This window comes from Vipera berus, assembly GCF_964194415.1.
Source record: "Vipera berus genome assembly, chromosome: 1".
In the NCBI taxonomy this organism is placed as follows: Eukaryota; Metazoa; Chordata; class Lepidosauria; order Squamata; family Viperidae; genus Vipera; species Vipera berus.
The window spans coordinates 225747144-225819232 of NC_138202.1; the positions used below are offsets into that span (position 1 = coordinate 225747144).

The following is a 72089-nucleotide window of genomic DNA, read 5'->3' on the forward strand; positions in this document are numbered from 1 at the left end:
AGATAGTTGCCTGTTTCTTATTCTGTCTCCATGCCTTTATGGGAGAGAACAGGTCAGAGGAAGAGATGAAACAAATTGCTTTCCATTATGTAATCACTGAGAGCCAGTTTGGTGTAGTGATCGAGGCACCAGGTTTACAAACTGGGAGGCTGTGAGTTCTAGTCCTGCCTTGGACACGAAACAAATTGGGTGACCTTGGGCCAGTCGCTTAGCCCCAGGAAGGAGGCAGTGGCAAACCACTTCTGAAAAGCCTTGTCAAGAAAGCTGCAGGGACTTGTCCAAGCAGTGTCCAAGAATCAGACATGATTGGAACAGAAGAAAAAAAAATGTAATCACGAAGTTGAATCAGTAAGGTTCTTTCTGACTTTTGCCCATGTAAGGAGATGTTTAAAAGGCTTTGCGATTAAAGACTTCACTGTGAATACCACTGTATCCACAGAACAGTTTAAAAAGATGATATTGGCATTCTTTATTTCTGTAAACCTCAAGTAGGGCAAGCCACTATTATATAAAAAGAAAGCAAACCCTGCTTCCCACTTGCACTGATGATGTTATCTAGTTTGAAAATGAAATGTCTGCAAGAAAACAATCAAGCTCAGCAAACGTCAAGGACCTCACTCTTCAACCCTGGGCTACAAATATTATCTTCTTCAAATTTAGATGCATTTATATCAGATTTCTGGAGGCTGTAATCCTAAAGTTCCTGGATAGTACCAGGCTGTAGAAGGCTGATCTTTATCTGAGAAAATATATAGGCCAAAACTGTAATTTCCTTTCCTTTCCTTTCCTTTCCTTTCCTTTCCTTTCCTTTCCTTTCCTTTCCTTTCCTTTCCTTTCCTTTCCTTTCCTTTCCTTTCCTTTCCTTTCCTTTCCTTTCCTTTCTTTTCCTCTAAATCTCAAGATAACACAATACATCCAAATTATGAAATGGACTGCAATTGAATTTGCCAGCTCTTATCAAAGAAAATAAACTCTCATAATAAAGCATTTGCTTATACCCATATTAGTTTTCTGGTCACAAAAATATCCTTTCAAGGAACCCTCTTGATTATATGTGTCGGATCATTTTCTTGCTTATAACCCGCCAGACAAAACAATGATATGATATACAGCTTTAATGACATGCTTTTATCTTTAGGCTGCAAACTCATAAATAAACCCTCTTTATCTAGACAAATGTGCTGCCCTTTCTATTCTTCCAGCATTTGTTGGCATGACTACAGAACAAATTACTTTGTACTAATTAGCATAATTATCAATGTTGATGTGTGTCAAACATCTTGAATGGGAAAACATCTGATTGAAGCTGCCTCTTTTCATGTCAATACAAATGAAAAACTTTCCCACCATAGAGACACAAGGGTAGGTATATAGTAGTTGAAGTTCAGCATTTTTCAGGGAAGCCCCCCCCCCCGGTGTCTTTTGGGTGTTATATTTAGAATGGGATAGGCAACTAATAGTCAGGTATTCCTGTATTAGAAGAACTCCAGAGTGCTTTCCAACTATTATTCTGCTATTCTGTAATTCTGCATTCTTCATGTACTTCCCAAATATCACATTGCTGATTTTTAGCAACAAGGTGCTGCAAAATAGCAATGCAGTTTCCCTCTGAGTTTTGGCAGGAAACAATGCACTGATTTCAGGGGAAAAAATCCTCCTGTAAATGAAAAAAACAAACAAACAAACCGGTCCAGAATATCATCTTGCTTTCGCCCATGCCATCATTTTACCTCTAGCTTGCCCACTGAAGCCATTGGAAAAAATAAGAGAGCCAGCTTCGTTCTGGGGTAAAGGTGTTGGGCCAGGAGTGGAAGACTCAGCTCTTTCTCCCACGCTTCGTCTCAAGTAAGAGCAGCATTTGTTGTTAATAAGAGAACTGATTTTGAGCTTGTTAATAAGAGAACTGATTTTGAGCTTGTGGAGGGAGGACAGAAAAACGCTATAAGAAAAGACAATGACAATTGTTCCTACGCTTATACAGTTAAGTATTAACTTATCCTTAGTGAAGCGTGCAAACCAGCGTCTGCATTTCCTGCATCAGATGAGGACAGCACATCTTTCTCCTTCTGTCCTGGCCACTTTTTACAGAGTTACGATTGAGAGCGTCTCAACAAAGTGCTTACTGTTTGGTTTGGTGGTAGCAGTGCCTCAGATAAAAGGTCCACACAGAGAGTGGTAAGGACAGCTGAGAAGAACATAGGAAGCTTGCTTCCCGTGATTCAGGACAAGGCTTATAAGTGCTATGTGCTTAGAGCTCAAAGCATTGTTAGAGACCCCACACACCCACTTCACGGTCTGTTTCTTTTGCTCCCCTCTGGTAGGAGGTTTCAAAGTATTTCTTGTAGGACTACCAGATTTTATAACAGCTTTGTTCCTTATTTCATCTGTCTGGTAAACTTGTAAGATTTGTTTTTCTCGCCATGTATATGTATACATCTGAACTAGACTGTGTTGTTTCTCTAGGTCAGACATGTCAAACCTACGATGTCATGTGATGTTGCGCAACATATCGGAGCTTTTTCTCCATTGCTGGCAATGGGTGGGTGCAGTTTTGGGATGATGATGCATCTGGCCCATGGGTATATATATATATATATATATATATATATATATATATATATATATATATATTCATAATTATTATTTTTGGTCATATTTATGGAGTGTATATTGGAGGTGGTTACCCTTTGAGAGCTGTATGCAATGAAATTTCATTTTTAATGTATGCTGATTAATGTACATTTAAAGTGACAATAAAGTCATTGTTCTATTCTGTTATTCTATTCCATTCCACTATTCTATTCTATTCTATTCTATTCTATTCTATTCTATTCTATTCTATTCTATTCTATTCTATTCTATTCTATTCTATTCTATTCTATTCTATTCTATTCTATTCTATTCTATTCTATTCTATTCTATTCTATTCTATTCTATTCTATTCTATGCTAAAGATGCTGATGTCTTGAAGGGGAATCTGTATTCTTCCTTCTTCTTCCTGTTTCAACTTATTCTCCAAAGCATCTGAAGGCAGGACAAGGAGCAATGGATGGAATCTAATCAAAGAGAGAACCAACCTAGAAATAAGGAGAAATTTCTTGTCCCTGAGAACAATCAATCAGTGGAACGGCTTGCCTTCAGAAGTTGTGGGCATTCCATCACTGGAAATTTTTTTTATAATATATTTTATTAATTTTTTAACATGGTCACCTTAATATTCGGTAAACAGTGTGTTGTCTGGGTTTATATTTAAAAAAACATTTGCTAACAATTGGTTTCTATGATTTATAATCCACATATTAGCTTTACTTGATTTCCTCTTCTTCCCATAATGTTCTCTTTTACCAACCTTAGGTTAATACAATTCTTATTGTTTCAATAGATAACAATTGAATATAAAAAAAATTCTAATATTTCCACAAATAATAATCACATCAATACAATATTTCTTTTCTATCTAGTCATTCTGGTTGCCTCATCATAGATCCCATTTACAGTTCTTGTTTACATTTCTTTTTCCCACCATATTCAAGACATTCTTACTGGTTAAGATTTTCTCAAAGTTAATTACATTTAGATATTTGGTTCTATTTTCTCTCATGTAACTTTTACCTTACCTAAGGAATAACTTTTGCCTTACTTAAGGAATAACTAAGACTAAAAGAAGGGGGGAAAAGAACAAGAGTAAAGAGAGATAAAAAGATAGTATACTACTGAAAGTCCAGGTTTCTCCTGATCTAATACATATTTATTTCCAAAATATTTCCATTTTTTACCATAATTAAGAATATATTTAATCTTTAAATATTCCATTTAATAAATCTAGTCATCTGGTCTTTTAACTCTTATTCAAAACAATTTTTTTAATCCATTGTAATAATCTTAAAATCAATCACATTTAAATATCTAAAATATGTCCTTATATATAAGCCATTTTAACTCTTTTATATTACTCATATCAAGAAATAAGAGAAAAAAAGAGAAGAAAGAGAGAGTACTATGTTATTTGAAGGACTCCTCCCTCTTAAAGTAAAATTCATATCCAAAATTTTTCTATTACTTTAACCATATCCAAACAGGTGTTTGTTTTTAAATATTCTCTCTGATAAGTCCCATCATCTGTTTTCTTAATTTTCACTTTGGCCTTCTTCTTTTGCCCAATATCTTTAATCAATACATTCTGCTGAATCAAAGAGTCTTTCCATATTCTTGTAGGTGTCACTGTAGATATAAAAAAATAAGTCAAGTACAATATCTTTGTAAGAAGCATTTGCTCTTTCATGTTTGTTGAAAATCTTTTTCTTTCTTTTTCTCTCTGTATCTCTTATCACTTTTTGTCTCTCCAGTTCTAGTGGTGTTCCTGACTTCTCTGCAATCTCTATTGTTATTTCCTGGGATTTTTTTTCTTGTAAAGTTAAATTGGAGATGAATTGGTTTATGTTTTCAAAGTTATTTTGGATTTCTTTGTGGTTTGAAGTCGTTGTTTGAATTAGTTGCGGCATCTCATACAGTATGTCTCCTCTTGAAAGGTATTTATTTTTTCTTGATAAGTTCTTTCTGCAAGTCTCTGTTTTCTTTTCTTTGCAAATAGCTTTAGAATCACAGTTTAGTAGATATTTATAATTCAAAAAGGTTCAAAAAGGTTTTGTGAAGTTTATAATTCTCTCTTTGTCTGAAACCCAAATTGTTTTCCTTTTTTGTCACAGCTGTTCTCTATCCTTATAGCTTTGAAGGTCACAAACACAGTTTAGTTTTTTCCAGATTTTGCCAAGTCCTGTATAAAAGCCATAGCTGTCATAGTCTTTATCTACCAGTAGATGTCAGCACCAGATTATTTTTCAAATTATCAGAATAGAAAATTGCCTTTAAAATGAGAATCTTAACCATACAACAATTCCAAACTTATCCAAATTTAGGTTTTATATTCATTTCATTTCATTTCTGTATGTTTTGGTCTTCCATAAAAGTTTAATTTTCTACTTCAGTTAGTAAAAGGGTGGGGCAAAAATCCCCCTCCTTCACATTTGGAGGTTTTTTGCTTCTTGGGATTTTCCCCCAAGAAAAGTTAATAAGTAGGATATAGAAAATCAATTATCTTACCCAGATTCAAACGCACTGTTTACAATCAGGTTAAAATAGGGCCTTTTGACTTTGGTTGCTTGAAGCTTGGGCTAGACTTTGAACTTAGGCTAGCCTTTCTCCTGTTGGTTTCTGGAAGGCTTCTCCTGGACAGATTGGATCGACCGCCATCTCTCCGTGATCCACGGGACTTTCTTCCTTTTTTGCCTCCTCTTCGAGGCATCTTCTGGACCATTTAGGGTCCCCTAACAGAAAGAAATTCATCCAAAGGGCACAGAACCCCAAAATCCCTTGGCTGCTGCACTACTGTGCAAGACCAGAAGTCCCCATCACTGGAAGTTTTTAAGAGATTGGTCATTTGAAATGGTCTGGAGTCTTCTACTTGAGCTAGGAGTCCTGCAATGCCCCTTCCAATTCTGTTTTTCTGTATTCTTTTTCACATGTACTTCCCAGCTTGCAATATCCAGTAAGATTTCAAAACAATGTCTGGCTCTCAAGAAAATAACTTGAGAATAACTACCGAAATCCGGATGGCCCCCGACCTTCGCACCTTCCGGCGTGACTTAAAAACCTACCTGTTCCAGCAGGCCGGCCTGGCCTGATAGATCTTGGGGTTTCATTTGTTTTTTTACTATTGTTAACTGTATACTTACCTTGCTCTGTACACCGCCCCGAGTCCCTCGGGAGAAGGGCGGTATATAAAAACAAACAAACAAACAAACAAACAAACAAACAAATAAATAAATAAATAAAAGCAATCACATCAATCCATCTCCTCCTTCATATTTTCTCATCAAATGTCCAACTGACTCACATTTTTATTTCTTTTATTTTACAAGCTTATTCTCCTTTCTACTTGTGGTTCAGACCTCAGTTGTCAAACTTCCTTCAGTGATATGTTCTGAAGACAGAATCACAACAAGCCAAACAGGGTTCATTTATTCTGCCTTTTTTACAGTCTGTTTTTAAAGAACAGATTTGTGACCTGGTAAATTTCTATCTTGTTTAATCTTAATGATCTGCAGAAGATAATCAGATTAGAATCTGGGGTCTCGCTGTACTTAGATTAAACACTTCAGCAAGATGGCTCAGCAGTCATTTCTAAAATTTTAAAACAAAACGTGTACAGCAACCTCAGCCATTTTGAACTGCACGGCCTTCTTTTCTAGCACTTCCTAGAATGGCCCTGTAAACATTCCTCCCTCAAACAAGTGCCCCCTCCCACAACTTCCATTTTACTGTCCCAGTGGAAGCATTTAGGATTAGATCTCAGGAGAGCTTCAACTGTGGAGACTGTGGTTTCTTCCTAACCCCTAACAATTGCAACATTTGGAATGCAATGGTCCATAGGTTATATTTTACAGTGCCACTTTTGTTGCCACAGATAGCCATGAAAATAAAACAAATGGATGATGGAATGAATTAATCCAGAGTTGTCACCTCAGGAACAAATCACCAGGTTGAAATGGTCACATTTGAAAACATTATGCAAAATCTCATCTCCTTTGAGAAGTGGGGGGAAAGAGAAGAAGTGGATGACTAGTAGCAAGGTGGAAGTGTAGGAGATGACTGGGCTGAGTCCGAGGGCATGGGTCAGGCACGTCATCAATTTAGAGACATCAAGTTGGCGCTCCGACAAGAGCCCTAATGTCAGGTCCCCAAATCCTTATTGTTTTCCCTGCATATGTGCCCTTGTTTGGGGCCTGCCATTTTGCTGGGAGGTGGGGGTGGGAGGAATTTGCTTTTGCTTGGGATAACTTTCACTTTCTGCTTTTCCTCTCCTGCCTCTATCCACTTGAGAAAAGAATGTGTCTCTCTTATCAGGGAGATGATTGTGGAGAAACAAAACTGGAGAAGACTTTGAGATGCCGCCAACTGTGCCAGTTACCCAAACATTGTGCCACCTGTGGATTGGCTGGATTTCAAATGGACACTATGACTTTGCTGGGTGGAGGAAGATTGCTAGTTTAACTATACTGTTTAGGCGGAATTTCCCCCAGATCTCGCCTTGACTTTCCTACTGTCGCTAACCCCTAATAACAGTTCCTTTTGAGGCAATGCTTGTTTCAAGAGTTGTGCTTTCTTGGGTGGTTAACTGAGGTGGGTCTAATTTCAGCCTCCCCTTGAAGTCTATTTCCTTGACTGTTAGTAGATCAAAGTCTTGTCTATAGGTAGCATGGAATAAATTAGAAGTGAACTAAACTCCTGTCCCTGGTTGGCAAATCTAGACAGCACACTAAAAAGCAGAGACATCACCCTGTCAACAAAAGTGCATATAGTCAAGGCTATGGCCTTCCCAGTTGCAATGTATGGCTGTGAAAGTTGGACCATAAGAAAGGCTGAGCGCCAAAGAATTGAAGCGTTTGAAGTATGGTGCTGGAGAAGACTCCTGCAAGTCCCTTGGACTGCAAGGCGATCAAACCGGTCAGTCCTAGAGGAGATCAACCCTGACTGCTCTTTAGAAAGCCAGATCCTGAAGCTAAAACTCAAATACTTTGGCCACCTAATGAGAAGGAAGGACTCACTGGAGAAGAGCCTAATGCTGGGAAAGATTGAGGGCAAGAGAAGAAGGGGTTGACAAAGAATGAGGTGGCTGGATGGAGTCACTGAAGCAGTAGGCGTGAGCTTAAATGGACTCCAGAAGATGGTAGAGGACAGGAAGGCCTGGAGGAACGTTGTCCATGGGGTCACGATGGGTTGGACATGACTTTGCAACTAACAACAACAACCTGTCCCTGGTTACTTGTCTCTTACAGCATGATTGTAATCACAGTAGTGAAAGAGTGCACTATCGATAGATCTGAAAGCTCAAACTGGGGACGGATCATCTTGGATAAAATCTATCTGTGTGACTGCTAAGAACCAACCTTTACTAGATAGCACGTGATCAATCAATTAATCACTGAAATCACATTTCAATTACCGTAATACATTTTTATGTAGCGGCTGTGCAAGAAACAGAATGGTCATGGGGGTAGTGTTTGAGTGATTAGGAATTCTTTCTCTAGTCTTCCTCTTCCTCAGAGTTTGATATGTATTTTTTTTTCTCTTCTCTCTTGGGTTCATACATGATTGTGGCCCTGTTGTATGTTCGTTTAAACCATTTATAGCCACCTCTTAGCTGGAAAGACCTTCGACTTACTAATAGTACATATCATTTTTCTTAAAAAAGAAAGTCAAGGCTCTATTCTGAAGATTATAATATTAAAAAAGACATATCCAGATAAGGAAAAAGGGATTGGAAAAACAAAGAACAAAAATATACGGCCACCTTGTTTGCTTCCTTCTAGGACTGATATTCTATCTTACGACCAGTAGATGGCACTCAAGATTATAAGGTTCTTTTAAGGACCACTTGTGATACATTTTTAATATTGTACTGTAATCTTATCTGGAGCAGCTTGAATGGATACAGCTGGAAGGAAGAGGAATCAGATATTGTCACTGGCCTTGATGGCTAAGTCTCTTGGTTGCTGTAATCCAAACACATCTGGAAGGCACACATTTGGTGCTGCTGTTCTGTTATTTTCTATTGCCAGTGGAAATGATAAAGCACATTTTTCTTCCAGAATTATCTGGTCCCATCAGTTCCCCTGAGACATCCAACTTTCAGTGCCATGTAATGACCCACTCGTTATGGTAAATATATTGGCCAACTCCCCCCCCCTGCATTTCCTTTGAACTGCTCTTCTGCTTTTGCTTCTACTTTGCCCAAGAGCTAATTCTGCATTAATTGTGAAACCCTGATGCAAGAAAGTCCCTTCAGCAGTATCAAAGCCTATTCATCTGCAAAGAATGTTTTATCGAAAAGCTCAATGTTGTTACAAAAGTCTTCCTTCAGCAAAAAACAGCTTCCTCCCTTCAGTTGTCTCTGTCTGATCACATTACCACATGTAGAAAGCTGGCTGGCTGTTTAGAGGTCTGTGTTTTGATGATAAGTATTATTTATTATACTGCAGTTTTCTGTCAGAGCAGTGTATGTTCTTGCAGCTTTCCAAAGGCATTTTCAAGACCTTAACTTGTGCCTTTATCTTCTGAGTATAATTGCTAAAACAAACTTGCTGAAATTCATCTAGTAAAAGAGAAGGGAAGAAGCAATGACTGCATCAGGACAAATCAGCTTTGAGAAGGTCCGCAATGAACTGTAAAGTGGGAAGAAAAAGGGAAGGACAAACGCTTCAGGAAATGTTTCTTCTCTCTCTCTCTTTTTTAATCCATAGTGTTTATGGCAGAGATATAAAACCCCTTAGGATCTGGCACAACTACAATTTACTGAAACAATATGGAGCTTCTGAAAGTTTATGCCAGCCTGCCTCTCTTTAAAACCTGATATACTGAACTGCAGTTGCTTAAGTAGGCAATTTCTGAAGATTCAGCTAAGAAAAAATTTCTTTTGGCCTGTTCCGGTATGGAAAAATTCTGAAGGCCCAAAACCCTTGGAAAATTCATTATGGCCAAATGGAGTCACTAGTCCAAACACTGTCAGAAGGTAAGGAGGAGAATTTGTCAGAGTCTTTTTAAAGGTAAGAAAAATCTGCTCAAATTATTGTGGTGGAAAAGGAGAGATTGAATTTGTCCACCTCCTCAAACAAATATGAATTCCAATGAGATATGGAATTTTTCCTTCCTTCCTTCCTTCCTTCCTTCCTTCCTTCCTTCCTTCCTTCCTTCCTTCCTTCCTTTCCTCATCCTCCTCCTCCTCCTCCTCCTCCTCCTCCTCCTCCTCCTCCTCCTCCTCCTCCAGGAACACACATTTAATACAGAAAAGGCAACAAAATTAGTATAGAGGAAGCATATACATATAATAATTGGTTTGGAATGACTATTTATATGGAAAAAGGTTTTTTTTCTCTCTTGAATTTAAAGAGTATAGCTTCTTGTCACAACATAAAAATTCTAGCTTTTAAAATCTGTGCTTTAACTTTCCTTCATTATTTCCTTTCTTCTCCTAAACAACTGATTGTATAAGCATGTGCCTCTCTTGGGATAATAAAAGTCCCAGTAATGAATTTACTGCCCTTTGAGGAAACATAAGACTCTTGGTAGCTCTCACTGAAAAGGTCTGACAGAGACACTCCTCTTGAAAGAGGATTCTTTTATTCTCACTATTATTCATGATTAGTGTTATGTACTGGGCTTGTGGTGATACACCACATGCGTTGCTGGAGCAGCTAACGGCTCTCCAGCAACCCAGACTAGCTGTCTCCCGTCCTGCAATTGGCTAGCCCTAGGCAGCAAGAGTGGGTTCAAACCTATTGGCTGCGGCCTAGGAGCTAGACTATAAAGTATATTGTGGCTGGTTGCAGCCCAAGTTTCAGTACAGTTCTAGCAAGAATAAAGTATGAGTTATCCTGTACTCAGCCTCGTGTCGTCATTCCTGCAACCAAGAGCCCACCACTTAACAATTAGCATGCTAAGAACTTGAACATCTCCAGCTTCAGCCTTTTCAGAAATTTGGCCGCTTCCCCTCAATTCTTCTTCCTGTCTCAGCTTTCTTTTTTTCAAGGCCAACATGAACTGTGCATTTATAAAACTTTTTTCTTCAGGACTTTACTCCATGAATCTGATAAAAGTGATGGAAAACCATAAAGCTTATATGAAAACAAATTTGCTAGGTTATTTAATGTATGATGCCTTTAGACTTCCTTCCTTCCTTCCTTCCTTCCTTCCTTCCTTCCTTCCTTCCTTCCTTCCTTCCTTCCTTCCTTCCTTCCTTCCTCCCTTTCCCTTCCCTTCCCCTTCCTTCCTTCCTTCCTTCCTTCCTTCCTTCCTTCCTTCCTTCCTTCCTTCCTTCCTTCCTTCCTTCCTTCCTTCCTTCCTTCCTTCCTTCCTGACAATTATCATTGTTTCATGGAGGAATAATATTACATTTCTTACCAATACCAGGTATATCAGTTTTTTGTTTATGTTTTTCACTTGTGCCAAAAAATTTCTTAATGAGGTAACATTCCAGTGTTCTGAGATGGGCAGACATTATTATTTTTACTGACCCTATATGATACCACAGATATTTCCTTCAGGGCTGATTTCTACTATCGATACATTCAGATGTTTCCTTTCCTTGAACCTTGAACTCTTGGTATTCTTTTCTTTGACAGGTTTAATACATTGGAATGGTTTTTCATCCATGTCTGAAGTCTCTATACACGTTGGAAAGAAATAAAGAAAAGAAGAAATTCAAGAGAATTATATCTATGGCAAAACTGGTACATCTCACTTGGGGCCCAATCTTCTGTATCACACCATAGGAGACATAGTAAATTACTTCAGATATTTTGCTGCAGGGTGGATTTTTTTTTTTAAAAAAAGCTTGTTCTTATATGAGAGCTGTACTCTGTGATATTTCATCCTTAAAACGGCATATGCTGCCTGGTGGTTTAAGGTTTAAGATTTAGCACACCTTAATGAAGCTCAGACAAAAAACCAAGTACAACTTTATAACCCCCTTTTCCTTCAGGTAGTCCTTGACTTACAACCATTTGTTTAGTGACTGTTTAAAGTTACAATGGCACTGAAAAAAGTGATTTATGGCCATTTTTCACATGACCGTTGCAACATCCTCATGGTCACGTGACCAATATTAAGACCCATGGCAATTGACCTGTATTTATGATGGTCACAGTGTCCCGGGGTCATGTGATCACCTTTTGCGACCTTCTGATGAGCAAAGTCAATGGGGAAGCCAGATTCACTTGAAAACCTTGTTACTAACTTAATAACTGCAGTGATTCACTTTAACAATTGGGGCAAGACAGGTTGTAAAATGGGGCAACTTAACAACTGTCTTACTTAGCAATGTAAATTTTGGACTCAGTTGTGCTCGGGGTCAGGGACTACTTGCACTGATCCAATTAAAAGATGTGAGATTGAAAAATGAATGGAGCAGAAACCCCTGTCTCATCCTGCAGATATTCTTGCCAAGTTGATGCAAAGTAAACAATAACATTTTGCACTTAAGCCCTGCCCCTCCTCGTTTCTCTGCATTTTTGTCAGTAGCTTAGGCATAGCAAGTCCCAGAGCACCTTTGGATTTGAACAGGTGGCATGGATTGAAATGCAGATAATTTTCTCTATCAAGCAAGGAAGAACTGGCTGTCAGGTCCACTATCATGTAGGCAGCAACAAAAGATGCAGAATTATTAATTAATCTCATTACATTAAATTTTCATGTTTTTATATTCATTGGATTAATCTTACTGTACACATTTCTAACCATATCTCAAATGTAGCAATAGCAATAGCACTTAGACTTATATACCGCTTCATAGTGCTTTACAGCCCTCTCTAAGGGTTTTACAGAATCAGCCTATTGCTTCCAACAGTTTGGGCCCTCATTTTATCAATCTCAGAAGGATGGAAGTTTGAGTCCACCTTGAGCCAGTCAGGATCAAACTCCTGGCAGTGGGCAGAGTTTGGATGCAGTACTGCATGCTAACCACCACAAGAAGAATTGTATAAGAATTGACTGAATAATATTTTGAGGCGGGCAACAATGTATGTCCCTATTTAGAAACCAGAGTGGCTGGTTATGACCAGTTGCTTAGTCTTATCATTAGACAACAGGTGCTGTTTTTTCTTTGTTTTGTTAATAAAATTCCAAACACTTCTTTCCCAAATCCAGGAAAATAACCCAGCCTCATAGTACTGAAGATGTTACCTAGTCTGGGTAATGAAATGTCTGCAGGAAAACAACCAAGCTCCAAGAGCACCAAGGACTCCTCATTTCAACCCTGAGCTAAAATTATTCTCTTTTATTGGTACCTGCCTCATTCCTTTGCAGCCCTCAAGATGCTTCCAAAATGTATAAGTAGTATCAGCTGCCAAAAGGGTCATCCAGGATTTTATCACCTAAGAAATTACAATGGCTAGTTGAGGTTAACTTGGCCTATTACAATGGAATCAGTAAAAATGCAGAATGCTAAAAATTGTTCAGCTGCTTACACAAAATGCTCTCCTGGTGTTTCCTATTTCTTTGCCAATCGACAGCTACAGAAGTACAAAAGAGATTGCTTTTCTAAATCATGATTTGTTGGCCGTGTTTTTGCTTTTGCAGAGACAGCTACATACTAAATTAATACTTCATCTTTTCTTAAGTGGAAATGTTTAAAATGTCATTAGAACTGAGCTATACATTTTTCATTTTGAGGGAGACACAAAGAGCTTGTTTTATTTCTCGGAAAAGACATGGAGACTGATTAGTCTAAGTCACAGGTCTGCAACCCGCGGCTCCAGAGCCGCATATGGCTCTTTCAGCCGTCTCCTGTGGCTCCCAGTCCTCTGCCATGTGCAGTCCCAAAAAAAAAAGTGGGACTAAAAAAGTTCAACCAATCAATTCAAATATGCAGGGTAGGTGCATATCTTGCCTTGGCTCCACTCTTCAGTCAAACCCTGTTCTGTGCATGTGCGCATGTACACACATGCACACACATTTTTTGCGGCTCCCAGTTTTTCCTTTTGTGAGGGAACCGGTTCCAAGTGGCTCTTTCACTGTTTCAGGTTGCTGACCCCTGGTCTAAGTCCAATTAATACTGGAGTTGTACCCTGGATGATTCATTTGGTTTAGAACTTGGCTTTAAACATACTGATAGCATGTGGCATAGAAAGTTTTTTTTTAAAAAAATACTTAATCTGCTGCTATCATCCTCCTAAATTAATGCTAACGTAAGAGTGTGGATAATGTTATGCCCAAAGCTTCTTAATAGTGAGTCAAACTGTTGATCTATCAGCAAAATTCAGTATATTCTGGAAGCAGCTTTGTAGGTTTTTATATAATCTTTTCAAGTCTTAACTATTTCAAGCTCCTTTACCCTACTGTCCATGGAAAAACTGATTCTAGTAGTATGATAATGCATTAGATATACACCTACTCCAAACCATATAAATCCAAATATAAGATATAAGCAGTGGGGTAATTCAAATATGTGAACAACTGGTTCTCTGTGTGTGGATGCCACTTCCTGAAGTCCATTCTGGGTGTGGGCAACAAAAAAATTAGCTACTGGTTCTGCCGAAGTGGTGCGAACCGGCTAAATCCCAACACTGGGATAAATATTCATATTTATGAATATGCATAAATGTAAAATATGTATACATATAAATAATGTGTATGCTATGTACTTATTGAGACCAATAAGAATAAAGTGTACTTAGGTAAAGCAGTAAAAGAATACCTAAACCATCCAATCAATGCAATTCCACAATGTATAGGTAGTTCTCAACTTACAACTGTTTCTTTAGTGACTGTTCAAGGTTACAATGGAACCAAAAAAGTGACTTATGACCATTTTTCACACTTATGACCATTCCAACATCCCTATTGTCGTGTGATCAAAATTCAGATGCTTGGCAACTGATTCACATTCATGACAGTTGCAGAATACCAGGATTACATGATCATTTTTTGTGACCTTCTGATAAGCAAAGTCAGTGGGGAAGTTAGATTCACTTAACAACCATGTTAATAATTTAACAACTGCAGTGATTCACTTAACCACTGTGGCAAGTAAGGTCATAAAATGGAGCAAAACTCACTTAACAAGTGTTTCACTTAGCAACAAAAAATGTTGGGCTCAATTGTAGTCGTATGTTGAGGACTATCTGTGTAATGTATTCATTCCAAATCAACCTGAGCATCATTTTTTAATCAGAGGAACGTGGTAATTATCTTGACTTAATCAAAACATTCAGCAAAGTCTCCTATGTGATTGTAGTACTGGCAGTCCTTGTCTGGCAACTGCCTTGTTTAGCAACTGGATGGAGTTGGGAAAATAATGGAAAAAGATAATTGAGCAACCCTCGCATTGCTCCCTTTCAAAGCGCCCACTTTGCAATTAGATGACGCTTCCAGTCTCTCTCAGTTCTCCCTCTGGGAGAAAAGTGGCATCTGCCTTATTATTTATTATTTATTTATTATTTAGATTTATATACCGCCCTTTCCCGAAGGACTCAGGGCGGTTTACAGGATATTTAAAAGGGAAGCCCTGTAAGCCGTTGTGGCTGCGGGCAAGCAGATGGTGGGAGGGAGCAGGTGGGTGGCTACAAAATAAGATATCCCCCCCCCCAAAATAAGACCTAATGGGTCTTTTGGTATATGTATACGTATACATATACATATACACAGTATTTATATATTATTTTATTTATTTTATTTATTTTATTACATTTATATACCGTCCTTTCCCGAAGGACTCAGGGCGGTTTACAGGGTGATTAAAAACAAAAATACAAAAGTTAAAAACAATTTTTAAAAATTATATCCGTCCCTGAACAAATAAAACCCCAGTTAAAATTAAAATTAAAATTCTCAGCCTGTGCCAGAGAGCTCGAAGAGCCAGGTCTTCAGGTCCCGGCGGAATGAACGGAGGTCGGGGGCAGTCCTAAGCTCCACTGGCAGCTGGTTCCAAAGGGCAGGCGCACCCACTGAGAAGGCCCTATCCCTGGGTGTCATCCGCTGGCAATCTCTTACCGGTGGCACCTTGAGAAGACCCTCCCTGAGGTGTTCCCTCAGATATCCCGGACCCAAGCCATTTAGGGCTTTATAGGTCATCACCAGCACCTTGAATCTCACCCGGAGGGCAACCGGGAGCCAATGCAGCTCGCGGAGTAGAGGTGTTACATGGGAGTATCGGGAAACCCCGATATATAGCTTGACTGAGGGGTTAGAAAATACAGATTCTGTCCAATTTATAGATGACAGAAAGAAAGGAGGAAAGCAATATAACTTAGGAGACTACCAAGATTTAGGAGTATTTTAACAAGCTGGAAAAATGAGTAGAAACCGGTAAGATGCATTTCAAGACCCATGCAAAGTCTTTTATTGGAATCATCAAAGTAAAGAATTGGAGGATCAACCTGAACAGCAAAACATGCAAAAACGATTTGGGTATCTTGATAATGAGCTAAATAGGAGAGAACAGAGGGGTGCAGCTGCAAATAAAAGTAAATGGAATTATGGGCTGCATCAAAAGAAGTTAAAAAAGGTAAAGGAGTCCCTAAGGATTTTATTCTGCTAGTCATTGCCGACTATAGGAGGTGGTGCTTATCTCTGTTTCAAGGCCACTGAGCCAGCAGTCTGAAGACATTTGCATGGTCATGTGGCCAGCATGATGTCATGGAGTGCTGTTACCTTCCCATCAAAGTGGTACCTGTTTATCTACTTACATTTATCTACTTGCATGCTTTCCAACTGCTAAGTTGACAGGAGCTGGGGCAAGTAATGGGAGCTTACCCCATTATGTGGCACTTGGGTCTTGAACCTGTGCTGCTGACTTTTCAGCTGACAAGCCCAGCATCTTAACTGCTGAGCCACCACGCTGCCCCAGGTCCCCCCCGCCAAAAAAATAAAAATAAAAATATAAGATTATTAGCCAGATTAGCTGGTTATTGTGAAAGAGAAAAAATGAGAATAACTTATGCTAAAACAAAGGTGGTCTTTTTTGGTAGAAGTAGCAGTAAACACAGATGAACAATCAGTGCCCAACAAATAGAGCAATGCCACTTAAGCTTGATTTAGAGTTGGCCACAACTGTGCTAGGCCAATGCATACACCTCCTGAATCCCAGCTGCCTGTTGTGTGGAAGTGTGCATCCTGCATGCTGATTGGTTGATTGACTTCCTGTTCTGTGCTTTGCTATTTCAGCGCCCCTAGCCAGAAGGTTAACATTGGGAGAAACATAAATGGAATACCTATGCAATCATGCCCAAATGACAGATGCATATGTTCCCTGATGTGCAATGACAAAGAAACCTAATTTCAGGCTTTAGCCATTACCTTCCCTAAGTCTCTTGTACGGAAAATGCACAGTGGGCACAATTCTGAAATTTTTCTAGTCCAATGGAGGTCACCTAATAGCCCCTGCACTTAAAATATTCTGGGGCAAAGTGATAGCCCATCTGCATTAAGAGAGGGCTTTGACATTTAGATTGTTTTGGGGATTACTTGTTAACTTTTTTTTTTTACAGCAGTCAGATGATAGGTCAAATTGACTGATTGGGAATAAATTTCCAATTAAGTTAATCTTTATTCTTCCTTTCTATTCTGTAGTGATAAGGCATCTAAAATATTGTTTTCAATTCTGGACACTGCATTTTAGGAAGAATAGTGACAAATTAGAAGGATTGTCCAAAGAAGAATAATTAAGATAATTGGAAGTTCTGGTTTGCACGTGCGGTGCTGGCGGACGTTCCGGGAGAAGCTCTCCCCCCACCGTCCAGTCTTTCTCCCTCGGAGGACCCTGCAAAGGGTTAAAAGTCACCCTGGAGCCGCAACCACCATGAGGAGGCTTTCTCTGCGATCGCGGAAGGGTGGCAGCCCTCCATTTGATCCAAAGTTACTCCTCGGGCCTGAAGAAGAAGAGATCAGCTATGTTAATGGCCAATCACTAAGCCGTTCTCTGCCGAAAGCCAAAATCACTATCAAGCACAATGAGGCAATCTGGAGGATTTGGGTGAGACCTTACCTTTCTTACTTCCCTAATTACATTCCTGTGGGACTCTCTTGAAAATCTTTCCCCCACTTCTTGAAAGATCAGCGATTGCTTACTTGGGGATTTACAACCTTAAAGCCTCAAAAGAAATCAAATGACTAAGCTAAATAACTAAGCAACCTTATTTGTACCTCTGAAATTTTGGGGCCACTAAAAAGTTTTTATTGCTTATTTTTACAGGGACCTACTACCCTATTTACTACTAAAAATGAATTAATTGGATAAAAGACTTATCTTAGTCTGCAAAAGGATTGTACATGCTATTAAGGACATTTTGTGGCGAAACCTGGTATAGCAAGTAAACTTTTTTTTTTTACTTTGAGATTTGGCTCTAACAGATTTGTCCTTGACATTATCTTTAAAGATAAAAATTGGGAACACCTGGTGCTGAAAACAACTTTTAGGAATACTGGAAGTGGACATTTATTGACTTTGATTAAAATAGCTTCCACTAAAGGCCTATCTGTAAAATACTAAAGAAATGGAAGAATATATTCTACCACTTGACTATAAACTCATACTTGACACAATTTTGCCAATGACTGCAGAAATAAAAGCCAGACTTAAAGACAACCGCCCTGAGTCCCTAGGGAGAAGGGCGGTATAGAAATCAAATAAAACATAAACAAACAAAACATAAACAAATCTGACATCACAAACTCACCAAATGAGACTCTTACTTTAATTGATGACGTGCCAATCCAAAAACAAACAGAGGATGAGGAATTTAACAACAAAACAGGGGACTTTAAAGTACAACAAGTACAATCTACTGAGAACCTTGATGCCCAAACATTGATTTCAACTATAAAACCTACAATCCAACAAGCAACAGAACCTGAAGAAAGCAATACTAAGATGGAGGATGCCAAAGGCCTTCAAATACACCAAGACTTCAACCAACCAAACAATAACTACAACATCAGACATGACCTCTTACCTAAGCCAGATGGATTTGAAAGAAGAAGAAGACCAAACTAAATTATGACAACTGCACTATGCCAAACATGGAGATTGGATTTACTGGAATGAAAATTTAATGACTACAAAGAGGTCACTCTCTATGAAAAATTGATAACTGGATGGTCTCCCTGGATTCAAACATCATGTGTAGGAAGAAAGGGAGACACATTTGAGAAGCTAAAGGCAATGATATGGAAGCCTGCCTGGCACAAGAAGAAAGCTAAAATTAGGTTTAAGAAAAAAATAAATAAAATAAATGAACTTTTCTCCTTTTTCTCTTGTAAGTGTTGGGACTTGCAATAATAAAGCTTATTTTTTTCTCTCAATGGGCCAAACAGAACTGTTAAAAGATATAAACTGAGTCTATATTTACGATCTAGATTTTTAAGGGAATGAAAATTAGCTACAAACAATAAAACCTACTTTGTTAACTATAGATGAATTGTAAGGATGACAAATAGAATATGTATGTATTTCAGACATGATAATTACTATAGAATGAAATAGATTAGCTATCAGAATATAACTTATAGAATTTGCAATGATATAATAAAAGATATTATTTTAAAAATTGATGAACTACTAAGATGATAAAGAGAATATATTTGTTGTAATGACAGAGCTAATTTTTTTTCTTGATGGGCTAAGGGGAATCTGTAAAAGATACATATTGATTTTATACTTAACTTTTAGACCTTTAAAGGAAAGGAAAGTTAGCTATTAGAATTTACTTATATTACAGAATTTGGAAGGAGACAACAAAAGATATTTTTTCAATAATTGGTGAACTATTAAGATGTTAAATAGAATAAATTTGTATAACATAAGAATACACTGAAGTGAACAATATATGTATTTTAGACAGGATAACTACTATATAATGAAATGGGGGAAATGGGGGCTACCCGAAAATTAAGTTTTCTTTTATATATTATAGGCTAGTTCGGAATATCTTATTCCAATTAGGTAAAACTTTAAAACAGGACATGGATATGTATATGTGAAAATATATTGAAAATTGTTCTAACTGATTGTGTTACAATTAGAAATGTATTAATTTGATTAATTAGACTATGCTGTCATAACTAAGGGAATTGGAGAGAGAATTCTTGTTGATGTAACTTAACCTATCTACAAATGACTTTGTTATTTACTACTGTTTACTTTTAACTACCCAACCACCGTATTACTTCATAAATACCTGGATGTAAAACTAAAAAAATCAATAAAACTTCTATTAAAAAAAGATAATTTGAAGTCTAGGAAAAACAACCCCAGATAAACTTATGAGGAATAATTGAAGGCTTCTGGTATAGTTAACATGGAAAATACAGCAGGAGGTTTGGGGGTGGGGTTTGTCAATATATGAAGGACCATCATGTAAAGGAAGGACAGAATTGCTCCCAGTTGTTCCAGAAGACAGGACAAGAACAGCAAATTTAAATTACGAGGAAGTACATTTCCTTTGAACATTAGGGAACAATTCCTAACCTTCAGACTTGTAGAACAGATTGTCTTGGAAGGCTGTGGACTTTCCTACATTGGAATTGTTTAAAAAGAGACTGGATGATGACTTTTTGGGGATGTTGTGTTATTAAAAAAAAGGCTACAAAATTACAAATTGCTTAAAATAGTTTTAACAAATGTCTGAGGCACTGTGCCCTTACTAGATGCCATTTAAGCAGGCTGTCCACAAAGCCCACATTTGTCAAGGGGATTAGGTAAAGAACAGAACAGAACAGAATAATGCTGGAAGGGACCTTGGAGGTCTTCTAGTCCAGCCCTCTGCTCAAACAGGAGAACCTATACCATTTCAGATAAGTGACTGTCTAGTCCAGGGGTCAGCAACCTGAAACAGTGAAAGAGCCACTCGGAACCAGTTCCCTCACAAAAGGAAAAACTGGGAGCCGCAAAAAATGTGTGCGCATGTGCATACATGCGTGCATGCGCAGAACAGAGTTTGACTGAAGAGTGGAGCCAAGGCGAGATATGCACCTACCCTGCATATTTGAATTAGTTGGTTGAACTTTTTTACTCTCACTTTTTTTTTTTTTGGAGTACACATAGCAGAGGACTGGGAGCCGCAGGAGACGGTTGAAAGAGTCGCATGCGGCTCTGGAGCCGCGGGTTGCAGACCTGTGGTCTAGTCAGCATCTTCTTAAAAAGCAAATGGTTGTTGTGGGTCTATTACTGTGCTAAGCATTTACCTTTTCTCTTGGTGTCAGCTGTGCTAGGCAAATCCTGCTAATTCAGGAGCTGCCTCTGGATGATTCAAGCTAACTAATCTGCTTCAAAGGTCAGGATGCAATTAACTGTAAATCCAGGTTTACCTGGAAGAGACATTTTTGAAATTGTCACATCAATATGATTAGTTTGGGCTTCCAAAACATATTATATTGTAAATTGCCTGGAGTCACTTTGGATAGTGTCATGGGCAGCAAATGAATGTATGAATGAATGAATGAATGAATGTATGAATGAATGAATGAATGAATGAATGAATGAATGAATGAATGAATGAATGAATGAATGAAATACATTGTGCCAAATTTTTGGTAGTAGTGGTGGTGGGCAGAAATGTTGGCCATTAAAAAAAATCCTGCTAGAAGCCATCCAAGAGTTTTCTGTTGTAGACAGCATTATTTGTGTGAAGTCATTCAGTTGTTTCCAACTTTTCGTGGACCTATCAGTTGGCCAGGATTCTCTATCAGCAACTCATTTATTGCAGTGCTTTTAGTTTCCACTTGTGTCATCAGCGATAAAATCTAGCCACTGCGTTTTTTGTAAACCTCTTTTCTGATTGCCTTTATTCTAGCAAGTATTGAGTCTTCTCCAATGACTCTTTCCTTAACACGATATGTCTAAAGTACCAAGGTTTTAGCTTATTTTATCAGTACTTCCACTGGGCCCTCTGGATCTATTTGTTTTCTCATTTGTGATTTTCCTTCAAATGATATTGTATGATTTGTTATTCTTGTGTTCCAAGGAATTTTCAGCAATTTTCTCAAGCACCACAATTGAAAGGCATCAATTTTTATTTGTTCGGCCTTTCTGATGGTCCAACTTGCACAGTCATATATTATGTCTTAGACTTAGAAAATCATAACCTTGGCAACATTTACCTTTGTGGCCATTGTGGTGTTTTAATATTTTGTCTAGATTTAGGTGGCATACAAAGGCAATATATATATATATATATATATATATATATATATATATATATATATATATATATATATATATATATATATATATATATATATATATATATATATATATATATATATATATATATATATATATATATATATATATATATATATATATATATATATATATATATATATATATATATATATATATATATATATATATATGTTTGTATATGTATTTATGAAGGTGATGTTTGAGTATCATCTTGTCACAGATATCTACATCTTTAATTTTATTATTAAATGCCTAGTTGGAATATGTGTGTTGAAGGCAAAAGAAGAAGAAATAAGTATATATTACTTGGTGCTTAATTAATAGATGTCAGGTCATTTGAATAATAAAGAACCTGACAAAAGACGCTATGGTTTTGAACATTGTAAAACTGAGTTGGATATGGAATTATCTACAAGTGATGGCCATGGAATTGACAAAACATCTATTGAAATTTGGAACAGAACAAGTGAAAGAATATACGATAAGGTGGGCTAAAATTTTTGACTGTAATATAGAGATGGAACAATGGGAAAATATGTAGCTGAAATGGACTGAAATTTACACCATGTTATAATCTCAGAGAGAAGTTTACAAAATGATGAACTGTTGTATGTCACCAGAGAAATTGCCTAAAATATACAAAGGCACTTTAAATACATGTTGGAAATATGAAGAACAGGAAGGGGCATTTTATTATAGAGCAAGAAATATTTGGATTCAAATACACACACTGATTCAGAAAGTTTTAAAGATTAATATATAATTGAGACCAGAGGTCTTTTGAATGAACACATAGTTGGGAAAAAAAAGTCATGGAACATTGTTTTTTGTATATGATAACTGCAGCAAGATTATTATATGCACAAAGATGGAAAGACTTGACTATCCACAATGGAAGATTGGTTGGTGAAGATGGTAAGAGATGCTGAGATGGCCAAACTGACATTTTTGATTAGAGAAAAGACAGTTTCCACATTTATTCCTGAGCGGAGATCCCTTATGGACTTTTTGCAGAAAACAGAAAAAAATGAACTTAAATTTATCATTCTGATGATTGGACAGGGTAGTTTATAGAAAGAAGAAAGCCATGTTGTAAATTTAGAGAAAGAGATAAATTTATAATTATAATTAGGGGTCCTTGGTGCTCTCTGAGCTTGCTTGTTTTCTTGCAGACGTTTCATTACCCTAACTAGGTAACATCATCAGCCCTCATTTCAACCCTGAGCTGCAAATATTCTCCTTCATTGGTACTTACCATTGCTGTAAAAAAATATCAGAAACCACTCCTTTATATGTTGTTTTCTTAACACTTTTACATTTCTCACTGATGATTCCTTTAATTTTCTTTTTCTCTTTCTTACTTTTTATTACTTTGCACTAGTTTTTATCTTTAAAAAAACACTTTTCATAAAATTACTTAAAAATAAATAAAGAATTTCTGGCCAGAAAGACTGCATGTTTTCATGGCATTTTAATTTGCTAGTTCCCTGGCTAACAGCATACCAACAGAAATGTTTTCAGGTATTGTGGTTCATGTGGAAGTGTAACGGTGTTACTTGGCAAACATTGGTTTAAAAGTTCAAGCTAGATAAGTCAGCATCCTGAAATACGATATTTCAGAGGTGAAACAGCAAAGGGCTTCCCAGTTTTGAATGGCAGATACTTTCTTAACTAGATACCTTGCCTTAAATAGCATCAATTATTCATCCGTTTGAATATCCCCCCCCCATGTACAGTAAACAACAGTGAGGCAGAACTGAGGTTTAAGTCTTGGGCTGTTTGTCCCCACTTTTTAATCACTGCATTCTACCAATAGAAGAGAATATTTGTAGCTCAGGGTTGAAGTGAGGAGTCCTTGGTGCTCTCTGAGCTTGGTTGTTTTCTTGCAGATGTTTCATTAGCCAAACTAGGTAACATCATCAGTGCTTAATTTCTCTTGCTACTTCTTCTCACCCTAGATATGCTCTAATCAAATATGGGAAGCTTGCTCTTCCATGAAAGCCCAAAAGGAGTAGACAGCACTTTCAGGAGGTTACCTATGGTCCTCTTTGGTCCTCTTTTCTCTTATTCCTCTTCCAACGCTCCAGAAATTATGGACAACCACAAATAACAGAACAACTACCATCTCTGTCATTACTGAGGACCCAGATTGTTGGCGGCAATATGCTGACTCTGTAAACCGCTTAGACAGGACTGTAAAGCACTGTGAAGTGGTATATAAGTCTAAGTGCTATTGCTACTGACCTTCTGTCCTGGGTATAATTCTATCCATCCCAGTGCCAATATTGAAATAAGTGAAGAATTAAATATGTACAAGTATTACCTCACAATATAAACACAAAGACCTGCTTTTGCCAACAGGCCTGGGCCCCCCAGAATGACTCATTTGATTGTTGTCACTGGAGGGGGAGAGATTATTGCTTTTTATTGTTTTTCTATTGGGTTTTGATATTTGTAAGTGGCCCGGAGTCACTGAGAGTGAGCTGGATGGCCATATAATTTTTTCTAAATAATAAATAAGCTCTTCTGTTTTGAGAAGCTTTTAAAGCGTTATGCCCAGGGCACTGAAAAACCTGTAACCAGCCAGCTTTGATGACAGAGAATGATGGTTGTAGAAAAGGAAGGATGCAAATAAAAATTCTGGACTATACTTCACTCACAATAGGAAGTTTGATTTTTCACACATTTCAGTGAACAAAGGTGGCACCAATATAATGGAAGGGAGATGTGGATTAGAAATTATGCCACTTTTCCTGAGAAAATAAAGCATGCCTCACTTTTGCTACAATCATAGATAAATAGAGTATTAATACAATATCTATACTTAAGAGCTTGTTGACATCTATAAGGAGTGATTTCCCCCCCACACTTTATGAAAACAATCTGTGATATAGCTGATACTTCAATAGGAGAATGGTGTAGCTGAGCAAATGGAATTTCTCTTTACACACACACACACAAGCACGCACACAAGCATGCACACACGCACGCACACACACATGCACACACAAACACACGTCTTCATTTTCTAAAAACTTTTGAATTGTGCAGCTAAGAACACATTCAAAATGTACTAAGGATTAAATGAGATCTACTGCAATTTCATTTGAACTTTTCTTCTTTTCAAAAGAGTAATGATAATGTAGAGAATTCTTTCCATTGTAGATACTCCTTGCAGGTACATGCAGAAAATGCACAAGGAATTCTTTGTAGGGATTAAGCAAGTATGCTGCATCCTGTTGCTTTGGACAAAAGAGTTGGTTTAGCAGATTTCAGAGCCAGAATGGAGAGGTTTAAGCAGGGCATTTTTTGTCATAGAACCCTCAGAACGGAGTTCCGGCACCTTTTTTGGATGGAACCTTGTAGGGTAGGCAATGCGGGTTGTATGACATGTGTGAGTTCCGGCACCTTTTTCTTTTACAAAAAAAGCACTGGGTTTAAGACAAGAAGCTTCAGAGTCACAACTTTATTGATAATAGCAAACTCAACTCAGTCAGAACTGAAGAAGCTTCTTGGATGAGAAGCAAAATGTCTTCAAGGAAAATCAAGAAAGTCCAGTTGCCTTTTGAAAAAGCACCTTTGGGACAATGATGACCTGGATGATTGAGGCTTTCCATGACAATATCACATCTTCAACCAATTTCCATGCCTTGCCAGCCACTTTCCCAGGTAAGAACTTTATATGAGGAATGATTGATTGTGAGCAGACTGGAAGGCTTCATGTTACCAGCCACTAGTCCACCTGCCACTGTCAAGGGTTGGTGAGGGATGGGGGCAAACCTCTGTTGGAGATGGTAAGACTTGCAGGCTTTCCCACCTACTTATTCTAACTGTCTATCTAATATGACTTCCTAATCATGGGCTGCAAAATTATGATGAAGCTCTTATACGATATTGCTTGCATTGGCATTTATGTTTTGACCAGTGGGTGGGTGGGTAAGGAGATCAGATGAGAAGAGGAGGTGGCCTTGGCTACATTCTGAACAATCTGGAGCTACTTTGATGTTCTTCAGCCCTTTTTCTCCATGTTATATCCCAGCATATAAGGTGACGACTCTCTCCCTTACCGACATAGGTTATTTCTCCCCCTTGTTCACTGTGCTCCACCAGGCAAATTCAGACCTGGTGATTCAGGCTTGGATCATTGGCTTTGTTACGTAAAGCATCTGTTCCCCCTGTTCCGTGTGTCTGTTGTTCTCACAGAGAGCGAATTTATTTGCCTTTGGCTGGATTATGGATTTGAGCTTGCCGTATAGTTTAAAGTGATCAGGGGAATTCATGACTGGAGTTTAATTTGTAGAGTTTGTAGAGTTTATGCATCTCTGTCAGCAGAAGGCAGGATGCCTGAGCCCCTGCAGCTAATTAATAGAGGTGAAAAGAACACTGGATCCAGTCCTAAAACCCTGAGTGAGTTGCTCATGGCACACACGAAGTTCCTCCGACAGAGTTGTATCCAATACCTTGAAATGACAGAGGACCTTGTTATAAATTATTTGCAGTCTTAAGGATCAGTACTTTTACCTTTGCTAAGAGAGTTCACTAAAAGCAGAACTACCCAAAGCTACATTTATTTTTTAAAAAAATTAAAGCTAAAAGTTATTTTTTTTAAAAAAATATTTTTTTAAAAAAACATGAAAAGAATTTAGGACTGATCTGAAGGCATTTATTGATGAACAGAACCAACAACAGCATGTGGTTTTGGGACAGCTGACCAAATGGAATTAAGAGTGGGTGTATCTTTATAGGGTTCTGTGAGATGCTGTGCAATCTAGTGAGTCTTGTGCTTTTCCCTATTCTAACGGTGGTGGGCTAATCCTATTTTTTTATTATTTTTTATTTTTAATTCCATTTATATCCCGCCCTTCTCCGAAGACTAAGGGCGGCTTACAAGCTTAGCAGTAGCCTTCATTCTATGTATATGCCTGCTTATTAGGGCTTTCACACACACCCCAAGCGGCATTATTACAAAGTCAGCTTAATTGCCCCCAACAATCTGGGTCCTCATTTTACCTACCTCGGAAGGATGGAAGGCTGAGTCAACCTTGAGCCTGGTGGGACTCGAACCTGCACTAATTGCAGGCAGCTGGTGTTACTTAAGGAGGCATTAGCCCACTGCTCCACCAAGGCTCTTCTTTATGTCCTAAAGCTCATGTCCTGCCCTTGGAGTTTTTGTTTTTTTAATCCCCTCAGCTCCAGCCTTCTTGCCCTCGGTCTTTCTGAATGGATTACCAAATCTGCATTTCTAAAAAATGGCCTCCTCAGTTTCTGCTTGGGGCAGGGGATGGTTTCTGCCTTTTAAGATTTTTTTCTCCATTATTCCTTCGAGGAAATATAATATTTTGCCTTTTTTAAAAAAATATCCCACAAAATATTTCCTTCTCTAGGAAGGTGGGTGGGTGCCGACTTTCTACGTGTGTTTATAGTATATATTTTGTTTGAAAGAAACCTGTTAGCAAGCTGCAGCGGAGAAATCTTTCTTAAAATTTTCCTACCTTCCAATGCTAATACTTTCATGAAATTTCCTATGAATGCTGTAGATTCTTTCAAGGTAAACATAGTAACGCATCTTGTTCCAAATTTAAAACTGAGGCAGAGAATTGAGGATGAGTTTGCATCTTTCAAAGCACCATGTTGTTTCTGGGTCAGGATGCAGAACCAATAGATAATTCCTCCAAATTCTATATATCTTATAATTAGCGGAATAAAATATTTCTGCTGTGCTTCGATATGCATAATTCATTTTTTATGAGTTGCAGTCTTCATTTTCAGCCTGGATAAGACCCACCACTGCTGTGTCATCCACATATTTCACAATATCATTTGTAGCAGATTTGGCACAACAGTCGTGGGTCATGAAGGTGAACAGTAATGGACTCAAGACACAGTCCTGTGGAGAACCTGTACTCAAGGAGATGGAGTTAGAAACTTTTTTTCTAACTCACACAAACTGGGGCCAATCAATAAGGAAATCAAGTATCTAGTTACATAAAGCAGTATTAAAACCTAATAGGCCCAGTTTGTTCACCAAATGCTGAGAAATGATTGGGTTGAACACAGAAATAAAATCAATAGACAACATTTGCACATGAGTATTCTTCCCCTCCAGGTGCACCAAGCTAAGGTGAAGCCCATAGGAAAGTGCATCATCTATAGAGTGATTCTTCTGATAGGCAAACTGTAATGAGTCAAATGTAGAGGGATGGCATGAAACCATATAATCATTTACCAATCTCTCAAAAATCTCTCACTTCCATAATGGAAGTGAGTGCAACTGGACGGTAATCATTAAGGCATATGATTATAGATTTTTTTGGGCACTGGTACAATGATTGAAGTCTTAAAACATGATGGAACCACAGCCTGATGCAACGAGAGATTGAAGATGTCTGTGAGAATGGTGGCCACCTGGTCAACATGCTCCTTAAGTACTCACCCAGGGTTATTACCAGGGCCTGCAGATTTTCGAATGTTGACTTTCAGCAGGACCTTACAAACAGCAGTTGTATCAAACATGATCACCTGTTCATCAGGAAGGGGAACAGCCTTCCTTGCTGGAATGTTGTTTGCAGCTCAGATCATCCCAAAAAACATATTTAGCTTTTTTTAGAAAATCCATGTCATCCTTACATGTCAGGGAAACTGCCTTACAGTTGCTCATAGCCTGAATACCTTGCCATTTATGTCTAGGGTCCATAGGATCCTGAAATTCTGTACTTTCTGACTATAGGCCTGCTTTGCTGTTTTTATAAAAAGGTAAAGGTAAAGGTTCCCCTGCACATGCATGCTAGTCGTTTCCGACTCTAGGGGCCGGTGCTCATCTCCGTTTCAAAGCCGAAGAGCCAGCGCTTGTCCGAGGACGTTTCCGTGGTCATGTGGCCGGCATGACTAGACGCCAAAGGTGCACGGAACGCTGTTACCTTCCCACCATAGGGGTCCCTATTTTTCTACTTGCATTTTTACGTGCTTTTGAACTGCTGGGTTGGCAGAAGCTGGGACGAGTAACAGGCACTCACTCTGCTATGCGGCACTCGGGATTCGACCCGCCAAACTGCCGACCTTCTGATCGACAAGCTCAGTGTCCTAACCCACTGGCTTAAATTAGCTCAGTAACACAACTGTGTTACTAACTTAACAAGTGCAGTGATTCACTTAACAACTGTGGCAAGAAAGGTAGTAAAGTAGGGCAAAACTCACTTAACAACTAGCTAGAAATCAGAAGATTGTAAGTTCTAGTCTTGCCTTAGGCAGAAACCCATTGAGGACAAGTCACTTTCTCTCAGTCCTAGGAAACAGGCAATGGCAACTCCTTCTGAAAAACCTTGATGAGAAAATTACAGACATAACTGATTGGAAAAAAACCCCCAAAATATTTCTTTCTTTAGCACTTTCCCTTCCACCTGGACTTCTTTTTCTATTACCTTTGGTGGGAAGAATTTTAATAACCACAGAAAATTCTTTCCCCCACTGTCTCAAGTAACTGACCAAGACTAGAAACCATGTTGCAGTCAAACAGGTATAATTTAATAATGATTCGCTGCTAAGATTACTCTATCAACTGTTAAGTAGTCAAACCAATTACTTGGGCAAGATTAAAAAAACCCAAAGAATAGCAATAGCAACAGCACTTAGATTTGTACCCTAACCCATGCTGTCTCAGAAGTTCTGGAAGTTGAAGTCCACAAGTCATAAAGGAGCCATACTTCCCCACCTCAGACCTGGAGTAACAATGTAGACAAACCCAGGATCAAAAGAGGGAAGATAGTATTTTTGTGATGTTTTGGCTTTTAAGGGTAACATCAGCTTATTCTTCCTATCCTCAGAATAATTTATTCTGATTTTAGCAGGCAATGTTTTGGTTAACTCATAAAAAAATGTTGTAAAATATGACAATTTCTAAGGCTAATTGCAGTAGAGCAAAACTGCAAATACTATAATTGATTGAAAGAGGTTGAAGACAAGTGAGCTAGAAATGTTGTAAATGGGAAAAATTAGTAAAACATTGGCTGCTATTTTAAGGTCAGTTTTGCAAATCTGAATGATTTGCAATTTTAATTTAAAAAGGAAAGTATTTACTGACTTTACCCAGTAGAATATAACCCAATGATCATGCATTTTCTACTTATTTGCAGAGATAGGGTAGGGGGTTGGAGGATTTAATGCTGCAGCAGTTCATTTTGAATTTGAAATAAAATGTTATCAGCACATCCACTGAGAGACAATCCTAATTACCACTTAATACTTCATTAATTCTTAGTACTTAATGCTGATTACTACTTAAATAAAAAAGAGTAATTTAATGCTCAGTTGCTGTTTCAAACAGGTGAATTATCTAAAAATGCCAGATACAAAAATGTTTACTTGGGGTGGAAAGGAGAAAATAGGAAGCATAAAGAAAAGCTAGAATTATCACTAAACTCTGAATGGGCCTTAAATTTCAGAACAGTGTAAGTTTCAGTGCAAAAAGGAATGGTTTGGTCCCTTGCTTGTCCTTGCCTTTTTATAGTCCAGTTCTTGCTTTTTGTTCTGGTTTCCTAAAGAACAATTTTGTCACATTTTTTAGATTGAAAAGATAAATAAAACCAAGCCTCTTAGGCAGACATGTCAAACACAAGGCCTGGGGGCTGGATCCGGCCCGTGAAGTGGTTTCATGTGGCCTGCAAACCCAACCCGGAAACAGTAAGGGAACGGCCCCCACTGCCTTGGCCCTGGCCCAGAGACCTTCCTTCCGCCAGAGACCCTCAGATCTGTCCCAGGCCAGCCGCCAATGTACAATTTTGTGGTGGCCATCTCTGCTGAAACACATTCAGTCTTAGCTCCACAAAGCCATCTGGAAACAGCAAGGGACCAACCCCTGTTGCGTCGGCCCTGCCCACTGGGCGCGTGCTGGGGAGGTATCACCCTTTGTGAGGAATGAAGAAATGCACCATTGCTTGGAAGTGGCCAGCACATGGCCCAGCCTACTTCAGGCAGGCTAGGGGCTGGGCAGCATTGCGCTTCTCTTCAGATTCATGCCACCCAGCTCAGCCTCTCAGCACTGTGAGGAGAGCGCCCTGCTGCCTGCCAAAACCCGGAAGGCTGGGGTCTGGACAGCATTGCCCAGGTAACATCGATTCTCATGCTGATCATGGCATCCCCTCCCCCAGAGCCCACCAAGCCAGATATGTGAAGTAGGTGAGGGCCATGTGCTGGCCACTTCCAGGCGATGGTGCATTTCTTCATTCCTCATGAAGGATGAGACTTCCCCAGCTGCATTTCTTGCCTGTTTTTCTCCCTCCCTCATCTCAAATATTTTCTCACCACTCTTAGGAAGGAAGGAAGGAAGGAAGGAAGGAAGGAAGGAAGGGAGGAAGGGAGGGAGGGAGGGAGGGGAGGATCTGAGGGAAGTCCTGCCTTAGTCCTTCCCTGCTGCCCTTTCACCATCCCTTTGCCCCCTCCTCCTGGCCTATCCTGGGGGGTCTCCCATCCTATTGCTAAGGAAGCTTTGGATACAAAGCCAGGTCTCCTCACTTGCCCCAGTCCCATCTCCTTCTTCCAGAGACCCTCAAATCTGTCCCACTCCTGCCCAGGCCCTCAAAGGCACCATTGACGTGAATGATGTAGAGCTGGCCATGCCCACCCAGTAGGCCACACACACTCCAGCCACCCCCACCCAGTAGGCTGCACCCACCCTGGCCACACCTACCCAGCCCCTGAGGGCAACCGCAATGCTGATGCAGCCCTCAATGAAATTGAGCTTGACACCCCTGCTCTTAGGGGAGACTGTGAGTTTATTCAATCTAACAGTGTCCTTCATTCCATGTACTAATAGGCCATCATAAAATTGCCTACTGGCTGAAGCTACCTCCTAGCAACTCAGTTATGGAATTATGACGATACTGTTTAGTTTTCACAAAACAATGCATTGTGCAAAATGTATTAGGTATGATAAGCAATTTCTTTGGTTTGGGGGAGGAGGGAGGAATATGATCTATTGAAGTCTCACAGCATGGAGATAATAATAAATTGGGCTCTAAGAGCCACGGCAAAATGCACTGTATGGTCTAAACTGTGAGAGAGTGTTACCTAGTGAGTTTCTTTGTTCAGCAGAGATTTAATTTTGTCGAAGTTTAGCACTTGATTTAAAATGTCACTCCAAATTACTTTTTGATCAATTTGAAGGTCCAAAGAAGCTTCCATGGTGTTCAAAATAGTAATGGATCAGAGCCAGACCTAGCTATTTTACTCTGTGACACAAGACATAATATGGCATACTTTTAATGTCCAAAGCTACTACTTGATTAGATAGAAAAATGTGGGTTAGACAGCATCACCACCAGATGGATTTATAGTTGGCTGACCGGCCATACGCAGTGTGTGGTCCTCAATGGAACTGCATCTACATGAAGGGAAGTGTGTAGTGGGGTGCCCCAGGGCTCTGTTCTAGGCCCAGTGCTCTTCAACATCTTCATCAATGATTTTGATGAGGGGATCAAATTTGCAGATGACACCAAGCTGGCAGGAATAACCAAAACTCCAGAAGATAGGCTTAAGATACAGGAGGATCTGGACAGACTTGAACACTGGGAGCTATCTAACAAAATGAAATTCAATGGTGAAAAAAGTAAGGTTCTACATTTAGGCAAGAAAAACCAAATGTACAGGTATAGTATAGGTGATACCTTGCTCAATAATAGCAACTGTGAGAGGGATCTCGGAGTCCTAGTGGACAATCACTTAGATATGAGCCAGCAGTGTGCTGCAGCTACCCAAAAAGCCAACACAGTGTTGTGCTGCATTAACAGGGATAGAATCAAGATCACACAAAGTGTTAATACCACTTACAATGCCTTGGTAAGGCCACACTTGGAATACTGCATCCAGTTTTGGTCACCATGATGTAAAAAAGATGTTGAGACTCTAGAAAGAGTACAGAGAAGAGCAACAAAGATGATTAGAGGACTGGAGGCTAAAACATATAAGGCAGGGCTTTTCAACCTTTTCACCGATTGTACCACTTTTAGGATATGGCAATATTCAAGTACCACCTAGCAAGGTGTCAAAAACTTGATGACACCCCCCCCCAAAAAAAAACCCCAACCTGTTCAAAGTTGCAATTGCACTGAAATGACTTATGACCATTTTTCACACTTATGACCATTGCAGCATGCCCAGGGTCATGTGATTTATATTTGGATGCTTGGCAACTGATTCATAGTTATGATGGTCACAGTGTCCCAGGGTCATGTAATCCCCTTTTGCAACCTTTTGACAAGCAGAGAAGACCAACAATGATGATTAGGAGACTGGAGGCTAAAACGTATAAGGAACATTGCTGGAATTGGGTATGTCTAGTTTAAGGAAGAGAAGGACGAGGGGTGACATGATAGCAGTGTTCCAATATCTCATGGGTTGCTGCAAAGATGAGGGAGTCAAGCTATTCTCCAAAGCACCTTAAGGCAAGAAAAGAAGCAATGGATGGAAACTAAATCAAAGAGAAAAGCAACCTAGAACTAAGGAGAATTTTCCTGACAGAATAATTAATCAGTGTAACAACCTGCCTCCAGAAGTTGTGAATTCTCCAACACTGGAAGTTTTTAAGAAGAGACTGGACAGCCATTCGTCTGAAATGGTATAGGGTTTCCTGCCTGAGCAGGGTGTTGGACTAGATGACCTCCAAGGTCCCTTCCAACATCATCATCATCATTATTATTATAAAACTTTTATTCATAAAACATGAAATTCAGTCAACTGAACACTCAAATTGACTGGCATTAATGGTTGACTCGGGTTGCTGCCAGCATCCTAAGTGTCAACCAGGTATCTCCTTAAAATGTAAGATGTTCCGAGTAGCACAGTTTTTTGTAGCTTTGCTGGAGTTATTGCAGGAAGTTGCAATTTCTTGATGTATTTTATAAAGTTTTTGGACATAGGTCCCAGTGCCCCGATGACAATGGGTATCACTGTTACACATTTCATCCATAATCGTGCAGTTTTGATGGCCAGGTTGCAGTATTTCATAATTTTTCCCAGTTCTTTTTCTTTGACTCTGGCATTTCCTGGTACAGCGATATCAATCAGCTGTATGCTTCGGTTCTCTACAACTGTGATATCTGGCGTGTTGTGTTCCAAATGGCAATCTGTCTGTATTTGGAAGTACCACAAGATCTTCACCGTCTCATTCTCGACAACTTTTCCCACCCTATGTTTCCACGACTTTTCAGACACAGGCAAGTCATATTTTTTACACAATGCCCAGTGGATTAGTTTAGCAACTCGGTCATGTCTAGTTTTGTAATCAGTTTGCGTGATTTTGCTGCACTCACATATTAAATGTGAAACAGTTTCAGCTTTGTTGTTGCAAAGTCAGCAATTTGGATTGTCAGTAGATTTTTGTATCTTTGCTTTCATGGCATTAGTTTGTAGTGCTTGTTCTTGAACAGCCAGTATTAAGCCTTCTGTTTCTTTCTTGATGGTTCCCATCTTAAGCCATGCCCATGTCAAGTTGTTATCACATTTTCCTTCAATGTTTTTCAAATGTTCTTCATGCAAAGCTTTGGTTTTCCATCTATTTAATCTATCATCCAGCCATTTTTCCTTATATTCTGCCTTTGTTTCTGTTATTTTGATAATGCTCTCTGTTTTCACAGCCTGCAGCAATTTTTCTGTACTTTGATTCACATAGTCATTCAAACTTCGTTTTTCTTCTTCTACAGTTTGGTGGATTTGCAGTAGCCCTCTGCCCCCTATTCTTCTTGGCAGGTACAATCTGTCGATGTCACTTTGTGGATGTAGAGCATGGTGCATGTTCAAAAGTTTATGCGTTTTCCGGTCTAGGTGCTCCAATTTGGCCAATGTCCAGTTGATAATTCCAGCTGGGTAGCGTATCACTGGGACTGCCCATGTATTAATGGCTTTAATTATATTTCCACCATTCAGCTTTGATTTTAGTATTTTGCAGACTCTTGTGATGTATTCCTTTTGTGTTGGCTCTTTGACTTTTCCATTCAAGATGTTATCTGCTTCCAATATGCCTAGGTATCTGTAACCGTCATGCTTTGCTACTGCTTTCATAATACTTCCGTTTCCCAGTTCTATTCCTTCTGTTTTTCCCATTTTTCCTCATTGCATGGATAATATAGCACATTTTCCAAGTCTGAAGTCCATTCTGATGTCGCTACTAAACAGTTGAACTGCGTTGAGTATTGATTCAAGTTCAGTGTGGCTTTTCGCATACAGTTTTAAGTCATCCATGTATAATAGATGGTTTATCTTGCCATGCTGGCTTGAGATGTGGTATTCCAGTTTTGTGTTTCGTAATATTATTTTCAATGGAATTAATGCGATGTTGAACAGTAGTGGTGAAAGTGAGTCCCCTTGGAAGATTCCTCGTCTGATGTTGATTTCACCAATGTTCTCCCCATTTGCTGTTAAAACTGTTTTCCATTTTTGCATATTTGCTTTCAAAAATGTACAGATGTTTTTGCTAATTCCAAAGTTTTCCAAACACGCATTAATCCAACTGTGGGGTAATGAGTCAAATGCTTTCTTGTAATCAATCCATGCCATATTTAAATTTGTTTTTCATCGTTTTGCATTTTTAAGTACCATTTTGTCAATGAGCAGCTGATCTTTTGTTCCTCTTGATTTTTTATAATTTCCTTTTTGTTCTGCTGGATACGAATTGTTTTCCATCAGATGATTGAATACTGAATTTGCCGGTATTCTTGTAAAAAGTTTGAATGTTGTTGGCAGACAAGTAATTGGGCGGTAGTTGCTTGGTTCTTTGCTCTTTTCAGGGTCTTTCATTATCAAGTATATTTGACCAGCTGTTAACCATTTTTCACTTGTGGCATTTAGAAGCATTTCATCAAACTGAGTGGCCATGTGGTGATGGAGGCTGGTGAGGTGTTTCAACCAGTATCCATGCAGCTCGTCCAGGCCAGGTGCACTCCAGTTCTTGACCTTCTTTACTTGTTTTGCAACCATATCAGTGGTTATTACAATATTCTTCATTTTGTTTTGTGTTGCTTCTTTTTGGATATCTTTGATCCAGGAGGCAGTTTTATTATGTTCCACTGGGTTTCCCCACAGTTCTTTCCAAAAGTTTAAGGTTTTTTCTTTACATGGTAGAACAGTAGTTTGGACTTTATTTTAATAATAATAATAATAATAATAATAATAATAATAATAATAATAATAATAATAATAATAATAATAATAATAATAATAATAATAATAATAATAATAATAATAATAATAATAATAATAATAATAATAATAATTTCAAATAGGCGAACTGTCTAAAAATGCTCTATTTACAGAAGCACAAACAGAACTTCATAGTGCTCCTTGACTTCAGGAGCTCATGGGGACATTCATGTTTGTTAGCACATTTGTGCCCTCACAGCAGCCCTGTTAGGCAGTGTGCTTTCGAGACATCTAGCTTCATATGCTTGAATTGACCACTTCATTCTGCCTAATGGTAGGACTGACCTTACAGTATAGCCAATTCTGAAAGGCAGTACAAAAACTGGTTATTAGAAAAATACATGAAGATTACATCCCCTGTGGGGAAAAGTGTTCAAAATTTATATCCAATAAAAAAAGAATGTTTTAATCCCCCCAAAATCTGCAGGATTCTGATGATGTACTATTAAATTATTTTGGAGCATTCTTTTACATAACTGATTATAGCACAACCCTATCAACAAACCCTCAGCACCTTCTTTTGGGGGGGGGAACTCAAGGAGGATAAAATAGACTAAATAGCTTGTGTTCCTGAACTCAGCATGTACCGTACAATATATTCTGAAAGAGCAACAATGCTGTGCTTCAGAAAATAATAGAGGATTTTGGAAAAAAAGAAATCCAACTGATGTTTTCACATCTAAATGGGAAGCATCTCTAAAAGAAAGCTGAAGCCAGGTGTGAAGTCCTGGAAACAAAAAACATCATTATTGCAAGAATCTGTAGGGAATGTAAATCAATTGGCTGCAGTGTAGCAGAAGTGTTCTGATGCAGCAAAACACCAGGGATTAGTGTGGGATTTGCTAGTCTTAAAGGTTATGCCTCATTTTTGCCTCCTCCAGCATTATAATTTTATGTCGTTGCTAACGTGGTACATTGGGAGGCTGAAGATGCATCTGACGTCCACTCCAGCAACTACATAAAGCCCAGATCCTTCTAGTTTTATGTTCTCCAGCTTCGTCAAACAGCATCTCTTCTCCAATGGAGAAAATCCCAGCCATCTGTATATGCACTCTTCCTTTGTGGCCTGTCCTCATTTCCACCTCCAATATGCATCTTTGTTGATTTTCAGCTTTTATAAGGCCACGTTGGCGTCTTTTGCAATCTTTCATCCCCCCCCTCCATTAGCATTGTTTTTAAGTCCATGTTTAGTGAGGGTCAGGTTGGTGTACAGGTAGTCCTCAACTTACAACACTTTGCTTAGTGACCGTTCAAAGTTACAATGGCACTGAAAAAAGTGACTGATCACCATTCTTCACACTTACCACCGTTTGCAGCATCCCCATGGTCACATGATCAAAATTCAGACGCTTGGCAGCTGACTCATATTTATGATAGTTGCAGTCTCCCAGGGTCATGTGATCATCTTTTGCAACCTTCTGACAAGCAAAGTCAATGGGGAAGCCAGATTCACTTAACAACCGTATGCTTGTTATGCTAAAATGAGATTTAAAAACTGAAGATGTATCTGACGTCCACTCCAGCAACTACGCAAAGGCCAAATCCTCCTATATTCTTCAGATTCATCAACCAGCATTGCTTCACAGATGGATCTCTGACTACGGTACTGGAGATTTTGACATTCATAGATGCCAGGCACTGCCTCCTGTATAGAATTTCATTAAAATAATTTAATATTTTATAGCTGTTAAAGTCACAGATGGACTCTTTCTAAAGGAAATTCCTTGTTGAGGTTTTTTTTTTTTGTTTCCTCAGATTTCTTTGAAGGATTTTCTTCTGAATAAGGGTCTTGTAAATGTTAACAACTTCAGGAAGGTTCTTTTAAAGAATGAATTTCACTGCTGTTGACATATCTAAGTGTGAACACAGCACAACCAAACTATATTCACTTTTCTTGCAATTTTGTTTGACGTCTTGCAACTTTTATTGCTTTGTTGTCAATAATTCCAGAATTGTTTCATCAAGCCTATCTTAACAGATAGAGGGACCTTGGCGTCCTAGTGGACAATCACTTAACTATGAGCCAGCAGTGTGCAGCAGCAAACAAAAAAGCTAATAAAATCCTGGGTTGTATAAACAGAGGATGCAAGATCATGCAAAGTATTACTACTGCATTATAAAGCCCCAGTAACACCACACTTCGAATACTGCAGCCGATTTTGGTCACCATATCACAAAAAAGATGTTGAGAGTTTGGAAAAAATTCAGAGAAGAGCAAGTAAGATTATCAAAGGCCTGGAGACCAAAACATATAAAGAACGGCTGCGGACTTAAGAGAAAACTTTTATAAAATGTTTTATAGATGGCATTTGGATCCTAAAAAGCTGTCTTGTATGTATTCCAATTTACAGCCCAAATGTTGGAGATGTGGTAGTTTGGATGCTACTTATTTTCATATTTGGTGGACTTGTAGAAATATAAAAGCTTTTTGGATTAAAATTTGGTGGAACATTCAAAAGATTTTTAAGAGTAAGATAAAGTTTACTCCACAATTATTTTTATTGGGTGTTATTACAGACTGTGACGCTAAAGAAATTAATTTGATGTTGAACTTGATAACAGCTGCGAGGTTATTGGTAGGGCAATATTGGAAGAAGGATTGTCTGCCTACTATAGAGGAGTGGACGCTTAAAGTGTCAAATCTAGCAGAAATGGCTAAGATTTCTGCTTACTTGAAGGATCATTCACAACAAAGATACATTTTGGTTTGGAGAAGATGGATAGATTATATTCAGAAAAAAATATGGGACTAAAAAGTTTCACTTTTTTTAAAAATCCCATTTATATCCCGCCCTTCTCCGAAGACTCAGGGCGGCTTACAATTTTAAGCACAAACCAATGTGCTTAGCAATAGCCTTCATTCTATGTATATGCCTGCTTATTAGGGCTTTCGCCCCCCCCCCCAAGTGGCATTATTACAAAGTCAGCTTATTGCCCCAACAATCTGGGTCCTCATTTTACCTACCTCGGAAGGATGGAAGGCTGAGTCAACCTTGAGCCTGGTGCGACTCAAACCTGCACTAATTGCAGGCAGCTGGTGTTACTTAAGGAGGCATTAGCCTACTGCTCCACCAAGGCTCATCACTTAGCTTATGAGTAAATTTTAGATTGTTATTGTTATAATTTAATTTTTTTCTAGAAGTTGGGTATTTTAGAGTGTTGGTAATTATGTTAAAGGCGGGTTAAAGTGTATTATGTATTTGGTTTTTTATATAGTTGATTAATGTTAGTTAGATTATGATTACTATATATTTGTAACCCTGTAATCAGCTCTGGGAAGTGGGGGAGGGGGGGCCTAGGGGGTGGGGTTTGGGAATGGGATAATATTGTAACCTTTTATAAAACTTTTCAATAAAAAAAAGAACGGCTGCGGAACTTGGGTTTGGCTAGTCTAAAGAAAAGAAGAAATAGGGAGACATGATAGCAGTATTCCAGTATATGAATACTGCTGCCACAAGGAAGAGGGGGTCAGGTTGTTCACCAGAGCACCAGAGGGAAGGACAAGAAACAATGGTTGGAAATTGATCAGAGAGAAGCAACTTGGAATTAAGGAGAAACTTCCTGACAGTGAGGACAATCAACCAGTGGAACAGCTTACCCCCCAGAAATTGTGGGTGCTCCATCGCTGGAAATTTTAAAGAAGAGACTGGACAATCACCTGTCTGAGATGGTTCAGACAGAGGGCTGGACTAGAAGACCTCCAAGGCCCCTTCCAGCTCTATTCTCTTCTAATTAACATCTTAGTTGAGATACCTTTTGGTATATTCCTTTTCTTTCCTCTGACATTTGTATGAACATGAAACACTTGAAGTGTCCATGTTTGCCACATCCAAATGTGCAGCAGAAGAAAAGGTAAGGCATGTTGATAACCTTCCTATTTGGTAGAAAAACATGATTTGTCCATTGGAGAAACTGAATTTGCATTGGAAATGCCTTTATTCCCAGGAGTGCTTCTAATAAAAAGTCATTTCTATGTTAAAACAGCATCGCTTCTTGATCTACTGCACTTTTCTTGCAGTATAGAGCTATTCCCATTTCCCCCATAAAACAATATCTTCTTAATTATCTAAGAAATCAAATCGAAATGGTAGTATGTCAGGTAGCTGCTGGTGTTTTGTCATGTATTGAAATAAAAATCAAATTATGGCTTTGGTGGTATTAGGACATCATTGATTAAAATCTTGATGGCAATCACTTTTTTCATTTAAAATGCACCCCTATAATATGGATAAAGCATTCTCCTCTTCTGTGTACTGCTGCTTTCATTGAAATAGAAATATGAGCAATACATTAAAATAAGCAGTCTAAAAGCTGAGCTTTTATTCAAATATAAATATGGTGATACAGTTAGTCCTCGACTTGAAACCACAATTGACCCAAAATTTCTGTTTCCAAGTGAGACAGTTGTTAAATGAGTTTTACCCCATTTCATGACCTTTCTTGCCATTGTTGTTAGCAATAGCACTTAAACTTATATATGGCTCCACAGTGCTTTACAGCCCTCTCTAAGTAGTTTACAGAGTCAGCCTACTGGTAGGATGCTGTGTGGTGTGTTGCGCTGGTGCAGGACACCACGTGGTACATCATGCTGGTGCCACCAGTCGAATGTGCCATAGTGCAATGTACCACATGGTGTCCTGCCACAAGCAGTAGCACCAGGGCGACATGTCAAATGGCCTCCTGCCACGAACAGTGGCACCGGCATGATGCACCACATGGCCTCCTACAGTGAATGGCCACAGAAGAAGTCAGGCGGTAGTGCAACAGGTGTCAGGGTGTGGGAGGCCTGGTTGCGGCACTCCTGAGGTAACTGGATAAGACATCCCCCCCAAAATAAGACCTAGTGCCTCTTTTAGAGGCAAATAAATAAATAAGACCAAGTCTTATTTTCAAGGAAACATGGTAAGTGAATCTGGCTTCCCCACTGACTTTGCTTATCAGAAGGTCACTATAGGTGATCACATGAGCCTGGGACATTGCAAGCATCAAAAATCAGAGCCAGTTGCCAAGTGTCCAAATTTTGTTCATGTGACTATGAGGATGCTACAACAGGCATAAGTGTGAAAAATGGTCATAAGTCACTTTTTCAGTGCCACTGTAACTTCAAACAAATAGTTGTAAATTGAGAATCATCTGTACAGTCCAGGTAAAAGATGCAGACCTTTCATACTGTTTTTATGGAATGCCATGATGAGCCTTGTCAGGTTAGCACGATACATTTGGAAGTCTTACTTGATTGCCTGCAATGTGACATAAACAAATTTCAACCATTTCAAACTCAGCTTATCTTCTAACAACATGTCCATACATTTTGTGGATGTTTGTTTGTAGTGGCCTAAGTATTCCTCCGCGATAATGCTATATTTGACCAATTATATGCTGCTATCCAATTAAAAATAGGCTAGGTTTGTGTTCCATACCTTTACAGAACTACCTTCAACAAGAATTTTAAGAAGTACATACAGATCCTTCTTGAAATCCTGTTAATGCTCTTCAATAGGTTCTTGAATGTCTACTGAACACAATAGATGTGAGTATATTCCATGTGGTGGGCAGCCATTGTTCCATGAACTGTATACCACTCTGCTCTACACACTCAGACACTCAGAGTGTTCTGTGGCCCTAAGTCCACATTTTTTACTCCCAAATTCCTCACGATAAATAATGGCTTGCTTCTCAGGAGGCTTTTCCAACACATTACTCCTCAGATCTCTCCTACCAGGGAAAAACTGTTCACCTCCTGCCTCCACTGCAATTTTTCTTTCAGCAGCTTAGTCCACATCATTCTCTTTTATCTTTAATATTCTCTATATTTGATTTGTGTTTTAGGTAGTTTTAGTTTTGTGATGCTTTCAAGACTTTTCATTTCTGTGTGATTTTGAGATCATCTGAAATAGCTTATCAAATGTCATCAGATATTTTAGCCTCTCCTGCTTTTAATTGATGGCTGTCTTTCATGGTTTGCTTTATTATGCTGCTTTTGATTTGCTTTATGTGGCTTTCAGATTTTATTTGACCTTTTATTGCAGGTTGCCTTGAGAATTATTACTCTAGGACAGGGGTTCCCAACTGGGGGTGCTCGCACCTCCTGGGGGTGCAAGACGATATTCCAAGTGGTGCAAAAACCCAGGTTTTCAAAATTATACTGTATATGCATAATTTGTTGCCATTATTTTGAACTTTTTTAAGGGATGTGAGAATCTATCAGAAGCGTTCAAGGGGTGCGGGGTACAGAAAAGATTGGGAGCTGCTGCTCTAGGATAATTAATTAACCAGATAGACTGCATAAATAAATAAAACCTGCAACTGGATTCTCAGAAGGAGATTATACTAATGAGTAGTTAGGCTATCTACATTCATTCCTAATGGAGTCAACTGTTACTATGGTGATATCTGCCTTAGGTACACCAAGACAGAATTATTGCTGGTTAGATATGGAGAATCTTTGGAAACTGCAATTGGTTCACAATGAACAGAAAGAATGCTGATTGGTACTCACCGATATTACACCTGTAGTTGAAAGGCTGCATTAGTTACCAATTTATTCTTGGTATCATTCAAATGGTGAGTAATGACCTTTGAAACATTGCATAGTTCAGATCTAAGATAGTTTAGGCAGGGATGGCAAATAGATGATGATGGAGATGATGATGATGATGATAGTAATGATGTTGATGATTGTAAAGTCGCTTGCTTCACATAGAGATGGACACAGAGCTGGGGTAAAGATGAGTTTATTCTGAACAGAACAAACTGGGGAAACAGGGAAGCCTGGCGTCTATTTTTACCTGCCCAGGTGGATGGCATCCAATCAGTTCAAACCTGGGCTTCCTGCCAGTGCAGGTGACAATGGGTGTAGATCCTGGCTTCCCACCAGGCTGACCATGCCTGGGGCTGTCAACAGCTTAAGTCATTAGGCTTATCCTGAGTGAGCAGTCATCGCCCGGAGCTGTCCAGCCCCTCTGCTGATCTGCACCATCAGCCTCCTGCTGTGCTGTCCTTTGTGTATGCTGGGAGGCATACACTGCAATGATCTCCAAAGGTTTTACTGTAGTGACTCAGTGGCACTCTCCCCGCCCCCCCCTCTCATGAGGCTATGGTAGAAGAGGGCTTCTTGGTGGGGATTACATAAAACAGATGGTTTAGGCCCCCTTAAGGCATTTGTTTTTAGACTACTTGGGTGTGTATGATCCATGAAAAGGTTAAGCCACTAAAATAAATCCCCATTTAGAATATTGATGACATCAGTAGCATACTATTGAGCAGATAGGAGAAGCAGATGTCTTGGGTCCCAGGTTACCCCAACTTCCTTCTTGCTACCATTCCTTGCCCTCGGCCTTCAACCAATATGATTAGGGTGACTAAGGATACCCTGGTAGGTTTGGCTTCTTTCTTTCTTTCTTTCTTTCTTTCTTTCTTTCTTTCTTTCTTTCTTTCTTTCTTTCTTTCTTTCTTTCTTTCTTTCTTTCTTTCTTTCTTTCTCTCTCTCTCTCTCTCTCTCTCTCTCTCTCTCTCTTTCTTTCTTTCTTTCTTTCTTTCTTTCTTTCTTTCTTTCCTGTGGTATTTTATCATTTGGTGCAATCTGTCTTATTTAGACAAGCTTTTGTTTCATCAGTAGGTTACCTTGGTTTTATCTGCTGCATCTACCTCTTGTTTTATTATTGTATTTTTTTTCTTCATTTTTCTCTCTCCTTTTTTCCCCTGATGCATTCACTAAATATTCTGTCCTGGAGCTAGATTAAAATAAAATTGTACAGTTTGTAAAGACACTGAGATATCGTAAGGCTCCAAAATCGTGGTGTGGCTCCTAGGATTCTCTGACCACATTGTAACATTTAAGATGAATAGAATGTTAAATGGAATCAAGATCTTCTGCAAGTTTAATTTAAGTTTAATTTTTAAATGTTTAAAAAACATGACTAGTATGTTGCGCTGAGCGACTGATCAGGGTTCTGGCCTCAACTCTTAGAGCCCCGTAACAGGGGTGAGAATTTAGAGGGACCCTCGCAAGGGTGAACACCTTGAATATGGAAGGATCTGGCCCTTTGCTACCGACCCAGTATGCCGGACGTTCCGACGGTCACACTTGAGAACTGTGATAGTTTAGAGCAGAGTCCTAGGGCAAACTGAGGCACCAACACAAGTTTGCTCAAGGTGAGGGAGCACGGAAGTGCCCGGGGTGGATGTTGTGCCCCCGAACAGCTCTTGGACACCCTCTTTTTATTAGGCTGTTTCATTTGGGAGGGGGAAAGTACACATGAGGAATTAACATAAAGGAAAACATAACTCATTGCATACATCTGCTAATGAACATATGTGAGGTCAAAGGAAACAATAAAACATAGTTTATGCTAACAGAGAACTGATAATGAAGAGGGCAAAGGTCATTACAGGAAACAATAATGCATAACTATTTTATACAAATGTTGACAAGGGTTGTAAAGCAAGGACAAATACAGGAGACAGGTCTTGTTATAAATGAAGCAGGGGGCATAGGTTTATCACAGGAATGCAGACTTCATAATTATAATTGGGGAAAGGCAGAGGTATTATCTTGAAGCAAGGACAATTGCAGGAAACAGGAAGCCATATCTTGAAGCATGAGCAATTACATGAAACAAGTCTTCTTAGTGTAAAGAGATTTATCACTACAACTCAAGAATGCAAAACTGTATATAGAAATTAAAAGGGTCTTTTGGAGTCTGGGATAATTACAACTCCTCTTTTTCTGTTTTTTAAAGCCAATTACTGAGAAGGCCCCTCAATGTCCAAAACTTTCTCTTCTGGGATACTTACGCGGGAAAAAGAGAAATCCTACGATACCTCCTGTGCCGGCGTCAGTGTTCCTTTCAAAGAGTGTTGGTGTGAGGGTGCATCAGTCTCTGGGTCAGAAGTGAATTCTAAAAGAGGATGTTTGTATTCACTGTCAACAGTGTTTTTCATCAACAGAATGTCATCGCTAATGCTGCTCAACCTTCGTTGTAGAAAATTTAAAAGTTTACCCATGATACATGGGCCAATTGCGCATGCAAGTAGTAATAAAATTAAAGGACCAGCTATAGCTGAGAAAAGGGTGGTCAGCCAGGGAGAAAAGTTAAACATTCCTTGATACCAAGTATAATGCTGGGAGCGTTCCCTTTCTCTGTCTTTCAATCGTTTGTTTAATTCTGCCATGGAGTCAAGCACAATCAAAGAAATACTGTTAGTAATACTTCTGATAAAAATAGGCAAGACACAAGGTAAAATAATACATCCTAATACAATCATACTAATAAAAGCTACAATAGCTTGTAAACCAGGTACTTTGGGAAACCAGGAGCCAAATAATTCCTGAAAGTTGAAACCATTTCAAGTTTGGACAGGAGCATGAGCTACAGAGTTCACATAGATGATGATGGTAGACTCGTTGTTAACAACAGGTTGTTCCTTCTGGGTCCATGCGATGGGCAAAAACAGTGTGAAAAGAGTCATTTTTGACTGGAAGCAATGTCAAAGGTGTAAAGAACAGGATGGGATAGCTGGTGAAGTGGAGTTGACGTCTGGGGTAAGCTTTCAGATGGAATTGTGTTTTAGTGGCATCAGTCAGTGGTGTTAAAGCTGAAAAAAGTCACAAACCATGCTGTCATCTTTAATGGGTTCTGCAGTTGTGTTTGTGGAGGCATGATATGGGTGAACATGGCGACCAGGGATCCACAGCACTTTGTCTGGCAGTTGAGCAACTGCGTAGCCTCTTCCCCAAGTGAGAAGGTCTGCAGGGCCTTTCCAAGTTAGGTCTGGAAGTTGGCGATACCACACCTGTGGCTTAGGGAGATCTGAAGAAGAAGAAGAAGAAGAAAAATGCTGCTCTGCAGCTGTGGTTAAAGGATAGCCAGTCAAGTTGGAAAAGTTTAGAGTGTAGAGGCAAAGATTAAGACTTTCTTGCATTGCTGGGAGGTTGGGGTTTCGTTTTCCCCTGTTCTGAGTTTTATAACGATCTAAAGCATGTTTCAAGGTTTGGTTAGCCCTTTCCACCAAGGCTTGGCCTTGGCTATTATATGGAATTCTGAATTTGTGTGTTATTTGCCAATGATGACAAAATTTTGCCATGGCTTGACTGCTGTAGGCAGGGCCATTATCTGGTTTGAGTTCTTTTGGACATCCCAGCACTGCAAAGGTCCGAATGCAATGATTAATTACATGTTTAGTGGCTTCACCCCTTTGGGGGGTGGCCATGATGAGTCCTGAGAAGGTGTCAATTGAAACATAGGAATGACTTTCCCAGGGGGTGAGGGGTTGCAAAGAACAGGCTGAAGGTCCGGAGGCAGCCTGATCTGCAACAGTGTTTCCCTCTTGCAAAAAACCTGGAAAAGGCTGATGACTACAAATGTGAGCAACAAAAATAGGATGTTGGCGTTCAAAAAAAAAAGAGTTGTAACAAATCTGGTTGAATGGAGGGGGATAAATAAGATCCATAAATCACTTGAATTGTGTGATAAACATATTCAAAGGTTGAAAGGAAAAAAGTTGACAAGCAAAAATTGAAGCAGCCAGTTCAGCTTTTTGAGCTGACCGCTGGGGTGTTGTTTGCTTGGTTAGTGCGAACAATTTGCATTGCAAACGATAATCGGGTGGTGGGTGGCAAGAAACCTTGCCATGCCAATCAGCTAAGGAAAATTGCAATTCACTCGAGGTTTGAAGAAATGATTCCCAAATTTGCAAAGACATAGGCACAAAAAGAGTGTCTATCTCCAGCCCAATCAAGGCTTTCGTTCGGTGACAGATTTTAAAAATCAATTGAGCTAATTGTGCTTCTCTGGTTAAAATAGAAACTTTGGGCGTGTGGGATAAACGAATCCACTCTAAAATTTTCAATTGGTTAGCACGTTGAACAATAGCAGCAGTAAATAGTCCAGGCGTGTTTAAAATAATCTACTTCCCATGTTTTCTCCCTATCCATATTTCTATAGTACATTCTTGTTCCTTCAGCATTCTAAGGCTTGTGTTAAGGCATACAATTCATGCATGCAATTCACAAATCTGTGCAAACCAACTTAAAAACCACTTTTCTGTTTCTCCCTTCTATTATCTATTCATTCACTGCCCTTCTGCCATTCTGGCCTAACTTCTGCAGCTTCTATCAACTTTTGCATGAGCCAACTGTTTCTCTTAGCTATTAATCAATCCTCTACATTTCTCTTCTCCAAAAGTATTGAAGATTTTTGGAGTCAGTGTATATGTTCCTCCTTTCCTGTATTAACAATCTCAGAGCCTGTTGTAAGGCATAAAATCCACAGGCTAGTGCTGATTAAGGGAGGGAAATTCTCCCAGATATCACCTTCTATCAATGTGTCCTGCACACAGACACAAAAACAGCAAAAACAAAAAAAAAAACAAAAACAAAAAACAACTCCACAAAAAGATCAGAGTAATTTCTTTTGGGTGATGTTTAACTAAAACTCAAAGAATTCCAAAAACTTCTTTTGGGTGATGTTTAACTAAAACTCAAAGAATTCCAAAAACTTCTTTTGGGTGATGTTTAACTAAAACTCAAAGAATTCCAAAAACTTCTCCAACAAAGAATCTCTCCTCTTTCTAGTAAAAAAAAATTGCAAGCTGAAACTGCAAGAGTGGGCATCAAGTTTCACATCCACCCCCCTTTCTCAGACTGGAATTCTAAGCAGAGAAAAAAAAATGGTTAAAAGGACCAGCCACCCCCCCTCCTTCTGGCTGTCTCTCCCTTTCTCACTCTTAAAGTAACACAGCAGGGTTGGGGGGGGGGTAAAAGAAACTTTACAAAAATCTCACCACCAAAAAAATAAAAAAATAAAAATAGTTTGCTCTCCTTTACATGCATTTTCTCTCACACATCATCCATGGCTTTTACAACAATAAAATCTGCAATTTTCTGTTCCTTTCACACACACTCACATTTACATATCAGCAAATTAACTCATTCACTTCCATTCTGACTGCTTGCATAAATAATTTCACATACAAAAATTTCATTTCATACTTACTCCAGACAAACCATACATTATTAAATAAGGCCTTTTTGTTTGGTGTTATCAGAGAGGATTTTGACCCTCTTCCAAGTCTTGGAAATAACACAGAACAACACAGACAGACATATATACACAGATACTATTAAGACAACATTTATTTAAAACAGAACAAAACACACATATGAAACAACATTTATTTAAAACAGAACAAAACACACATATCAATTTGGGGTTTTAGGCCAAAACAATAATCCAAAGAGCTAGCTAGATCTCAGGCAGGTCCAGGCAGTTGAAATCAACAGGCGCGCCCCTGGACTTTACTGAGAACAGCTCGCCCCAAGAGGCTCTTTCAAGCCCCACATAAGCCAATTTTAACAGGAGTTATCCACAAAGTCTGAATAAGCCTGATTGGGATCTTGATAAACCTTTGCAAAAGACATTTTAGCTTTTCCGTGAGGATATCTTGTGGAAAGCTGCTAAAGCCCCTTCCTGTATCAAATTAAAAGCCTCCCTTGGGCTTTGAGCCTGTTGGTCATTAGTAATGAATTGTCCTGTGCCAAATAATTGATCCCTATTTACTCCTTGAGGTAATCCAGCAAGAATTTTTCTGTATTTCTTTTTTATTTATATTCAGATTCCCAAACAAGATATTGTGATAGAGTCAAAACCATGTTAGCTTACCTATACGTATTAAAAATCCTTGCACATAGTTGATGAAGTCATGATGCAAGGGTGGATTGGTTAACCTCCGGCTGCTGGTGGCGGCAAAAAATTAACAAGATAACAAGATGACAAATCTTCCTCATAAGGAGGGGGAGGTGGAGAAACTGAAAAGGCTTAATGAAAAAGAGAATCATTAAGAGGAAAAGAAATGTCCCGAAGGCATGAGCTGTAAGCATAGAGTGAACAAAAGGTGCTCCTTGAGTGAGGAGAGAGATTTGGAGAAGGAGGAGGAGGGAAGGGGGGAGGGGGGGTTTAGAAATGGCAACAAGCTCAGAGGCTTTTTCCTCTTTGTCAGAGGGAGAGACAGGCACAGCAGGGCAAAGAGTAGAAGGAAGATTCTCCGGAGGCAGAGCAGAGGGGGGAACATGCACAGCAATAGGAGGAAGTTTCTCTGATTTTTCATAGGGTGGGGGCGGCACGGATGAAGGCAGAAGATCAGAAGAGTGATCAAGAGGTTTAGAGATAGAAGATGTTAGATCTAAAGGCGATGGCAAAAGTTTTAATGCTGCCATCATTGCTTGCCATGCAGACAGAATGTCAGCAGGCGCCCTGGGATGATTGTGAAGATATTTACCTAGCTTTTCCCAGGTTATAACAGACAAAGTGCCTGATTCCGGATAAGCCAGACAATTTTTGTTAATATATCGTAAAAGTTTTGTTAAAAGTCACTTTCCTACAAGATGGACCATGGTGCCATTGTGTTTTTGAACAAAATTAGCCTTCTGCATTATATTAAAAAGTTCGTCCCTATGACCTGACGAAACTTTGAAAAGTGAGGAGCCTGTTACTCACAAGTAAAGCCTTCTCCGAGGTGCATGAGAACAGGAATGCAGGCAGCACACCCCTAGACAGGAGTCGTACTGTGGAGTTGAAGCTGAGCGATCCAACGGACGAGCCCCCAGTTGTTGCGCTGAGCGACTGATCAGGGTTCTGGCCTCAACTCTTAGAGCCCCGTAACAGGGGTGAGAATTTAGAGGGACCCTCGCAAGGGTGAACACCTAGAATATGGAAGGATCTGGCCCTTTGCTACCGACCCAGTATGCCGGACGTTCCGACGGTCACACTTGGGAACTGCGATAGTTTAGAGCAGAGTCCTAGGGCAAACTGAGGCACCAACACAAGTTTGCTCAAGGTGAGGGAGCACGGAAGTGCCCGGGGTGGATGTTGTGCCCCCGAACAGCTCTTGGACACCCTCTTTTTATTAGGCTGTTTCATTTGGGAGGGGGAAAGTACACATGAGGAATTAACATAAAGGAAAACATAACTCATTGCATACATCTGCTAATGAACATATGTGAGGTCAAAGGAAACAATAAAACATAGTTTATGCTAACAGAGAACTGATAATGAAGAGGGCAAAGGTCATTACAGGAAACAATAATGCATAGCTATTTTATACAAATGTTGACAAGGGTTGTAAAGCAAGGACAAATACAGGAGACAGGTCTTGTTATAAATGAAGCAGGGGGCATAGGTTTATCACAGGAATGCAGACTTCATAATTATAATTGGGGAAAGGCAGAGGTATTATCTTGAAGCAAGGACAATTGCAGGAAACAGGAAGCCATATCTTGAAGCATGAGCAATTACATGAAACAAGTCTTCTTAGTGTAAAGAGATTTATCACTACAACTCAAGAATGCAAAACTGTATATAGAAATTAAAAGGGTCTTTTGGAGTCTGGGATAATTACACTAGTAACCCTCGACTTACAAGCATTCATTCAGTGACCGTTTGAAGTTACAACAGCACTGGAAAAAATGATTAATGGCCATTGCAGCATCCCCATGGTCACGTGATTAAAATTTGGATGCTTGGCAACTGGCTCATATTTATGATGCTGTGTCCCTAGGTCACGTGATCACCTTCTGGAACCTTCTGACAAGCAGTTAATGGGGAAACCAGATTCACTTAACAGCTGTGGCAAGAAAGATTGTAAAATGGGGGCAAACTCAACAACTGTCTTGCTTAGCAACCAAACTTTGGGGCTCAATTGTGGTCCTAAGTGGAGGATTACCTGTATGTTTGTTTAACTCCACCCACTTTTGGTGGAGTTAACAGGGGCACATTTGCAGTATACCTCCTGCCCAGTTCACCACAGTATAATTCCTGGCCTTGGAAACTGTGCATTTCTGTTCTAGAATAACTGCTTCCAAGTGGTATTTCCCTCCCTGCAGCATTTTAATCTGCCTTCTGATTTTGGTATAGTTTAGTTAAAGTACAGTTACGTGGGAGAAAAGCCCCTGGTGATACACCTTGATCACTTTCCTTTCTTCATTTATGTGGGTTGCTTTGAATTTGTCACCCGGTGCATGCATGCATTATTGAGCTCTGCCCAGTGCCGGTGATTATCGTGAATTTCAATATTGCATTTCTGGATATAAGCAGGTTTGAAAGAGTAAAGGGTCTCCCACGTGGCCCCTTTAAACTGCTTGCCTCCTGTGCTGGAACCAGCTGAAAATGAATCAGGCTGGAGAAATTGCTATCTGGATTTCAATCTCTTCTTCAGCTTTGGTGACAATGCTTGCCAGGTGTCATCTTCAGAATGTCCTCTTAACATAACCCTCTATCTGTTTCTTTATCCTTCCTTCCTGTGCCAGGAAAGGAAGCCCAATAGTTCACCAGTCCTCTCTTTGCCCACTTATTATACATCCTAACTACCACTGTACTGGTTGCTCAGGCACAGAGGAAGCAGTGAACTGGTACTTCAGAACACTGTTTTTAGTGGAGACATGTAATGCCCGAGACTTCTCTTGCAAAGCACAGCAAGCTGCCATCTTGACGTGAGCCTGTTCTTCTTGGATGCAGACATTCCCAAACTGGCTGTGAAGAGCAGTGATCAGAGGAGGGGTGTGTGCCAGACCTCCTCTCCAGCTACCAATAGCAGCAGAGATATGGCCATGATGAAAGTGAAGCCCAGCAGAGAAACTGCATGGCTGGGCTTGTGCCAGTGCCATTTGAAAACACTGTTTTCGAAGTGCTGTAGAAAAGCATGATTGCTGACGGCTTCCATGCTGAGATAGTGGCATTCAGGTCCGTTCTGGTCCTCTCAATGGGGATGGCTGAACGGCTGCCCACCCACCCTCAGTTAGTGGGTCATGTTGAAATGCCAAACGCGTGCTTCATAAATCCTTTCCAAAGATGCCTTATTAATTGTATGATTCAGATTTATTCCAACCCTAATTCCAATTTGTTTTATCTTTCCCCGTGCCGTGCCAGCGCTCTTTGTAAATAGCATTCGTGACTGAAGCAGCACTTCATCCTGGAGATGCATTTTAGCTCACTAGGTCTGGCAATCATGGCAATTCTATCATAAATAGGTTTGAGTAATATTTTCCATTTACAAAAAAAAGTATGAAAAGTTAGGTAAGAAATAACTACATCTACCTAGGGTTTCAGGAATTCCAACTGATTCTAAAAAAGAGTGATTTGGATTCCCCCCCCCTTAGACCATCCTTGTGATCCTCTCTAGACCAAAGTGTTTTTAAACCAGGGATCTTCAAACTTGGCCCTTTTATGACTTGTGGACTTCAATTCCCAGAATTCCTCAGCCAGTGTGCCAGGCTGAGGAATTCTGGGAGTTGAAGTCCACAAGTCATAAAAGGGCCAAGTTTGAAGACCCCTGGTTTAAATGAACCCTCTTGTGCATGCAGCGAACAGATGAGAGAGGGTTGAAAAATGACTGTTAGTTGTCTCTCTCCTGCCTACCAAACTGTGACATACGCACCAGTGCAAGTCAGATATTCAGGATCAGTGTGAAGATGCCCTTCATATATGTGAAGATGGCCACCCCTTTCACACTGTGACTGAATGTTGACGGAGATTTAGTATGGCTGGTTGGGAATTCTGGGAGTTGGAGTCCACAGGTCTTAAAGTTCCAAGGTTGGATACCCTTGCATTTTCTTAAGCTGATCTTGAGGAGATAGCAGAGAGAAAATTGGAATAAAGCCACCCACCGTTCACTCTTATCACACCCTCTGTGTCTGTTAGCCAGGGATAAGTCATTCAAATATATTTTAAACAATATGCATTCTTTTTCTATTAATACATTTTTAACAGTATCTCCCAGTGAGTTTCCACTTAAGCTATAATGTTATATGTTTATTTATATGCATATGGTTTGAGGTTTCTTAATTCTTTGCAGTTGGAGGCAGGCACCTTAATAACCCAATATTAATGTTCTTCCCTCCTTCTTTATTAGCCTCCGTAAATCCACATTTAATCTCTTGTTAAACTCACCTCCAGCTTGAGTGCACACTTTGTTTCATCTGTTTATCGTCCGCCCATGTATCTTGCATTTGCACAATGATTATTTGTTCCCTATGAAATTCATCACAACTCTTTTAGAAATATGCTTCAGACTTCAGAACCACCTCCAGATTATAATGACGCTAGCCTATCTGAGCGCGCGCATTGCACTTAAACAGATGTACATTTGGTGAGAATAACAGCATAAATAATTCCTTGTCCTGAATACAAGTTGCATTGTTTTTAGCCTGTTAGAAGTTAAAATGCTCATTTTACAAAGGAGGGGGGGACATGAGGGTTTTCTTTAAAGAGGAGTACAGTGAGCCACAATGTAACTAAGGTGAAAATATTCATGTTTATTAATTTGATTAAAATCACAGCTCAGCGAGTAAGGATCTTCTGGCTAGGCTCAGGAGCTTTGCATTTAGCAGTTGCTTTCAAATATGATTCTTCAGCATCACTGATTATGATTTTTTATTACAGGCAGTCCTTGACGTACGATCACAGTTGAGCCAAAATTTTCGTTGCCAAGCAAGCAGTTATTAAGTAAGATTGCCCCCATTTTATGGTCTTTCTTGCCACCACTGTTAAGTGAATCACTGCAGTTATTAAGTTAGTAACATGGTTGTTAAGTGAATCTGGCTTCTCCATTGGCTTTGCTTGTCAGAAGGTCGCAGAAGGTCATAGCAACTCTCATAAATCCGGGGTATTTGAGGGAACACCTGCTGCCGGCATCAAACGCCCTTCGCCCAGTGCGCTCCCACAGGGAGGGTCTGCTCAGGGTCCCGCCGGTGAGAGATTGCCGGCGGGTGACACCCAGGGATAGGGCCTTCTCAGTGGGGGCGCCTGCCCTCTGGAACCAGCTGCCGGTGGAGCTGAGGACTGCTCCCGACCTCCGATCATTCCGCCGGGGCCTGAAGACCTGGCTCTTTGAGCTCTCGGGCCCAGGCTGAGGAGATATTTATTTTAATTGGGGTTTTTAATAGTACAGGGTTGATTTAATATTTTTTAAATTGGGTTTTAACTTTTGTATGGTTGATTTTTAACTCCCTGTAAACCGCCCTGAGTCCTCAGGGAAAGGGCGGTATATAAATGCAATAAAATAAATAAATAAATAAATAAATAAATAAATAAATACATGCCAGTTGCCAAGCATCTGAATTTTGATCATTGTGACCATAGGGATGCTGCAACGGTCATAAATGTGACAGACATTCATAAGTGTCTTTTTCAGTGCCATTGTAACTTCAAACGGTCATTAAATGAATGGCAGTAAGTCAAAGACAACCTGTGGTCACAAATCAAAATCAGGTAGCTTAATAAAAGGCATAGTTTTTTCCCAGAGCCACCTATAGAAGACAATCTTCCCAGCCCACCATCCTTCAGATCTATTGGGAAAATGCATGTCATAGGAGGCAACACCAATAAATGTGGAGAGCACAAAACTTGGAAATCTTTGTACAAGTAGTCTTTAACTTATGACCACAATTGGGAACTAGAATTTCTGTTGCTAAGCAAGGAAGTTGCTAAGTGAGTTATGCTCAATTTTACAACCTTCCCCCCCCCCAGCTGCAGCTGTAAGCAAACCATGGGGTGATTAAGCTTCCCCCCCCATTGACTCAGCTTGTCGGAAGCTGGCTGGGAAGGTGGCAAATGGTGATCACATGACTCAGGGACCACCAAAGTATTGTAAATACATGCTGGTTTTCAAATTCTGACCACGTGATGGTGGGGATGCTGTGACAGTCGTAGGTCTGGTCATAAGTTACATTTTTCAGTGTTGTTGTGACTTTGATTGTCACTAAATGAGTGGTTTTAAATTAAGGACTATCTATATATGCTATGTCTTTATCTGACAGAGGCATGGAAGTTGAGAGAGTAATTTGTTGATGTTTCCAGGCTGACTCTACCTGTGCTACTGGGGTGCCCCATTTGTAGATATGTTTATTGGTTGTTCAAATGAACAGCAACATCTCCATCCATTGGTTCAACCCTTCTTTGAAGTTAACTAAGATAGTAGTGAGCATCAATCTTATGGTAAAATCATATATTACATGTGGGTTATGGGAGGACTGCTCTCAACATAATTTTTCTTATAAGCTCCAGAGACACTCTTTAAGATTCTCTAAATTTTCTTGTGGAAAGATTTACTCAAATGTTAGGCAGAAGAGTAGCTGGGAATTGGAATAGAAAATACTTTTTGGCTTGGTATTTAGATGGATTAAGAAAGAAAAATACTTGACATATCAGAATAAATCTTCTTGATCCATGTTCTCTTGTTTAAAGCAGCATTTTCTCTGGGTAGAAAAGGATCAGAATGATCTATACTGTATAAAACCCTCTTGAAAAAGTCGTATTTCAAAGGAATTTTATAGGACATCTAAAACATTATATTTAAATGTTGTCCAATTATATTAGCTGTCCCATCAGCTTGAAGGCAAAACATTGCTCCCCGGATGCAGAAGAAACAAGCCCATTAAATAAACAGAAGCTTTAATGAATGCCCAAATTCTGGGCACACCTCAGATTATAATCTTGAAAGTTAAACACAAAGAGACATAAAATGAATAAGAGCATTCAATTCTTCAGCATAATCAATTGATGCAAGTAGGCAAAATAGATTGTGTCATGAAAAAGCAATATATTTATCAAGTAAAGTTTCCTTTAGAGGATTGTAAAATCAGATCCCTATCATCTAAAATGAATTGCCATTTTCCTCTTCATCTGTTTGCATTGTAGAGTCATGCCTGCCTCCTCTCTATAGCACTTCATGGACCTTCTTTGCTAAACATAGACTTGGATGAGCTTGTACAGGGCTATGGTCAAAGCAAGTTGCAATTAGCCTGCACGGAGAGAGTTTGGTAAAGTCTTGCCTGGTGACACTACAGATGATACCATTCTTACTGCCCTCATGCATATAGACAGGATCAAGAAGCTGAGATCATGGCCTCTAGGAAATATGAAGTCAATTCAGAATGAGAACTTAGCAGGAAAATTTAAAGGCGTACGTTTTACCGCAGTAATCCTTTGAAAGCTGTGGATTTTGTACTGAAATGATACCAGTAGTAGATGGAATTGAAATGCTCATATGGATATAGTGAGGGAAGAAGTTGACACTTCAGGTCAACAAAAATCTTTGCTTGAGGATTATCCTGATAGAAGCCCAGAAGAGAATAAGGTGTTTGTACAGCCTTCGTTTTGTCTTGGGATTCCATACCTGACAAGGAATATAGAAAAAGAAGAGAAGGTCAAAGAACATGATGGAGATCCAGAAGAAGATGGAGAGACAACATCAAAGACACACTAGGTAAAGGTAAAGGTTCTCCCGCACATGCGTGCTAGTTGTTTCCAACTCTAGGGGCCGGTGCTCATATCCGTTTCAAAGCCAAAGAGCCAGTGCTTGTCCAAGGATGTCTCCGTGGTCATGTGGCCAGCATGACTAGATGCCAAAGGTGCACAGAACGCTGTTACCTTCCCACCGTAGTGGTCCCTATTTTTCTACTTGCATTTTTACGTGCTTTCAAACTGCTAGGTTGGCAGAAGCTGGGACGAGTAACAGGCGCTCACTCTGCTACACGGCACTTGGGATTCGACCCACCAAACTTCCAACCTTCTGATCGACAAGCTCAGTGTCCTAACCCACTGAGCCACTGCGTCCCTTAAAGGCACACTACAACAGCATAAATAACAATGGCTGAGCATGCCAGAAGAATAAGAACCAGAACTTGAAATGGGAAGAAATGGGAAGAAGAAGAAGGAGGAGGAGGAGGAGGAGGAGGAGGAGGAGGAGGAGGAGGAGGAGGAGGAGGAGGAGGAGGAGAAAAATGCCAATGGGAAGCAAGGAGCAGGTCAGTAACTAACCCTGATCTTGATATTGTCAATGCCAAACTTCCTTTGCCACATGACATTTGGGTGTAGGACATTAGCATCTGCCAGAAATGAATATTTACATACAAAGGTATTCATGATATCTGGAATACTGATCATATGTAAGCTGTTAGCATATCACTGTACCCTTAAGAAGTTCCTCCTAGATGTGTGCATATGTGCATGCATGCATGTGTGTGTATACAGTATATATCTATATACTATTTCTCTTGGAAGCCCAGGATGGCACATAGCATATTTCCCTCACTTTTTATTCTCACACTAACAAATTTGCAAGGATGCTTAAGTTGAGATATTTTGACTACCCCCAAGTAATTGAGTGAACTTCATGATCAAGATCTAAACTGCCACATCGTCCCACATCTCCTTTGACACTAGATATGTTAAGGCAACATAAATCATTCTGCACAATAATGGGGGTAGGACTAATTGGTGTCTCCCTGTTCATTCCTTGAACAAACATAAGTAGTTGGCATGAGTTGAGCTTTTGTCAAAATCTGACCTTCTGTATTTTTTTTATTATGCCTTGACTATGACCTGTATAACAATCTGGACATTAGGAAACAAAGTGTAATGTGATCTTTGTTCACTTAATTAAAAATAATGGGAGTAATATAATAATAAATAATATAATATAATAATATAATATAATAATAAACTGAGAATTTCAAAATATTCTTAAGCCACTAAGTGGGGAACGGAAAACCTAAGAAAACATTTTTTTTATGTCACAAGTGAAAGTTAAGGGAATTATTCTCACATTGTTTAGCTTCTAAAGAATTTATCAGCTAATTTTAGAAAAATCACAGCAAAAGATTATCTGCAAATGTTGGGTCCTGATGTCTCCCCCGCCCTTCTCTTCCCTTTTCATTCTGCCTGCACTGAGCAATGTTTCCCAGGAAAAGCTTCTTACTTGCTCACCCACTTCAAAAGTAATTTGGCTTGAGAAATAAATGATCGCAACCCACTCAGTAACGTAACAGAAAGAGAAAAACAAAAGATTATGTAAATAAGTGCGACTTACCGATAGAAGAATTGTTCAGGAAAGCTTGTTTACTACCCACCATTCCGATTTATCATCTCTCCCTCCCAGTCATGTTCATTTTGAATTGTGGTGGATTTTTTTCTTTTTCTAAAGGGGGCAGGGGGGGTCTACTTTTCCTGAAGGGTATTGAGGTATATTTTTCAGCTATGATTTCTCTGTATCTGTTCTGGTTAAGAATGCTATAATCTCTACCAGTGATTTGATGGATTAGAATGTAAGGAAATTGCTTCAGCATTATTTGAGATAGAGTGCACAGGTACTTCGTTCCTGTTCTGTAAGAACCTTCCAAATGCCAGTATGTGAATGAGTCTATTCACTGACAACTATGTTGAATATTTTTTTGGTTTGGAGAAGGAGAGGTAATGCCAGAAAAGTGATATTAGATAAATTGGTTGGCTAGCTAGCGAGGTTTTTATTGTCTTCATTTATGAAATCATCGTTCATGCATTCCAGCACCCGTATTCTAGGATCACTGGAACGGTCTGTACAAAAGCAGCAAGATAGGTAGAATCTATTTTTATTCCATATGTAGAAATGAATCCTGAATGCTGCAAGATTCTCTATCTAAAAAATACAGTGCACATGCATTAATACTTGTCTATATAGTGGCTGGAATACCTCATCATATATGTGATCAGGGAGAGAATTACATGAAGCTCTTTCAATACTAGGGATTTCTGGATTTCTGGAAACACATTAAAATATCTCTTTCTTTAGAAATACTAGTAAGGGAACTGCATGTCAAAGCAGTGAGAAGATATTGCGTTAGCACCAACCAGCAGTTCAAAACTCTCCTCATCGATATAGCACAAACGTCCAAACTCTGGTTGATCCCATACGTTTAGTCATGTTCCCAATTTGAAACATCCCTATCACCTGTTTGGACATTTGTTGATACTCTGATTAGAGAAAGAAAGTTAATACCAACATAGTGCACTAACCAAACAGGTGGTAAGAAAATAGGGGAACTCAGGCACCACACAGGTTATGTAGAAAGTAAATACAGGGTCAGTCATAAAGGACTCAAATGTCTATACACCAATGCACAGAGTATGAACAGTAAACAGGGTGCCATTACAGAAACATGGTGGGATGAAACCCACAAATGGAACACACAGCTAGAGAGATTTAAATTGTTTAAAAGAACCAGACCAAATAAAAGAGGAGGTGGAGTTGCTCTCTATATAAGAAATAACTGCATCTCTACAGAAATAGAGCACAACAATGATGAAAACTGTCTTGAATGCATTTGGGTCAATATAAAAGGGGGGAAAATGACATTGCCATAAGTGTATACTATAGGCCACACAACCAAACAGACGAAATAGATGAATTTTTTGCAAGTCAGCTAAATAAGGTATATAGGAAGCATATCACAATAGTAATGGGGGACTTTAACTACCCTGACATCAACTGGGAGACAAACTCTGCACCAAGTGAAAGATCAAACAGATTCCTGACAAACCTAGCAGACAACTTTCTCTCCCAAAAAGTAGAGAAGGGAACTAGGGCATTAGTCATTTTGGATCTAATTCTCACAAACAGAGATGAAATGATAGAAGGTGTTGAAGCCACAGGAACCTTGAGAGGAAGTGATCGTGCAATATTGAAATTCAACATTATGGAAGCACAAGCAATAGAACACAGTCAAACTAGAGTCTTGGACTTTAAGAGAGCTAATTTCAATAAACTTAGAGAGAGCTTAGGAAGGATTCCATGGATGAGAATCCTCAAGGGGGAAAACAACTCAAGAAGCTTGGGAAATTTTGAAAAGTGAGATAATAAAAGCCCAGTCTAGCACAATACCAACATATAAGAAAAATAACAGCTCTCAAAAGAAACCAGCATGGCTACATAAAGAACTCTCTGATAAATTGAAAGATAAAAAGGACAAGTATAAAAAGTGGAAAGAGGGGCACATAACTAAGTCAGAATATCAGCAAATAGTCCGAGCCTGCAAATATGAAGTGAGGAAAGCTAAGGCTTAAAATGAACTAAGACTTACGATCAAAGTCAAAAATAACAAAAAAACTTATTTCAACATGTAAAAACAAGAAAAAAGTTAAGGAAATGATTGGTCCATTAGTGGGGGAAAGTGGCAAGAAGGTGACAAGCAACAGGGAGAAAGCAGAACTATTTAACTCATTTTTTGCATCTGTCTTTACACAAAGGGAAAAAACAGACCAACCTATCAAAAACAGTACCATAAAAAATAGATTAGAAACACAAGCTAAGATAGGCAAGAAAATGGTAAGTGAGCACCTGTCCAGCCTAGACGAGTTCAAGTCACCAGGACCAGATGGATCACACACCAAAGTTCTCAAGGAACTGGCAGATGTGATCTCAGAACCACTGGATTATATTTTTCAAAGATCCTGGAGCACTGGGGAACTATCAGAGGACTGGAAAAGAGCTGATGTAGTTCCCATCTTCAAAAAGGGGAAAAAATAGATCCAGGAAACTAGAGACCTATCACCCTGACCTCTACCTGGGAAGACTCTGGAAAAGATAATCAAACAACGAATCAGTGAACAACTAGAGGCAAACAAAGTCATTACTAAAAGCCAACATGGGTTTGTCAAAAACAGATCATGCCAGACAAATCTTATTGCATTATTTGACCAAGTGACAAAATTAGTGGATCAGAGGAATGTTGTAGATATAATTTACTTGGACTTCAGTAGGCATTTGATAAAGTAGATCACAACCTACTACTGGATAAGATAGAAAAATGTGGGTTAGACAGCATCACCACCAGATGGATTTGTAGCTGGCTGACCAGCCACACTCACCATGTGGTCCTCAATGGAACTGCATCTACATGGAGGGAAGTATGTAGTGGGGTGCCACAGGACTCTGTTCTGGGCCCAGTGCTTTTCAATATCTTCATCAATGATTTAGACCAGGGGATAGATGGGAAACTCATCAAATTTGCAGACAATAGCATGCTGGCAGGAATAGCCAAAACTCCAGAAGATAGGCTTAATATACAGGAGGATCTGGACAGACTTGAACACTGGGTGCTCTCTAACAAAATGAAATTCAATGGTGAAAAATGTAAGGTTCTACATTTAGGCAAGAAAAACCAAATGTACAGGAATAGTATAGGTGATACCTTGCTCAATAGTAGCAACTGTGAGAGGAATCATGGAGTCCTAGTGGACAGTCACTTAGATATGAGCCAGCAGTGTGCTGTAGCTGCCAAAAAAGCCAACACAGTGTTAGGCTGCGCTAACAGAGGGATAGAATCAAGATCACATGAAATATTAATACCACTTTACAATGCCTTGGTAAGGCCATACTTGGAATACTGCATCCAGTTTTGGTCACCACAATGTAAAAAAGATGTTGAGACTCTAGAAAGAGTACAGAGAAGAGCAACAAAGATGATTAGGGGACTGGAGGCTAAAACATATAAGGCAGGGCTTTTCAACCTTTTCACCGATTGTACCACTTTTAGGATATGGCAATATTCAAGTACCACCTAGCAAGGTGTCAAAAACTTGATGACACACACCCCCCCAAAAAAAACCCCAACCTGTTCAAAGTTGCAATTGCACTGAAATGACTTATGACCATTTTTCACACTTATGACCATTGCAGCATGCCCAGGGTCATGTGATTTATATTTGGATGCTTGGCAACTGATTCATAGTTATGATGGTCACAGTGTCCCAGGGTCATGTAATCCCCTTTTGCAACCTTTTGACAAGCAAAGTCAATGGCAGGGCTGCTGGTAGCCAAGTGCTAAGGTGGGACTTCCCTCCCTCCCTCCCTCCTTTCTTGCCTCCCTCTTTCTCATGCCCACCTCCTTCTGAAGGAAGAATTTGAAACCCCTCCCCCCATATTTTCCCTCTTCCATATATTCATCCAACAAGGAAAAGCCTCCAGAGGCAGAAAAGACAAGCCACTGAGGGAACTAGCTTAAAAAGTTGCATTCCCCTTTAAGAATTAGCTACTGGCTAGAAAGGAAAGTTAAGGAGCTGACACTTAAGGAAGGGAAAAAAATGTAGTAAGTATTGGCTGCCGGCTAAGGCAGCCTCCCCAAATGGCTCCATTTATAAGTAAAGGAATGCTACAGGCAAAATCCATTCAGGAGAAAAATACTTCAAAATCCTTTGCAGCAAAACTTACAGCTAACAATAGCAGAGCAATAGAAGCTAACATGAGACATCAGCCATCAGCCAAATAAAAATTGCCAAACACTCCTTAAGAACACAAAGCCCACATTGCACAAATGCCAGAACTTCAAAGTCACAAAAGGACATAAAAATCCTTCCACTCTCTATGTCTCTCCCTCTGTGTGTCACCTCCAGCTGATGCTGCTTTTCTTCATTCCTTCTGGAGGGCAACCTCTCCCCTGCTGCATTTCTTGCCTGTTTGTTGCTGCCAGCACAGGTGGCTGCCACAGAAGTTGTAGATTGGCTCATGGCCAGCCTGCTTGATCTCCTCTTCTCCCACCCTTCTCCTCCTCCTTCTTCTTTCCCTTCAGTGCAGCTAGAGCTGACTCCACCTCCTCTCAAGACTGCTTCTTGTTTTCTCTCTCTCCCTCTCCTGCCCAAACTGCCTTTTATAGCCTCTCCTGTCTCCGCCCCCCTCCTCCTTTCTCATGGGGGAGGGTGAGCCAAAAGTGGGCCTGGGGCCTTTGCCTCGCCCCAGCCACTCTGCAGTTCCAGAGGACTCTCTCACAGTAAGTCCTTGTCTGCCCACTGCCAGGAATTTGAACCTGACCGGCTCAAGGATGACTTAGCGTTCCATCATTCTGAGGTCAGTAAAATGAGGATTCAGATTGTTGTGGGCAATTATGATGACATTTGTAAATTGCTCAGAGAGTGCTATAAAGCACTATGGTGTTCTGTACCAGCCTGCTACCGGCCCTGCAGAAACCCCTTTTACAAGAAGGCAAGAGGCTGGAATTACGCCTGCCAAATTTATTGCTACAAAACAAACGGAACAAGACAAACCAAGAAACAGGAGCTTTAAGAAACAGGAACTATCCAAGCGGTTGCCTTCAGCAAACCAGCCCTCCCACACATTCCCCTTATATAGAGTTCAGGGCGTGGCTTCTCTCTGCCTCCTTCCGAGAAGCCCCATTGCCTTCCTCTGTTTACTCCTAATTGACTGCCTCCTGCGTCGGGCATCCTTGAACAGGGCCAGCTGTGGGTCATCTTCATCCACGCTGTCAGGCTCACACAGCTGGGTCTCCGTGGTGACCAAGTGGGAGGGGCCTGGCTGAGGGCTCTCATCAGCAAGATCTTCAACCCCCTCAGCAAGGTCTTCAACACCCTCCTCCTCCTCCTCTGAGTTGTCCGACCCAACTGCCGAACCCACAGGCTGACCCTGAATCACAACATATGGAGTGGTGTATAAGTCCATGGCTTTTTTTCTCATAGAATGCTCAGAACGGCGTTCTGGCACTTTTTTTTGATGGATTTTTTGCACAACTTTTGCACAAGCTGTGCTACTCCCTCTATTGGCTTTCAAAAGCCAATAGGAATTGCTGCTGGCAAACGTTGCACATGCAACTTGTCTGCAGCAAAGGCGAGTTGGCAGGAACTTTGCCCCCCTCCCTGCTGCCCAACTACACCATCTCCTAGTTGTAAGTAAGAGAGGACCAGAAGTGGAAGGTGGGGAGCAGCACTTAATTCTGTCCTGCCAAAAAAGCGGAGTCCATGTGCACTCCTGCCTCATGCTCATCCATGTCAGTCAGGCTCTCCATGCCATGCTGCACTGAAGCACGTAAAACATGTGCGTGCCTGCCTTGTGCTCACTTTGTGTCAGCCAGTCTGACCACAAGTCAGAAGGAGAAAATGCAGTGGCAAAGAAACCCCTCCACAAATATCTCGCATTTGTCAAGACCACCCTGCCCTCTGCAAGATCCATTGCCCAATGGGGAGGCGAGGCCTGGTGGACATGATTTCCCTCTCCACCTCTTTTTAATCATAATCCTGAAGATACCAGGAGGAGATGGGAGCAGCAACGCCACGGTGCTGTGGGAGCCGCGGGGCTCGCTCTACATAGCAGGGCTGCACGGGGCAGGGGGTGGGGCAAAGGCGGCACTGGCAGGGCAGCTGTGGGTGCTGGGCACAGAGGTGGTATGTGTGGGGCATGGTGGGTGGCTGACCTTCCACGGGCCAGGCCAGCTGGTGGCCTACCCAGTGCTGGACCTGTGCTGCCGCCTCGCCCTGCGCGCCTACATGGCTGCCCTGGAGTGCCTGGCCTGAGATGCCTGCCACCGACTTGGCCTGGCCACTGCCCGCACCCACCCACCGCCCTGCACTGGTGTCTGGCTCTGTGACTGCGAGCTCTGCGCCATCTGTGTGCATTGCAGGAGACACATCACCTTGCACGGATTGGCCCTGAACTGCTGCACTGAGTTAACCTGGTTTGACCACATTGTCCCGTGTGGCCTGGAGGGGCTGGGGGTCACCTCCCTCAGTCAGGAACTGTGTGTCATGGCTACTATTTTAGTAGTTATCTAGATTCTTGCAGATTTTGTACGTTTATCTGAAGTGGTAATCTTAAGCATTTTTTCATAAATTACTTAAGGATATGCAACTATATTTTCTCAGATAATGTAACTTTTGCATCTACTTTTTTCAATCCATTTTCTTTCTGTCATTAATTCCCCAAGGATAAGAAATGTAAATGGTAAGCTCCTCATAGCAGTTCTATATCATTGTTAAAATACATTGGGCATTTATGGACATATTCATTCATATTCATAAATAGATTGAATTGTAACACTTTCCCCCTCACCTAAGACTGTTCTCTTGTGTGTATAATTTGAACATAGCGAGGCCATTTTTTATCAGCAGTTGTAAAGAAATAGAAACAAAATGTTTAACTTATGTATTAATAACAATTTCTTTGCAATTCATTATCTTGTCAGTAACATGACTCCATCAATTAAACATATATATGTTGAAGGCAGCATATGCACTTATATTAGACATCTATTATCTCCCACTGCTAGTCCTTCCAAAAGGAACTCAATATATGTCATATTATATATGCAAAAGTTGTCTCCTCCTCTATTCAATAAATATATAAATAACATTATATAAATAAAAGATTAACAAGATGAGAGTTCCGGCACCATTTTTTTTAGAAAAAAAGCACTGTATAAGTCTATGTGCTATTGCTGTTGCTGTATGGTGACTCCTATTGTGGTTCCAACAGATCCCAGGAAGAAACTCAGAGCTTTCTGTCCAGAAGAGTGTAGTCCTAAGAACAATTAAGATCAGTGGTGGGATTAAAATATGTGAATAACCAGTTCTCTGTTTGGATGTGGCTTCCGGAAGTCCATTCTGAGCCAGGGCAACAAAAAATTAGCTACCGGTTCTACCGAACTGGTGTGAACCGGCTGAATCCCACCTCTGATTAAGATACTGCACAGAATCTCAAACTCCTAGAGTTCTGATAGAGGACTCAGGATTGAGGAAGGCACAGACCACCCATAGGGGTGAGAAGGGCATTTTCATATCTCAACAACCTCCTTATACAAACATCCATCTGGAAGCAGGAACTTAGAGAAAATCATTGAGCATTTGCACAGGATTATGGTCCATTCTGCTGCTGCCAATTCTACATTTCATCATCATGGCTTAAGCTAATGAATTCCTACACAGACAGGAATGTCTGCATCATTAGGAATTTTTTAAAAAATGCTACAAACCAGAGAGCAATAAATTGCACATGATTTCTTAATTTAAATATAAGATATCCCTTTCCCCAAATTATATAAACAATTGACCAGTTACAGCTCAAAGATTCATTCATTTTCATGTGCTTTAACAGACACTAGGGTAAACCTCTCTCTCTCTCTCTCTCTCTCTCTCTCTCTCTCTCTCTCTCTCTCTTTCTCTCTCTCTCTCTCTCTCTCTCTCTCTGTGTGTAATTGGAAGGTAAGAACTAACTTTAAATTAATTGTGGAAGAGCAGAGTTTATTCTATTTCATTCTGAATTGCTTTTGATTTGTGCCTGCTAATTAACTCATGCGTTTGTGATCATGAGTCGTATTAACAGTATTTGTGCCCAACTATTCCAATATGAGGTATGACTTTCATTCAGGATTGAAGTTGCAGAGGTGAAACTACATGTAAAAGAAAATAAAAATGCTTTTTGTTGAGTACAGCTCGGCTTTCAATACCATTTTGCCGAGCATTCTCATCGAGAAGCTGACTGACTTGAAATTCTCCCCCGCCATCTGTGATTGGATTCAAGACTTTCTTAGGGACCGGTTACAAACAGTGAGGGTCGGGTCTGCTTTGTCCATCTCCCTGAAGCTTTGCACCGGCATGCCACAGGGCTGTGTGCTTAGACCCTACCTGTACTCTTTATACACATATGATTGTGTATCATCTGGCCCATCCACTGCGATAATCAAGTTCACAGATGATACAACTGTGGTGGGTCTTATTACAGGTGGGGATGAGACAGCATACAGGGCGGAGGTACAAAAACTATCCATATGGTGTAGTAACAACAACTTGCACCTAAACATCGGCAAGATGAAAGAGATGGTGCTAGACTTCCGGAGAAAAAAGGAGGAACCTGCCCCACTTTACAACAGGGAGGACTGTGTGGAGAGAGTTTCCTCCTTTAAATTTCTGGGAGTATACCTCTGTGAAGATCTGACCTGGAAAGTTAACACAACCCAGGTGGCTAGAAAGGCCCAACAGAGGCTTTACTTTCTCAGGGTCTTGCGGAAGAACAGGGTAGAACAACGGCTAATGACCCTCTTTTACCAGTCTACTATAGAGAGCGTCCTCTCGTATGGTATTGTGGTTTGGTATACTGGTCTGACAGCCGTGAATAGGAAAGTATTACAGAGGGTGGTGAGCACAGCACAAGACATTGTGGGCTGTCCCCTGACACCACTGGATGACATCGCCAGGGCTCGTTGCCTTGGAAGAGTGAGAAAGATTCTCAGGGATAACTCACACCCTGGACGGTATCTCTTTACTCTCCTACCATCGGGTAGGAGATATAGGAGTATAGCCAGCCGTACCAACAGGCTGAAAAACAGCTTTTATCCGTGGGCTGTTAGGCTTTTGAATGGGAAATAATTTTATGAACTTTATGCATAATTGACTTGGGAGGCCGGTGTGTGGTGTAGTTGGTTTACATGGTGTGGTAGGATGGAGGGTTTGTTGTCACTGTGTGTTGGGGGGAGGGAGCACGGGGGGAGGCTCAGCTAATCTGAACGTACACATGTTGTACTTTGACAATAAAGGTTTATTATTATTATTGTCAAATCTGATTAGTATCATGCTTTATCCCTTTGTTTTCCCCCTTTTCTCTCTACCTTACCAGGAATCCATAATGGGGGTTTATATTAGATCCAGATTTTAATAACATGTAGCCTTTACTATTGTAATTGTTCTAGCAGCCATTCTCTGCTATCACACTTAGTTAGATTCTGAAGTGATTCTTCCACGCTTAAGAATGCTGGAGATAACTTTCTATTTTCCTCATCTATTCATTCTGATGTTTTGACACTCCCTGCTGCTTCTCAACATCCCTGCCTTCTGCTGAGGGTTAATACTGTGAAACAACAGGAAATAAACCTTATTGCAATAGAGACAAGGTTTTCCCAATGGATTAGGGTGTTTTTTATTAGTTTTCACTGCTATTCCCAAAGGGGCTTTTTCAAAAGGCAGCTGGACTTTGTTTTTTCCTTGAAGACATTTTCCTTCTCATCCAAGAAGCTTCTTCGCTTGAGAAGTGCTTCAGATGAGAAGTGACACAACTTCAAGGAAAAGCAAAGTCCAGTTGACTTTTGAAAAAGCACCTTTGGGACAACCATGACTTGGATGACTGAGAATCTCCATAGACCCTTTGACTGCTATAAATCTCAGAGAAGAAGAGGCTTTCTTTGTTTCTCTTTTTTCTCTTTTTTCCTTACTCTGCCAATAACAATTGCACTTAGACTTATATACCGCTTCACAGTGCTTTACAGCTCTCTCTAAGTGGTTAACAGAGTCTGCCTATTACATATTACCCCCTACAATTTGGGTTCCCATTTTACCGACCTCAGAAGGATGGAAGCCTGGTTCAACCTTGAGCTGGTCAAGATTGAACTGCTAGCAGTTGGCACAATTAGCCTGCAATACTGCACTCTAACCACGGCTCTTATATCCAATTAACTGCTGAGATTAGCTTGTTCTTGACTGCAATGCTGTAGCCCAAATGCATAGGGGCCCTCAAGGCAACAGAGCAGGGAAAAGGATACTTCCAAATCACAGCAGAGATATGGTCCCTGAAGTCACTCTGAAGAGGAGCTAGGAATTAATAATAGAGAGTGCCACAAGTAGGCAACCCTTGTCCTCCCACAAAAGTTGCCTACTCATTCTGGCAACTGGGCACTGGACAATTCAGTTAAGCCTTCTCTCTCTATCGGTCATGTAAGCCTGGATATGCTGGTTGATTTGCTATCACAATGCATTGTATGTTTCAGGAGTGATGTGATGAAGGCAAATGAGATGAAGAGCTAACACAGTTTGCCTTTCTGGGGGGGCTTTCATCACTTGCATTTTTGAGCCATGCTTGCAAAAGCTGGAAGCTTCTGTGCCTAAATATGCCAGTCAAGGCAAGTCATTCAGAAATGAGAATCCAGAAGATTGCTTTCATTGAGCATTCACTGAAGTGAAATATATCCTTGAAAATCTACTCAGCTGTCAGAAAGAGTACAGCTATTGGATATCTTCATCTGAAGAGCTACCTCTGTGGTCATGAAGCATTTTCTCTCCTGCAGATAGAATTAATCTAGAGGAGGAAGAAAACTGTGAGAGACTTGAACTCAGTATACATCCAGAATTTGTGTGTTTCAGTAGAGAGCTCTGATCTTCTCCACGCACTCCACAGGGCAGCACAACAAACTTCTTGCCTCTAGTCTCAGGTCTTCACTGCGATGGTCAAACTGTCCCCGCGGGAAAGAAATCCAAACTTGAAGCAAAGCTTTTGACTGAGAAGTTTGGAAGAAGTTCTTTCACCCCTCAAGTCCAGCAGAACATGCGGCGCTTTTGCAAAGCACTCCTGGGTCTTTTAAAGATGGATTTTGAATGACTGACTGCTGTCTCAGTGCTTTTGCTCTTTTCATTTTGATCAAGAATCTCTTGCACTGAGAAGATGATATGTTTTTTTTTCACGGAGAGGTATGAATATCATTGAGTCTGCTGTGTGATTGCACAGCATGGAACTGTCATTCAGAGCCTGCGGAAGATGAAAGGAGAATGTGTGGTTGAAGAAATAGGCTGACTCTGTTTTGCCTATAGGGATGTTTGTCTGCGCTGGGCTGACTAATTTATGGCTAACAAAAAAACACTGGAAAAATACATTCTCCTGCTAATTTCTATCATCTTTAACTTTCAAATTTATTCCTTTATTTCTTGGCATAATAAGAAACATTTCATTTGAAATTAATAAAAGAAATATGGAATTAAGATCTCAAACCCATAGTGGTGGGAAATTGGAGGTCTTTCATGTGTTCCTAGACTCTAGTCCCCATAGATTATTCTAACTAAATTTATTGGAAAGAGACATTCACCAGCATCAGGAAAAGCACAGTTTGCTTCATCCATGTTAACCATTTTGTTGTTCACAAATACTGGTGATTTGTTACCATGAACATGGGCATAAATAGTATTTTTAATGACATTGTAAGTCATTTACTAAATTTTGATAAATACCCAATAAGTAGAATACTTTATTGGCCGAATGTAATAGACGCACAAAGAATTGGTCTCTGGTGCAAAAGCTCTCAGTGTACATACAAAACAGCAAAGTGATAGTAATCATAATATCTACGTAATAATAATAATAATCATAATAATGATAACAATAAGAGAAGGAAATAGAACTGATAAGAAGAATAAAAGTAATACAGCCATACTACATAGGAAAATATACCTAGACATAAGGCAGTATTGTGGGAATTAGGTATTCAGCAGAGTGATGACAAGATGAAAAAAACTGTCTCGGTGTCTAGTTGTTTTGGCATGCAATGCCCTATAGCGGCATCCTGAGGGGAGGAGTTGAAACAGTTTATGTCCAGGATGTGAGGGGTCTGTAGATACTTTTTCAGCCCTCTTTCTGACCTGTGCAGTATTCAGGTCCTCAGTGGAAGGCAGGCTGGTTGCAATAGTTTTTTTCTGCAATCTATCTAAATGCAAATGGAAGCGAATCTTTTTCTTTCAGTAGCTGTGTGCTCTTGACAGGGTACAGCAGTTCTTGTCACATCATTCTTAACACTCTGGGGATTCCGACCACTGAAGATGTTACCTGGTTGGGTAACGAAATGTCTGCAAGTAAGCAGCCAGTCCTAGCACTGAAGATGTGACCTAGTTGGATAATGAAATGTCTGCAACAAAGCTGTATGGTCCGCGGGGATTGGAAGGAGCTGAAATGGCGGGAAGCATTCTAAGACAAGGATTGGCTAGCCTCTTGCTGACATCCCTATATAAGGGGGAGATTGTCCCCTTGCTGTTCGTTCCTCTCAGGCAAATAAAAAGAGCTGTTTGAACTTTAAGCCTGCTGTCCTCCTTCTTACTGGAACCTGCTGCAAACAAAACAAAAGCCACCAAAGCTCAGAGAGCACCAAGGACTCCACAGTTCACTCCTAAGCTACAAATATTCTCTTTTATTAGTAACACATTCTTAACTGTATCAGAGAAGAATCATGGGTCAGACAGATACCCTAACTCAGTTAACATTTGCGGCTAAACTCACTCTGTCAACTGTGTTATGTAAATTGAAGGTTAACTGCCTCTTTCTGCTTCTGGAGATAGTCTATATGTGACTCTATGGAAATTGGAATTAAATTCAGTTTCTTTTTTGCTCCTTAAAAAAAATAAAACTAGAAATGGATCAGACTATAAAGCACCCAACTCTGACAAACTATACCACCATAGATTTTTTAAAATGCTTTTTTTTCATAGAATAGTTCTATCCTCAGGATTTGGCAGCCTCCCGGCTCTCTTTGTAGAGGACTTAGAAATGGTCATTCTCTGAAAAAAAACACAAAACAAAACAGTGATTTATGGTCCTATGCTACCAGAGCATAAGATAAGGGAAATCAATTGCCTGGTGGAGGGGATGACTTGGCCACTTGCTTCATTGGAACACAGCCAATAAAAAGCTGTCTTAATCTTCCTGGGTCACAGGTTGTATTGGCCTAGTTTAGATAATTATATTATCTTACCCTGAATTTTATAATGGGCCAGAATAGGTTCCAAATACAAATATAAAGAGGAGAATTTCATGGTAGAGGTTTTACCTGGTTTATTTTTTTTTAAAGTTCTCTGTACATTCCTCCCCCAAAGAGGTTGAAATCAATTATGGCATGTCATCGTTCTCACATTCTGAATTTTGAAAAAAGAGGTAGCATTAAGAGCACTGCATCTGAAAGCCAATAATTGGTACAAGTATGAAGAGTGATATGTCTCAAATACAGGCAGTCCTCAACTTACGACCACAATTGAGCCCAACACTTTGATTGCTAAGCAAGATAGTCATTATGTTTTGCCCCTTTTTATGATCTTTCTTGCCACAGCTGTTAAGTGAATGACTACAGTTGTTAAGCCATTAAGCTAATCTGGCATTCCCTCATTAACTTTGCTTGTCAGAAATCGGCTGGGAAGGTTACAAATGGGGATCACAGGAAACCCCCCCCCCAGGATAGTGCTACTGTCATAAATACATGCCAGTTGCCAAGCGTCCAAATTTTGATCATGTGACCATGGGGATGCTATAATGGTCGTAAGGTAATTAATAGGATGATTTTATTCTGCTATACATTGCCCAGAGTTTTAGGATTGACGTGAGCTGCAAAACCTGTAAAATGAGTAAACAAATGAAATTATAGCCACTGACCCCTTGTTATTTCTCTAGCTAATCCAAGTAGATTTCACTGAAGTCAACCCCGACTATCGTTCCTTTGTTCTACTTCTGCAACTGCCCAATACAGCTGGGATTTCAGTTTCTCTTCACTCACATTCATTCCTCAGATTCTTCCAACATGAAGAATGTTACATTAAATAAGGCTAGTAAATAATTATGATTTTGAGGACCCCCCCGAGAGGGTCTTGGAGGACCCTCATGGGTCCTGAGACTACCTTTATACTGTAGAAACAGTTCTAGACCAAGGCTGAAATGATTTTATTCAGTGTTCACATTTAAATATGGCTTATGTGGATTGTGATATTGGTTTGTTCTCATGAAAGCTTTTCCATCTATATACTTTTTTAAATGTCCTGAGTGACCACTTGTGTGTGCACTTGTG

The 72089-nt window shown here is 39.9% G+C and overlaps 1 long non-coding RNA gene across 1 annotated transcript; it reads left to right on the plus strand.

The window, feature by feature from the left end:
* The first annotated feature begins 9066 nt into the window (after window positions 1–9066).
* On the plus strand, window positions 9067–19755 carry LOC308659976. Its single transcript, XR_014024656.1, has 4 exons — window positions 9067–9568; window positions 11178–11285; window positions 12700–12835; window positions 17171–19755. It is a non-coding gene; the product is annotated as an uncharacterized lncRNA (long non-coding RNA).
* Window positions 19756–72089: the final 52334 nt, after the last annotated feature.